The sequence below is a fragment of the Phoenix dactylifera genome, unplaced genomic scaffold (assembly GCF_009389715.1).
Source record: "Phoenix dactylifera cultivar Barhee BC4 unplaced genomic scaffold, palm_55x_up_171113_PBpolish2nd_filt_p 002061F, whole genome shotgun sequence".
In the NCBI taxonomy this organism is placed as follows: Eukaryota; Viridiplantae; Streptophyta; class Magnoliopsida; order Arecales; family Arecaceae; genus Phoenix; species Phoenix dactylifera.
In genome coordinates, this window is record NW_024069336.1 from 1 (window position 1) to 51,382 (window position 51,382).

Below are 51,382 nucleotides of genomic sequence, written 5' to 3' on the forward strand. Positions count from 1 at the left end.
GTTCGCCGGCTTGGAGGCTAACTCAATCCAGTCCTTCGACCAGTTTACTCGCCTCTTCATCACCATTTCGCCGTCAGTAGCCGGCGGCGACTGGTCTCCGACTCCCTCTTTGATGTCCGGCAAAACGAGGGAGAAGCTTGCGGGATTATCTTACCCGCTTCAACAAGCTACGCTGGAAGTCCGGAACTTGAGCCAGGAGGTGGGCTCTTTCAGCCCTGAAGCGTGGCTTCCGAAAGGGCAGACTCACCTTCTCCCTGGACAAGACGCCTGCCGCGGAGCTTCCCGGAGCTGTTGTCCCGGTGCGAACCAGTATGCGGACGCCGAGGAGGCGGCCGACCACCGGAGCAAGGAGGGCCGCCGAGATCCCTCCAAAGCTCGGGGAAGAAAAGGCGAAAAAAGGCACGCCAGAGGAGGAGCCCGACGCCTCAACGTCGGCGCAGAAGCCCTGTCGCCGGCGAGGAACCACGGCGCCCTACGCCCTCGTTCTCCGCCCCGACGTTTCAACCGGTACACTCCACTCCTGACTCCCGGGCCCAGATCCTCATGGAAATCAAGGGCGGGAAGACCTCCCGGTCCCGAGACAGATGAAGAAGATTCCTGGGAGGAGGCCCTCTCGGGCGGTACTGTGAGTACCACCGGGACCACGGCCACGACACCGAAGAACTGCTTCCAGCTTCGGGACGAGATCGAGGCTCTCATCCGCCGAGGGCGTCTCGGTCGATATGGTGAACGACCAGACGTCCCACCGCAGACCCGCGTCCGGCCGACCCGGCCCTCAGGAGCCTCGGGGCAGAATCGGACCCGTCGCTGGGCGTGATCCACACTATCACTGGGGGCTGCCCCCGGCCCGAGAGAACGCAGGGGGCTCGACTGAAGCGTCAGGGGCAGCCGTCGCAAAGAGGCAGAGGGTCGGTAATGTAATCACTTTTTGTGATGAAGATGTAAAGGGGATCAGACCCCCCACGATGACGCCATGGTGATCTCCCTCACTATGGCAAACTATGATGTAAGGCGTGTTCTTGTGGATAGTGGAAGCTCAGCTGATATTTTGTTTTTACGAGGCCTTCCAAAAGATGAGCTTGTCCAGACAATTGTTGCACAAAACATCCACCCCCCTCATTAGGATTCACTGGTGACGCTATCTCGGCCGAAGGTGTCGTTGAGCTGCCTGTGACTGCGGGCGTTGTACCCGCAGAAGCCACGGTGCGGCTCGGGTTCTTGGTCGTCCGTGTTCCCTCGGCCTACAACGCTATCCTCGGATGACCCGGACTGAACGCCCTTCGCGCGGTGGTCTCTACGTACCACTTGCTCATGCGGTTCCCCACGGCGGCCGGGATTGGAGAGGTCCGAGGTGACCAACCGACCGCAAGGCAATGTTTCCTAGCAACTCTCAAAGGGAAGAAGCCTGTAGAAGCCTTAAGCGTCGAGTCCTCGACGCCAGAGACGAGGTGGCCTTGCGGCACGGAGAGCCGGCCGAAGGTGTGATCGAAGTTCTCCTCGAGGAAGGTCGCCCGGACCGGACGGTCCGGGTCGGCACCAATCTCGACCCAGGAGCTCGGGCTCGGTTGGTGGAATTCCTCCGAGCCAACGCCGATGTATTTGCCTGGTCGGCGGCCGATGTACCTGGGATCGACCCGGAGGTCATTTCTCACGCCCTCAACGTCGACCCAACCCACCCGACCAGTAAAGCAGAAGAAGAGACACTGTGCCCCGGATCGGATCCGAGTGGTCGACCAGGAGGTAGACAAGCTCTTGGAGGCAGGATTCATAAGGGAGGTCAGCTACCCCGAATGGCTGGCAAATGTCGTACTTGTCCGGAAGGCGAGCGGAAAGTGGAGGATGTGCGTCGACTACACCGACCTGAACAAGGCATGCCCCAAGGATAGCTTTCCGCTTCCGCGGATAGACCAACTAGTCGATGCGACTTCCGGATATCAGCTGCTGTCTTTCATGGACGCCTTCTCCGGCTACAACCAGATAATGATGGCTCCACAGGACGAGGAGAAAACTGCCTTTATAATAGACCGGGGGCTGTACTGTTACAAGGTAATGCCCTTCGGTCTGAAGAATGCTGGCGCCACTTACCAGCGCCTCGTCAACAAAATCTTCAAAGAGCAAATCGGCCGGAACATGGAGGTGTACGTGGACGATATGCTGGTGAAGAGCCGCCATGCAGACCAGCACATCGCGGATCTGGAGGAGACTTTCGCCACCCTGCGGAAGTTTCGCATGAAGCTGAACCCAGCGAAGTGCGCCTTCGGCGCTTCGGCCGGGAGGTTCCTCGGTTTCATTGTCAACCAACGGGGGATCGAAGCCAACCCGGACAAAATCAAGGCCATCCAAGATATGTCCCCTCCGACCAAAGTGAAGGAGGTTCAGGAGCTCGCTGGGAGGGTCGCCGCGCGCGGACGATTTGTGGCAAAATCGGCCGAACGTTGCCAACCTTTCTTCAAGGTGTTGAAACGCCCGAAAGACTTCCTCTGGACGGCCGAATGTCAAGCAGCATTCGACCAGCTCAAGGAATACTTGGCGTCTCCTCCCCTGCTGTCCAAGCCGCAAGAAGGGGAGATGCTCTACCTCTACCTGGCGGTCTCCCCAACCGCAGTCAGTGCGGTACTGGTTCGGGAAGAGGCGAAGCTCCAGAAGCCTGTGTACTACATCAGCCGGGTCCTACGGGATGCCGAGACGCGGTATACGAAGGCTGAAAAGATCGCCTTCGCGCTGCTGACCGCGACCAGGAGGCTTCGCCCCTATTTTCAGGCCCATTCTGTCACCCTCTTGACCGATCAACCGCTGCGGCAGATCCTCAGCAATCCTGAGAATGCGGGACGGCTGGTGAAGTGGGCAGTAGAACTTGGTGAGTTCGACATCCGCTACCAGCCCCGACCCGCCATCAAGGCCCAGGCGCTCGCGGATTTCCTCGCTGAGTGCACGGTGCAGGAGGCGGAACCTAGGTCGCCGGAAACACCCAGCCTCGACCTCCCGATTTGGACGCTTCACATCGATGGGTCGTCAAACCCCGAAGGTGGAGGGGCCGGGCTGGTCCTCACCAGCCCTGATGGAGTGATAGCCGAGTATGCCTTGAGGTTCGGATTTTCAGTGACCAACAACGAGGTGGAGTACGAGGCCCTAGTCACGGGACTCAAACTCACCAAGGAGCTCGGCATCCGGCGCCTGAAGGTCTTCACCGACTCCCAGCTGGTGGTCGGGCAGGTCCGTGGGGAGTTCGAAGCCCGGAACCCGACCATGCAGAATTACGTCCGGAAGGTGCAAGCACTCATTCCCGACCTCGGCAGTGTCGACATCCAGCAGGTCCCAAGAAGTGAAAATGCCAGGGCCGACAGGTTGTCCCGCTTAGTGAGCGCAGACGCGCACAACTTGTCGAGGGCGATCTACCTGGAGACCCTGGATGCCCCGAGCATCGGCGAGGCTGGAGCGGTGATGGCGATTGATCCGGAGCCGTCTTGGATGGACCCGCTTGTCGCCTACCTCGCCGAAGGGATCCTCCCTGAAGACGAAGATCAAGCCCGGCGACTTGTTATGAAGTCCGCCCACTACGTACTCCATGAAGGGAGGCTGTATCGGACCTCGTTCACCGCCCCCCTCTTAAAGTGCCTCCGCCCCTCGGAAGCGGCCTACGTCCTCGGCGAAGTCCACGAAGGCGTTTGCGGATCACACTTGGGGGCTAAGTCCTTGGCGCACAAGATCATGAGGCAAGGCTATTATTGGCCTACCTTGTTGGAGGACTCAAAGGATCATGTACGGAAATGCGACGCCTGCCAGCGCCACGCCAACGTCCAGAGAGTCCCTTCTGTCCCCTTGGCACCAATCACTGCACCCTGGCCCTTCGCCCAGTGGGGAATGGATATCCTCGGACCATTCCCCGTCGCTTCAGCTCAGCGGAAATTTTTGATTGTTGCAATCGACTACTTCACCAAGTGGGTGGAGGCAGAGCCGCTGGCCACTATCACGGAGGCGGCAAGTCCGGAAGTTCGTGAAGAAGAACGTCATTGTCCGATTTGGGGTACCTCGGATCCTCATCTCGGATAATGGCCGACAGTTCGACAACAAGCATTTCCGTGACTTCTGCGAGGAGTTCGGGATCGAGCATCGGTTCACATCTGTGTCGCATCCCCAAACCAACGGCGAGGCCGAGGTCACAAATCGGACAATCCTCCAAGGAATCAAAGCGCGAATCGGTCGGACGGGGCAAGCTTGGGTCGAAGAACTCGAGAATGTCCTTTGGGCGTATCGGACCACGCATCGGACCCCTACCGGGGAGACGCCTTTCAGCCTAACCTATGGCACGGAAGCCGTTGTCCCCGTGGAGCTCGGACTCCCCTCACCTCGGGTGGCCGCGCACCGACCCGAGGCCAATTCGGAGCAACTCCGAGGGAACCTGGATCTCTTGGAGGAAGCGAGGGAAATGGCGCAGGTTCGGATGGCGATGTATCAGCGGAGGGTGGCCCGATATTACAACTCCAAGGTCCGACCGAAGCTTTTCAGAATCGGAGATCTGGTGCTAAGGCGAGCTAAAGTATCTCAACCTGCGGAAGGTGGGAAGCTAGCGCCAAATTGGGAAGGCCCGTATAGGGTTCGCTGGGTAAACCGACCTGGCTCCTACCAGTTGAAGGCCCTAGATGGTCGAGAAATTTCAAGGAGCTGGAATTCCGCTAACCTGCGGATGTATTACCAGTAGAACGACAATGCCAGAAAGACAGTTCAAAAATGTATAACACTTTTCATTTCAATAATTTTCGGTTACAATGGCGTGCTCGTGTGATTACAAGGAACTCCCAGAGGGGAATTAGGGTGTAAAGAAAGTAAAGAAGAGGCGGAGACTCCGAAGAGCTGAAGATCTGGGATCCCGAAACCTCCATCCGAAGCGGCTGCAATCCCGCCGGAAGTGGGTGCTTCCAACCGGAGGCGCCATCGGCGTCTCACGAAGAAGACGAAGAGCCGGCGCGGATGAAGAAGAAGTGGACGAAGGAGAAGTCCACACTGCTCCTACCCAGAGGCGCCATCCACGCCTCACGAAAAAGACGAGGAGCCGCCGCAGACGAAGCTCCCGCTGCCTCCAGGGGAACGCCACCTCCAAGGGATATTCCGGTCCTCTCCAGTGTTAGGGGAGAGAAGGAATACAAGGGGGAAGAGCATATGGAGGCGCGGTCCCGGATCAAGCGCCTGGTGCGGAGCTCAATCGGGAGGCCGAACTTCAAGGAGGGGAGACGTGATCCCGGATGAAACGCCTAGAGCGGAGTTCCGCCGGAGAGAACCTCCTTGTTGATCCCAGATGAAACGGCTAGTTGGCGGAAGTCGCGAAAGGCGCGCCTCCCGTTCCTTCGGTAGGGGTCTCTCAACCATGCGCCGGAGAGGAGGCCCATGATCCATGGCAACCTGAACAGCTCCGGCTTGGCAGGCTCCATCGCACCTGCACCTATATTTATAGCCAAACTGCGGCCCCCCGGTCGTTCCGATGCGGGTGGCTCCAATAAATGCGGGCGCATTGAATCCGGAGCAGATCCGGCTCTCGAGGCGTATCTTCCCGCGATTTTCTAAGCGTCATTCTCCTTAATCGCATTCTTTGTGCAGGACACTCCGGGTGGCCTGTACCCTAGGTCCACGTATCTCCGCTCGCGCCCAGGCCGCATCCGCCTCGAAGAACGCGCGTATCGCGGCCGCTTAACTGACACTCCTCGCAAGCAGCAGCTGGCGATCCGATTTCCCAGGTAACCCTTAATTAGCATTTAATGCCCATCTGGTGTTCCCCAGGCGACGCTTGGAGAGGAGGAGAAACACGATCGCAGCTGGCCACGGAGAAATCCCGTCGGGCGACAAGCGACAGGCGCACGACCAGCGAGCGGAATTTCCTGAGGCTCGGCCCTCGGATGCCAGGCTAACCCGATGATCATCCCGGGAGCAGACTAGCCTGAAGCCCCGACCGGTCGCCTCGGCTTGCGCCAGCCTTGGCCGACCAACGAGCGGAATCTCCCGAGGCTCGGCCCTCGGATGCCAGGCTAACCCGATGATCATCCCGGGAGCAGACTAGCCTGAAGCCCCGACCGGTCGCCTCGGCTTGCGCCAGCCTTGGCCGACCAACGAGCGGAATTTTCTGAGGCTCGGCCCTCGGATGCCAGGCTAACCCGATGATCATCCCGGGAGCAGACTAGCCTGAAGCCCGACCGGTCGCCTCGGCTTGCGCCAGCCTTGGCCGACCAACGAGCGGAATTTCCCGAGGCTCGGCCCTCGGATGCCAGGCTAACCCGATGATCATCCCGGGAGCATACTAGCCTGAAGCCCTGACCGGTCGCCTCGGCTTGCGCCAGCCTTGGCCGACCACCGAGCGGAATTTTCCGAGGCTCGGCCCTCGGATGCCAGGCTAACCCGATGATCATCCCGGGAGCAGACTAGCCTGAAGCCCCGACCGGTCGCCTCGGCTTGCGCCAGCCTTGGCCGACCAACGAGCGGAATTTTCCGAGGCTCGGCCCTCGGATGCCAGGCTAACCCGATGATCATCCCGGGAGCAGACTAGCCTGAAGCCCCGACCGGTCGCCTCGGCTTGCGCCAGCCTTGGCCGACCAACGAGCGGAATTTTCTGAGGCTCGGCCCTCGGATGCCAGGCTAACCCGATGATCATCCCGGGAGCAGACTAGCCTGAAGCCCCGACCGGTCGCCTCGGCTTGCGCCAGCCTTGGCCGACCAACGACCGGAATTTCCCGAGGCTCGGCCCTCGGATGCCAGGCTAACCCGATGATCATCCCGGGAGCAGACTAGCCTGAAGCCCCGACCGGTCGCCTCGGCTTGCGCCAGCCTTGGCCGACCAACCAGCGGAATCCCCCGAGGCTCGGCCCTCGGATGCCAGGCTAACCCGTTGATCATCCCGGGAGCAGACTAGCCTGAAGCCCCGACCGGACGCCTCGGCTTACGCCAGCCTTGGCCGACCAACGAGCGGAATTTCCTGAGGCCTAACCCTCGGATGCCTGGCTTAGCGCCGGAAGAATTTCCTGAGGCCTAACCCTCGGATGCCTGGCTTAGCGCCGGAAGAATTTCCTGAGGCCTAACCCTCGGATGCCTGGCTTAGGGCCGGGAGAATTTCCGGAGGCCTAACCCTCGGATGCCTGGCTTAGGGCCGGAAGAATTTCCTGAGGCCTAACCGTCGGATGCCTGGCTTAGCGCCGGAAGAATTTCCTGAGGCCTAACCCTCGGATGCCTGGCTTAGCGCCGGAAGAATTTCCTGAGGCCTAACCCTCGGATGCCTGGCTTAGCGCCGGAAGAATTTTCTGAGGCCTAACCCTCGGATGCCTGGCTTAGCGCCGGAAGAATTTCCTGAGGCCTAACCCTCGGATGCCTGGCTTAGCGCCGGAAGAATTTCCTGAGGCCTAACCCTCGGATGCCTGGCTTAGTGCCGGAGGAATTTTCTGAGGCCTAACCCTCGGATGCCTGGCTTAGCGCCGGAAGAATTTCCCGAGGCCTAACCCTCGGATGCCTGGCTTAGCGCCGGAAGAATTTCCCGAGGCCTAACCCTCGGATGCCTGGCTTAGTGCCGGAAGAATTTCCTGAGGCCTAACCCTCGGATGCCTGGCTTAGTGCCGGAAGAATTTCCTGGGGCCTAACCCACAGATACCTGGCCTAGCGCCAGAAGAATTTCAAGAGTCGGGAGTCAGCGAGACGCTACCAAGAGTTAGAAAGAAGAAGGATGAAAGTAAAATGAAGAAACTCTATTTGCATTAACTTTCATTGTTTCAGGGCCGAGACCCATACAACTTGGCGAAACGCCAACACACAAAGAAAAGTACAGAGGGTCAGCTTAGAGGAACCCCCGGGTCGGGAACGCCCGGCACGTCTGCAAGGGGTAGGGAGACGGTTGGAGAATCAACAGGCAATGGCGCCGGAGGGGAGTCGAGAAGGGAGATCCCACTCAGGTCAATTTCGGGTACTTAGCCGACACCCTTGCCAGGCCTTCCTCGAAGCCTAAGACAAAGGAGTCGGACCCCGCGTCCGACATGTCACGGACGAACTCGTCAGACTGACGATAGGCCTGTACCGCCCCCGACATGTCACGGGTGAACTCGGCGGACTGACGATAAGCCTGTACCGCCTGACGCCCGATCTCCGCACTCTTCTCGGCCAGCGCCGCCTCTGCTCGCTCCATAATCTGAGCTTTCGCCTCCAAGACCTTCGCCACAATCCGGTCATCCGCCTCGGAGGAGACCCTCAGCAGATCAGCTTGGGCCTCCTTGTGCTTCGCTTCGGCAGCGATGCGAGCAGCCTCAGCCTCCTCCAGGCGCGAATGAAGCTCCTGGTCGCTCGCGCGGGACTTCTCCAAGGCCGACTCCAATTCGCCCAGCTTGGCTTCAAGAGACCGGGTCCGGTTGCGGGCGTTGTCGGCTGACCGCTGGGCCTTCTCCCACCTCTCCCGGTAGTCGGCAGCCTTCCGGGACTGCTTCTCGGCCCGCTCCTCCGCCTTCTTGATCTCGCCCTCGAGACCTGAGGCAACTTTGAGTTGCTCCCGAGCCTCCAACAGTTGCTTCTCGAGGGTGGCGAAGCCGAGTGCCCGCTCTTCGGCCACCTGGAGCCTCGTCTCGAGGTCCCTGGTCGTCCTCCCCGCCGCAGCCTGACCTCCCTCCTCTATTGCCTTCAGTTGGCTCTCGGCCCTCGCCAGAAGCCTCGCCTGTTCCTCGTAGCACTCCTCCAGGCGGATCATGTACTGGGCGAGCTAAGAGATAGGAAAAACGAGGGCGTCAGGCGGGGATCAACAGAGCCTATAAATGATGAAAGCGACCGAAAGAACACTCACCGACATGAGACAGACGCAGCTGGCAGCCCCAACGTCAGGGACCCTCATCTTCCGGACCTGCCTGCGGTCCTTCTCCAGCAGTACCGTCTCAATGAGGTTTCGGGCGCCGGCGAAAGTGAAGGCCGACCCCGACTTCTTCCCGGAGTCGGACGGTGGTTCCGCAGCCTTACCCTTACCCATCGCTTGGGGAAGAGTCATGCTGACCACGCTCGGGGCGGGGACCGCCCCTGGAATTGACAGGGTCCCGCTCGGCCGGGGCCTCGGCGCGTCCCTCCTCGTATCATCCGGAGCCGACCGAGTCGAAGGCTGGGCTGGGGACCGATCACGTCCGACCCGTCCATCTTGGGCGCGCCCGGGTGATGCCTCCGGAGAAACGGTAGTCTCGGCATCGGAGGGCTGATACAGCGTCAACTCCCGGTCCGCGCCCGCGGCGTCCCCCTGATCGGTGGGTCCGGACCCGTCTGTCGGCGTCGGAGTCGCCTGCCGGCGGGACTTCTTCGCCGGTGGGGCCCCGCTCGGAGGAGCTCGTTTCTTCCTCCGGACTGCTTCCAGTAGGGACGTCCTACCAACAGCCGTTGCCTTGTCCGACCGCATGACGTCGTCGATCTCTGCAAAAAGGACGAGGTGGTCGGAGGTTGAGAAACTGAAGGAAAGAACGAAACGAAAGAGGAGAAAAGAGCTAAAAAAGAAATGGTGGCGGGCTCACGGTCAGTGGGGACCGAGCTCAGACCGACGTTCACCAAGATATCCTCGGAAATAAGGCGAGCCACCGGGGGGAGCTGACCCTCGGCAACCAACTCCTTCAAGACAGCGACGCCGTCGGATTCCTCCCTCGACAACCTCGATAGGCCAATCGGGGACTTCATCGGCGTCTCCCAGGTTGCCCTGATTCCCCAAGAGGGATCTGCGTCAACGAAAAAGAAGCGCCCCTTCCAGCCGTGAATGGAGGTAGGAGCCTCCTTGACGAGGCCGCACCCTCGCTGCGCCGCAAAGCACCACCACCCTTTATCCTGGGGGTGGCCACTCAGGCCGTAGCATTCCCAAAAGACATTCAGGGTGGCGGGAACCTCGTGCATGCGGCAGAGAACCTGAAAGGCCGTCAGGGCGCGCCATGAGTTCGGCACCAGCTGCGTCGGCGCCACTCTTAAACCCCGAAGCACCTGAACGACTAAGTCCGAGGGGGGAAAGCGGAACCCGGCCTGAAGAATGCCCTCATTGATGGCAACCTTCCCTGGAGGAGGGTGGGACATCCTCTCCTCAGGCCCCGGAAGCGTAACATTGCAGGCCTCGGGAAGGTGGTATCGAGCCACGAACCTATCTAGGTCTTCGGCGGCCAACTCCGACTTAATGCGGTCTGCTCTCACTTCGCCCATCCCTAATGGCCAGTGAATCTACGGTCAGGACAGGGTCGAGAAGGGGGAAAGGACCGGAACGACTGGAGTACACTAATACAAAAGGAGAGTATGGAGAGCCCTAAATTAAAGAATGGAGCAACTCACCGGAAGAGAAGGAAGAACGGCTCCGAGAGCGTCAAAGGAGGAGCAAGCGAACAGTCCGACGGCGATGACGGCAGCGCAAAGGAGAAACTCGAAGATGTCTGTAAAGAGAAAGGCGGACGGAGGAGGACCCCCGGTTAAATAGGCGGAAAGGTGGGTGACGCCTCGGTGACGCCAGAGGACGCCTGGCTGCCGAAGGGTCGCTCGCGCCCAAAGGCGAATCGACGCCATTAAGGAAGGATGTCCGCCGAAATCCTCAGACTGCCAGGTCAGCAACAACCGCCATACGCCATAAAGAAGGCGGGGAGCTCGAAGCGCGCGCGCCTCTCCGAGGGATGGCGACAATCTCGAAGCATCACTTCCTTCACCCGTTCCCCTTCTGGTTCCAGGCTCGGAAGTGGGGGGCTACTGTTACGGGGGAACTCAGCCACCATGCCCCACGTGACCGGCACGCGCGCCCAAGAAGACTACAGCTGCCCCTTGATCCAGTAACCCGACCCCGAGTCGGATATCTTCGGCTTCGCAGCCCGACCCCGAGTCGGCTGCCCCTTGATCCAGTAACCCGACCCCGAGTCGGATATCTTCGGCTTCGCAGCCCGACCCCGAGTCGGCTACCCCTTGATCCAGTAACCCGACCCCGAGTCGGATATCTTCGGCTTCGCAGCCCGACCCCGAGTCGGCTGCCTCTTGATCCAGCAATCCGACCCCGAGTCGGCAATCTCTCGACAGCGACAGGCTGTTCATCTGAAGCACGTCGCGACCCTCTGCTCCACTACTCCCTGCAACGGTCGTATCCGGCGCTGCTCCACGATCTCCTGTAACAGCCGTACAAAGCGGAGCTCCACTACGCCCTGTCATGGCCGTACCCAGCGCTGCCCCACGACGCCCTGTAACGGCCATGTCAGTGGCAACTCCATCGTGCCACACGATGACCAACCCCCCAGAAGGACCCCCCAGCCTGGTATATATGCGGCTGGGGGGAGAAGGGGGGAGGTAAGCAAGAACTTCCAGAGCATTCTCCTACTTGCTACTATTATCTCTCCTTCTCCTCCAATCTCCTCTGACTTGATCGTCGGAGGGCCCCCACTACTCCAGTGGTGGTGCGAGGCTTGCTTGCAGGTTTCCCGGTGGAAGGTGGAGCGCAATCAACACCAACCAAGGCAATTCAAACGGAACCCCGTTCACACCGCTGTGCCAATCGTTCTCGGTTTGGACCACCAGCAACAACAATATATTATTTTTTAAAAAAATTATTTGATGAAGGAGGGCAATTGGATTGAATCGGGTTGGATAAAATTCATTAATCTGAATTTAATCTATTTGTTAAACATATCAAAAATTTAGATTTGAACCTAACATATTTATTAAATAGATAATTCGACCCAACATGCATAATCTGTTTATTAAATATGTAAAGATAAGTTAAATGAATTAAACATGTTAAATGAATTTTTAATAAATTAAACAAGTTATTCGAATCAAGTTAAATATAACATAAATGCATCAAGCAGGTTTTAAATGGAATGGCTTAAATAGGTCGGGTCATGATCCAATCCAATTGTTAAACTAATCAAAATGGATTAATTAGGTCAAGATTTAAATCTGAATCCAATCTATTTGATAAATAATTTTTTTAAAAAATAATTTTATCCAATAAGTTAGGGTATAAATTGCCTCTCTAGGTGTAGAGAGGAATGTGCGCGTGTTTTTTTTCCCCTCCCTCTTTCGACCCTATGCAGCACCTTAGGACCGTGTGAACTCGTCTTTGGGATCGCGTTACACCGGATGGTCAACGGACCACTTTATGCTCCAAAGTAATATCAACCGTTTGATGGTGGTTTAGATCTTGAGAGTCATAACCATACATGGAACCTAAGGGCTCGTTTGGTTCGCAGGAAAAGGAGGGGGGAAAGTGTGGTCAACGGGAAAGTAATGAAATGCCTCTTGTTTGGTTGGAGTTTTCAAAGGAGAGAGATGGGAAAGTTGTATTCCCATGGGAATATGATTCCCACATTTCATGGGAAAGTCTTTCCCATGAGAAACATGGGAAAGTTACTTTCCCATGAAGTGGGAATCACTCCTTTTTTATTTTTTTCCCAAAAGGACCCTTCAGCATTAAAGAAGCATTAAAGAGGCATTAAAGACCTAATTTTTATTAAGGGCATAATAGGAATTATACATAACTTTCCTAGGAAAGTGGTTGGTCAACCAAACACAAGCACTTTGGAAATTTGTCACTTTCCCATGGTTAACCAAACATACCAAAAGTACTTTCCTAGGTATTCTCTTCCTAGGAATCTGATTCCCAGGAATCATATTCCTAGGAGGGAAAATACTTCCCGCGAACCAAACGAGCCCTAAAAGAGCCGACTTAGGCCCTAGGGGCTAGGGGAGCTATTGGCAGTAGATCTTTTGAAAGTAGAGATTTTGAAAGTAGAGTTTTTATGAAAGCTATTTACTATTTGTAACTATATTTCTAAAATGCCGTGCCACTTTAATATGTATTCGGTAAACAAACCAAATTTTTTTTTTTGGTATGACAAAATGATCAAAAAGAACATTACATAGTATTTTACAACAGAGCATAATAAAATATAATATATATTAATACATAAATATATGATATAGTATAATATTACTATAATATAATATAATATTATTATAATATAGTAATATAATATTGTATACTATAGCATAATAATTTAATATAATATTAAATTATTTAACATAATATATCAATGATATAATGTATTATAATATTATATTTATAGTATAATACAATAAAAATAAATAATTATAATTATTAGCGTAAATTAATTTTTTATAATATAACAAATTTTCTAATTAGGTGATAAAATTGGTTAAATAATTATTAAAGAGTTATTTTATATAATTGTTATATTTTATCACGAATATTTTGGTCAAGAAAAAAGCTTTCTATCGGGCTAAAAAATATTTTTCTGAAAAGCTCCAAAATAAAGCTTCTTTTAAAAACTAAAACAATTTTTTAAAATTTTTATCTAATATTTTTATTTTATATAAAAATATTTTTGGAGAGGGAGGAAGGGCCTCTTGCCCTTTTGGCCCTCCAAAAACTTTTCCAAACGGGCCTTACCCGGACCCAAGAGCAAAATAAATCATACATAATAAATACTGAGGTCCATCGTCCGTCGCTCCATCTCCTGGCCTCCTGCCGGAGTCCGACCCTCCACCTGCCGTATCGCTGTGACCTTTAACTCTGCCGACCTCTACTTCCACTCGGGTGAACGTCTCCGAAAAACTTTTTCCCTCTTACGCCAAGCCGCGTCCGCTGCTGCCACCGCCGAAGGCGTCCCATACCCCTCTCTCCGCCTGCCGCCGCCGCCGCCGCCACCTCCTCCTTCGAACACCAGTCCTCCGTCTCTCTCGTGCTCCAACAGTCCTGGTAATCTTTCTCTATTGATCTCAAGGGAAACGTATTATGTCTTTTTTCTCGAGGATAAAGGAAATAACTTGAGACAACTCCACCTTCTAATGGCCCTATTTCGAGTTGTTATCTCCTGTCTTTAGATTCTTTTTTCATCATTCTATGATTTAAGTTCAACTGTTTGTTCTTTTCTAGACATTGAGAAATGGTTATAAGTTCAAACGAAGTGATTTTGAGAAATTTTTCTGAGCTGGTAGATGATGTAATAGGTCAAAATTATTTTTTTTATCCCGATCCATTTACGGGGAGGCGGAGAAGAGGAGGAGAGGACTAGAAGAGGGGTCGCCGGCCTATTTACAAATCTCTTGGGTGCTTGCGCAATGTTCACCAATGACCAGAGACAGTTGGAGCGCACTGGGAAATACGGCACTCCCAGGGTTCAATACCTCCAGGTATGCACTCTTCACCCTATCTTCTCTTCTAAATGTTAGTGGAGGAGTCCTTATGGGTCTTTATGTTTCCAGCTTAGCCAGTTAGCACTTAGAAATTTATATTCTCAAACTTAGTTTTGATTGATGTGATTTTGGAATACTTGATGCCTACAAAAAGAAAAACAAAAAAAGATTTTTTTTTGATGAATAATTGATGGAATTGGGTTATAGTCATATCAACTGGAGTTTCTTGGCCTGAGAATAGCAATCTACGCGCTACTCTCCTGAATATTTATGTTGTATGCGTGGTTGTGATTTTCCGTCATTTTAGTTAATTGGAATTTGTTGCTTACCAATGCATTCCTCTTTTGTTGCAGGAGCTTGTGACCGAGTTTCAGGGCACATCCAAAGAAGGTAATAGATGAGTATTAGTCTGGCTGTGCAATTTTTTTTGGTGGTTTTACATAATTGAGTGCATGTTTTCTCTTAGAATCCTTCTAGTAGAGAATACATGGTTCTGGAATTACTTGCTGATAGAGAGCACTTATCATCAGCAGAGTACTGCATCTACTTTGTTTATAGAAACTTGCTTATCAAGTTAATGGTATGAGATAGCCTTTTGTTTTCTGTCACCTGGATTAAGCAGCAGTGTATTGATGCTTTGTTGTTGGTTGTATAATAGAATCAAAACCAGTAAATGTGCTAGGCCGGTGCCTTCTTATCATTATTAATGTTCAGCTGGAAATGGATGAATCTTTATGAGGGGGTATTTTTTTTTTTTTATTGCATATCTACAGTCATGTTTATGCTGTAAGACTGATTATGAAGGAATAAAGTCTGAAGTTCAATGCATCCTCTTTGCAAAACTATGCTACATGTTAACTACAAGCGCTTTTCCATAGTTGTTGGGTCTTGATTTGTGAATCCACCATCTTTCTTTCTTATGAAGGACCATTAGCTCTGCCGAATTTGAGCTTTCATGATTCACTTCCTGTATATTCATTTGATGGTTTTGTGGGTTTCCACTCATCTCTTTAAAGTCACAGATTGGGTCCCTGGCCTTGCCAAGATTGTCGTTTTGGTCATTATTGTGCATAGTCATACCATTTGAACCTGGTCTCTATTTCTCTATCATTTATTTTTGCAAGATTTTACCTTGTTATAGCACATATCCACCTTAATATACTTATATTGGTCAGTTCTCAAACATTGTGAACTATGCTGCTGTTGACCTTTCTGTGTCCTTCCCTCTATGCAATGAAGTGTAATATATAAACTCACTCCCACATTCTTGAACTTTAACATCTGTATTCATAAAAAATATTGAGACTATCTTCATTTAACTATCAATTTTTTATATGTTTAAACTTGAAATGAACTGTGTAGTTCGTTATAGATTTCATTGTATGTACTGTTTAAATTATTTGCTTTCACAAAGCACTCTTTCTAAATAATAAGTGGTATATATCTCATGTGCACTAAGTCGTTACGAATGCAATATTCTTGGCATGTTTCAGGTTTGATAAGAGAACAACTATGTAGAACTTCTATAATTCACTCCTTGTTGGCTTCTTTACTCCGGGAGCAAAAGACCTCCTTAAACAAATGACAGCTGAAAATTTTCCTTGTTCCCTTTTCTGAGAGACTCCAAGCACTCACTCTTTTATTAAAAAAAAAAAATCTCCTTAAAGGTTGAAAACTATGCTTCCGACCACTCTTTCACCTTACTAGTTACATATGACTTTGAGTGGTGGGGTGGTAGATCCACATCCTAACTTAGGTCATCATGTAACTAGCACATTACCACTTAAGTGGGTCCAACGCTCTAACTACAAAGTGTTTTATTTGAAGTAAGGTCCATATTAGACCAAATTAAACAACTGATATATTTTGGTGCCCGTAAGGGATCCGACAGCAAATAATGCAATCAATGGACATCACTTCTTCAAAGCCCACAAAGGAATCTCACTTCATGAAAAGGACATCTCCTTTTAGAGAGGTATTTCTAATGGTAGGAGAGACAAAGGAATGGATACTCCTTCCTGCTTTCTCACTTCTTCCCTCTAACCATTTTCTTCCCTCTGTATCTTCATTGTGCTCTTATATTCTTTTTCTTTATCACTCTCTTGCTTGCATTGAGTTCCCTCTTCTCATGGTGAACACATTCCTCTTTATCTTTCTTTTCTATCGAGCTCCTTGAGAATTTCCCTCTACTGTTTCTTTTTTCCTGCTTGAGTCCATCTTTCCCAGCTTCCAAGGATTGGGAGTGGCATCAAGCCCTATTTCTGTCATTTGCTTTCATTTGTGATCTTAGTTCAGAATTTAATTTGTTAGAGATTCTCTGAGTTGCTAGAAGAGATGTTTATGGAGGAAACCAATTAGAAGACTGTGATGAGCTAATTTATATGCTTTGTGGGAGTATTCTACACATTGGTTTGGGTTCTAATGTTACATATCGAGCTATCGTTTGCTGTTTAGCATGCTGCCTTAAAAATTTGTTGGATAGGATAATGTATTCATTAAATCGGTGTCAATGGTTCCATTATACTGATTTAATTTGATCTAGAAAGTTCAGCTTGCATTAATACGAAATCTAGTCGAGGAGTTGATCCAAGATACTGCCAAGAAAGTCAGTTGCATAGATTTTGTTGTGATTTGTTTGTTTAACTGCTTAAATCTAGTTTTTTGTTAGACAAGCTAACTTTACAGCGGCAAACTGGGTAACAAGTGAATTTAAATGAATGGGGCTGTGGGCTAAAAGCAGTGAGTAATTGCTTACCTGCATTATTATGACATTCATATGTCAGTAAAATATATTGTTAATTGTTATAAATATTGCTAGATTTTGGATTGACTGTACAAAAAATTCTAGAAATGCATGTCTTCAGGAGATAAGACAAACATGGGGCATGCACATGCACACATGACTTGTGATAGCATGTGTATTCCATGTTTAGATTTTTGTTTGCTGAAATATCTCAGTGCTGCATTTCTTTAGTACTGTAGAATTCTACATTTACTGGAATTTGATAATGGACCATGGCCCATTTTGACTCATGGCTTTCTATCATCTCATCATGTGACAGAATCGAAAGAGAGAATTGTTGCCCATTTGGCTAACTTCGCATACGACCCCTACAATTATACATTTCTGCGCCAGGTACTGAACTTGAATATTTATTGACCTGAATATGGATACTCTCTTGTTATGCTCAGAGAATATGTTGTTTATACAGCTTAATGTTTTGGAGCTATTCCTCGATTGTATAACGGAGCCAAATGAAAAATTAGTTGAATTTGGGGTTGGCGGTATCTGTAACTCATGTGTTGGTGAGCAATTTGAACTCAAAAATCAGTTAGTTTGTGGCAGAGAATTAGCTTTTGTTTCTAATATGAAATGTGAAAAAACAGCCAGCAGTTTCTTTTTGTTCATTGTAGATGTATATCCACATTCACTTTGGTATAGTTTAATGTTTTTATACAATAGCTTATTACATTAGGTGTAGTTCTGTGATTTTTATATAGAAAATTGATAAACTTTGCATGTTTTATTTGTCAAGATAAGCATGCACAATAACTTGAATTACTGGCTGTGCTGCAGATCCAGCGAATTCTGCAGTTATTATCCAGTGGGGTGGAATCCCTTTGATCGTACAATGCTTATCTAGCCCCGTTAGAAACACTGTAAGTATGTTTACCTGGAAACATAAACTCTGTAAGTATGTTTACCTGGAAACATAAGCACTAAGTATGTTTACCTGGAAACATCAACACTGTAAGTATGTTTACTTGGAAACATACGTTAGAGATGGCTCGATTTCACTTTGTCCTCCAAATGAATAGACTTGAAGTAATATTAAAAAGAAAACAGATACCAGATGGCTAACCTATGTAGCCATCACAGGATGGCATTATGGCAACTTGCTTTCTTAGAAGCTAAGTGTTTAATTGGTTTTGTTGTGTATGGTAGGTCACTTTGATAAATAAATTCTAATCTTCTTGAAATAAGGGACTGTTTCCTGCAACTCAATTGCATGTATTTCAGATACAGACTGCAATTGGAAATGCTGCAATTAGTATTGCAGTTGCAAAAACTATTTGTATCTGCATGTCTATAGTCAGAAAGTGCAAATGCAATTACATCTGTTTGGTTGTATGATGATGGAAGATAACCCTACTAAACCCCCTCAAAAAACAGTAAATTGCTTACTTTTTGTATTATAGTATAATAATAATCATATTATTTTTATATTTAATAAAATAATATTATTAAATTAATATTAGATTATTTATATCAATATAAAATAATTTGATTATATTACTGCAATCATAATTATATGTTTATTATATATATTATTATAATAACTAATAATTATATAAATAGATATTATAATATAATTGTATTTGTTGTTATTGTAATATTATTATTCTCTGTATTATAATAAGAATCATTATGGTGCAAAAATAATAATTGAATAATTATATTATGATCATTATAGTTGTTTTGTTGCTAGTATTATAACAATAATTATCGTAGTAATATGATATTATAAAAATCATTTTCTGTTATAATAGTTATATATATATTTTTTATAATAATAAATTATATTTTATAATATATATGTATTGATATAACTAATATATTTAGTATATTTAAATTATATTATATATTAAATTCAATTTTGTAGGTAGTGAGGGGACTCTTTTGAGGACTGCTTCCAACTGAAATAAATCTTGTAATTGGATCTGCAGCCGATTTTGCATGCAATTCCAATTACAATATTTAGACTTTTTTTTGTCGTTTAAAGCAGCCTGCAGTTGCAATTATAGGCTTCTAAAATGCTTCTTTGGGTGTTTGCAGTTTACTTTCAGGATTTGTGCAACTGCAACCGGCTCAATTGCCAGCAAATAAATTAATTTTATTTCAGCTGTACAATTTGAGATTTTTCTTGGCTTTTAATATCAAATGTAAATTGCAGGTGAGTTATGCTCTTGGAGCTCTATACTATCTCTGCAATCCTTCTACTAAGAAAGAGATCCTGAAACCAGAAGTTGTTGAAGTAATAAGAAAATATGCTGCAGCTGAAGGTGTTAATGTGACTTTCAGCAATCTGGCCAATGCATTTTTGGACAAGCATGTAAACCAATGAAATTGATGAATGCTGATCGTAAGGTTGGCCTAATCCATCAGTTCTGATATTGGATGCATAACACTATCATTGTATTCTATATTTATTTACCTTGATATCTTCTCCTTTTATGTCAGGCAAGTCGGGTTTTAAGGTTTCTTGTTCCCTTGATCTTTAAATTCCATGAAGAGGTATAGTGGAAAGGCAAGCTGACAAAATTGAGTACTTGGGAGACTGAAAAGATTTTTCTCTTTTGTACTCTTGAAGACAGCTAGAGCTTCATCAAGTTCACTTATTGTCCTTGCCAGAAAGAATAGATGCCATACTACATTGTGCCCTTGTATTCACATGTTACACTTACGAACAAATAGATAAAAGAGAATAATGTTTTTAGGATTGACAGCCATTCAAATGCTTATCAAAAACAACCATTAAGTGCTTAGTTGGCCGCTTAAATGGCTATATGGTGCTAAACCACTTAAGCCTTTCCTACCTAAATGTCATATGTCCTTTTAGTTTGGTTGGCTGTTGAACTTTGCTCAAACACTTAAATAGCCATTTAATCTGCCTAGGTGCTTCTCAATGGTGATCTGGCATCTTTCTTTTTCTTTTTTTTTTAAATTGCATGTGCAATGCTTAATACATTCTACCTGAATTAAATAATCAAAATGATATATCATTTATATTAGCTAACTTAATCTAAAAATTAAATTGGGTTTGTAGTTTGTAATGCTACATGTAGCTTCTTCTCAAGGCATTATGCTACCTAGAACATGGTCCATGAAGATGCACCTATGTATGCAAAGATTACAGAAAAGTGAACCTTTTTCCACCTTCCAATCTTTATGTTTGTTCTCGCAATAAGCAGTATTAGTGTAACCCTTCATTGCCAAAGGAAATTTTTCTTTTTGGCCTCATTCATTTCAATTCTCTTTGTGGAGCTTATCTTATTTATCATTTTATTTTTAATTATCACAGTTAAAACCCTTGCTGCTCTTGGATTTAAGTGCTGATCCATACAGGATGACTATATATATGCCAGTGCTACATGCCGCCAGTGCCTTATGGGCATGTAGCACTGACATGATACTGGTTGTGCTTGAACTCGGCATGCTAGTCTGCCAGTGTCTGCCAAGCAAACCATGTGAGTGTCAGGCTGGTGTCATTATTATGCTAGCATCATTATGCCAATTGATATTTGGCTTCCATGTTTCTATGCCTACAGTTGACAGCAAAGTTGCTACTAATCACTAAATAAATTCAACTAGGTATCTCATTTCATTTTCATAGTTTAATAATATATCTAGTACTTTTATATAAATAGTTTATTTTATTATTTTTTTACTATCTAGCTCTATAGTAGTCCTTTTAAACCAACGTCGACGAAACCAACCCAAACCGGCCGGTTCCGCTTGTTTCGAACCGTACCGGTGACTCACCGATACGGTTTCGGCTCAGAAAATGGGATGCATTCTCGAAGTCGGAGAGGGAGAAGGAAAGAGAGAGTGAGCGGAGGAGTGAGGGAGAGGAAGAGGATGCCGGCGGAGGGCCTGCGGAGCCTGGCAGAGGCCGTGAGGGGGCCGACGCTAGGGAAGAAGGGTTGCTTAAGCAGCCGACCAATGGAAGAGGCAGAACGAGAGAGTAAGAGAGAAAGAGAGCGGGGGAGGGAGGGAGGGATGCTGGTGGAGCCTGCTAGGAGGCCAGCGCCGGGAAAGAAGGCCGCTTAGGCGTTTGAAACAGAGTCGGCCGCTTAAAATATTTGTCAGTTCGTAAGTGAAGTCAGTAATCAATATGCCGACTTTACTTACGAAGTTGTAATCTTTTTGAGCGCCCGACCCCTGTTTCGAATGAAATAGGGGGTCGGTCGCTTAAGTGGCCTTCTTAGGAAATTTAATCGTGCATAGTCCCCACTTAGTCTTTCTTACCAAATTGAATACACAGAAATATCAAAAGATACTCAAACCCAAAAAAAATTGAAAAAAAGAGAAAAAAAAAGCAAAATATTTACAGAAAGTAGCACTAATTTTTTTATTTTCTTTTATTTTGTAATTTTTTTATAGGATGAGAAAAAGGGGCTGGTCTCAGGGGCCGCTCCCATGGGTTTAAACTTTAGCCGCAAAACTTAACCACTATTATTGATCGTTTAAAAAAAAAGTCAAATTTTTGTGTAAATTTGATGATTACTATCTATGCCTATCTTTTCTTAAATTACCATAATTAGATTATTTAGTGGTGAAAACCTAAGAACAAAAGATAAGATGTTCTCTTTTTTTTTCTTTACTACCTATGCCTATCTTTTCTTTTTTATAAAGTGTGTTTTATATTCACTAACACTAAATTCAATCTAAGTTTTATGTAAATTCATGCATCACTAACACTAAATTCATGTAGCACAAGATTTATACAAATTTGATATCACCAATTTAGAATAAATTTCAAGCCTTGATGAGATCAATTTTTATCTGTCGTATCTTAATTTAAAATCAAAATTGCTTGAGTAAATTATGAGGTTTTTGAAATAATTTACCTTTCTAGAGAAGTTGATCTGCCAGTAATATGATCTGCAACGAAATACGTGAGAAAACCAAAGATTAATACATATAGACTGCGACAAAAATCTGATGACATTAAATTTCAAAATGTTTCAAAACTTCAACTACCTTGCAGCAGGCTACGTTTTCCATCCCAATTCTTTCCATTACGACATGCGTTCAAGGATCAGATGGAGACCCATCCCCTTCCTCCACCTCCTTTTTCACCTAATGTGACTAAAACTAGAGAAGGGTCCTGTACTAGCTGTCTTTGCAGCAGGCTTTGGTGCTTCAGGAGTTCCAAATACATTCCAAAATCTCAACGTTTCATCCCCCGCCAGAGATGCCACTGTGCGCCCATTTGGACTCTGCAAATTCCAATAGAAATAGACCCCATCAACAATCAAATTTATAACATATAAATAAAGTCATCAGAAATCTATAACTATGTTAAGTCTGAAGAAAATATCAAACATACCTGAACCATGAAGAGAACCCGAGAAGTATGGCCCGTGAGCTCCGCAATCTTCACCATCGAAGGGTACTTCCAGAGAGTCAGTTGGTTTTGAGTAGAGCCATGAGAGCTCAGCAGTTCGCGCTCGTTCTTATTCCACAACAAGGAGCACACTTGGGAGCCGGTGTCCACTGAATTCAACCGGACCCCGGTACGGGTGTTCCAAAACTTGATGCACCGGTCGCCGCTGCCGCCACCGGATGCGAGCAAGTTGCTCTGGAAGGGACACCAAGCAAGGGCCTTAACCGTAGCCATGTGGTCCTCCAACTTGTAGAGCCACTGATTCTGGCCTGGAGATGAATTTGAAGAGGCCATGGATAGGTCCCATATGTGAAGCAGGTTGTCATTGCCTCCACTCGCCAACTGCTGTCCTGAGCCTGACCACTTCAACCCGCAGACCTCTCGCTGGTGTCCTCGGTAGGTCTGCACAATGTGCGACCTTACTCTCACATCATTATTAACGATCTTTCCATCCATCCCCCCTGTTGTGAGTATGTTGTTATTCCAAGCAAGAGATCCAACTCGAGATCCATGGACTCCTCTCAAAGTTCTCAACTGCAAATTTATAAGAAACAAGTATTTAGAAACCACAGGAACCATCACTTTGGATACAACAAGGAATCAAGAACTACTGCATAGTACACTATCTAGAACCCAAAGAATTTAAATTTCACAGGAACCCAAAGAATAGGCAAACAAAAATAAGGGGGCAGAGAAATGACACTAACCAGGTTGCCGGAGCTCGAGTCCCACAATTGGATGTCGGAGGAGTTCAAACCAGCAGCAATATGGCGCCCATCAGGAGCCCAGCTGACACTAGTGACAGGACCCACATCTTCGTCCACGGTGAAAAGCTCGGACGTAGATCCATCTGAAGCATCCCAGAGATGCACCGTGTTCCCAAGGGCGATCGACAGAACATTGCTGCTTCCCCAATCCAGCAGATTCAGATAGTAGTCATCAACAAGGTCTGGTGCATCAAGAATCCTCTCAGCAGACTGCCAATGATCAAAAAACCCAAGAAAGTTGAGAAGAGAAACAACAGCATTAGGCCAAGAAGAACGAAATATAGAGAACAAGACGTTGCTGAAGAAGAAGAAAACTCACCTGGGGAATGTGTCTCTGTGGCTTTGCAGACTTAGACGGATGGGAAGCGGCATTGGAGTGGGTTTCTTGGAGGATACCTTCCGCAGGTGCCTGGGGCTTACTCTTGAAAGCAAGAATTCGAGTTCTATTATTCAGAAGATTCTTGGCAAGAAGCCTTCTGTATGTCCCTTTGGATGGGGATGCAGCTGCAGCGTTCTCCTTCTCTTTCCTTCTCTCTGTTAGCAGGTAGTAGGCCATGTCAAAATCCATGGCAGACCGGTCCGGAATGAATCTATCTCCTCCCTTCAATTGACCAAAAAGGAAAATTAAGCCCAAGAAAGCAGTATTTTCACACACGAACCAGAAGAGAGTATTAAGAATTCCATGAAGGAATAGAACTTTCAAGAGATTGCAAGAAAAGCACACATCCAAGAGAGGGACGGTGACCAGGAGAAAAGATTTGATAACAGACTGCAAAGAATGTTTAGATGATACGGAGAAGATGAAACCAAATAAGGAAAGCAATCTTCGAAAGGACCCGTAAAATCAGCAAGCCAAGAAATCAAATGCAGAGCACAGAAACATCAGTATAGTCCTAAAAACAAATGTTTTCTCCATGAGGCCAAATATGAACCAGTAATTTTCCACAGAGATCAGGAAAGAGAATGTCTTAGGGACAGAAAAGAGGCAAAAAGAATTCTTTCAAAAGGACTCGTAATATCAGGAGGCCAAGAAATCGAATCCAAAGCACGGAAACATCAGCATAGCCCTGAAATAAATCCAAGCCAAGATGATGACATGAACCAGTAATTTTCCACAAAAATCAGGAAAGAAAACGTCTGAGGAACAGAAAAAGGGGCAAAACAAAAAAAAATTCTTGAAATCACATCGAACTTTTAACAAACATCTGAGTGACAAAGAACATATGCATATAAATCATAGGACAACGAGACAAAACCCATATGTATGGAAAAGAACTAATTCCTGCCGATCACAAATATTCTTTAAAAGAAAGATGATGCTTACGCTCTGCCGGGAAGAAAAATCCTTCGATGAAGAGAGGAGAGAAGGCATGTAAGGCCTTGAACCGCCTTCTCGAAGAGGGTGGCGAGATGCAGGCCGGGCCTTCTCGGAAGAGATGCAAGAAGAGAAACTTCCGGCATCCATTGCTAGCAGCAAACAAAAATACAAGAAAACAAAGACTAGAACACAAAATAAAGAAATAATTACACAGATTAAAACTAAGATAAAGAGAAACCCTGCACCAAAGAAAACGTTAGCGAGCAGAACAATTAGAAAACAAAGAAACTAAAGGACTCAGAATGAAGAAGAACGCAAAACGAGAGCTTTTCTTTGAGGGAGAACTGATTGAGATCGTTGCAGGGAGAAGTTCGAGAAAAGAGCCCTTTCTCGTTCTCCTGAGAGTTTTTTCTTTTTGCTGAGACTGATTGGTTTGGGATGTGGTGATCCCTTTTTTATTGACGGAGGACGGTGTTAGGGTTTTTGGCTTTTCAAAACCCTCAAAGTCTTCGCGGGGAATATAGCCGTTGGAGGGGTGAATCTTTGACCAGGTCGTATTGCGATCAGCGTATCCTGGGTTGCCATAACGGGCACGTGCAAAGGGGTCCGAAGGATGAACGGTTGTGATGATAGGTAAGATTTAAGAGGAGAGGTGAACGGTTGTGATCCTGCTTAGCCTCCAGCTTAGTTTTGTTTGTAACTGGGACCAGGGCTATCCTAATAGCTAGCCCAGTATGAGAACATCAAACTTCCAAAATAAACATAAACGCCAATCAAATTTGTGGAAACCAATTTGAGTGTCCTTTGAGTTTAGATTATACCATGTTTTACAACAACGGATAAGAGGTGAGGGGCTAGCCAAAACCCGCCGTAAATTGCAACAATTCTTTGAATTATACTTGGAATGGTTCAATTTCACATACATTCCATATACCATTGGAAATACTGAAATAGAATGGTTTGAAGATATGATTCATAAAATTCATAGTATGAGAAAGTCTTGACTATGATCTAGGCCTCACTAGCAGGGCTAATTATTGGCATTGCTTACACATAGAATCTAGTTTTCTTCTAAGCCTACAACATAATTAAATATGATTTTGGACCTGCACCATAGGGCTAAATATAATTCCGGCATTTTCATGGGGTTAGTTATGGTCATATTTATAAAGATTAGTAACGATTTGCATTTTTTTACATTTGAAAAACTCATTGGCGATGCTTAGGAATGGTTTTAATACTATTCAAATATTCTATCTCATTTACAAATCATTATTTGTTAAGTAGTTGAAATTATCTGCGACTTGCAAAATTTGGATTAAAATTGCAATATACTTTTGATGATTTCATATAATCATGTTTAATTAATGTTTTATCAATATTTTATCAACTAATTGGGGTAAATTCTTACTCATTGGACTGCAAAGCTCATTCTTTTACTGTTCCCACCTCTATTGATCTTACTATCCCCACCTCTATGGGCTACTTTGAGGCAGTGTCTTTTGGTTTATTTTTTTTAAAAAATTGGTATTATGAAATTTGAAACTTTATTAAAAATTTTGATCTATATAACTCCATTACTTGCAGCATGTTGTAAGGGGTCAATCCCTGCAAGATATATGATCGCCTGTCATGTGTCGACTCAGACTGACTGGTCAGGGCGTGACAGATTAAAATGATATTAGAGAATGGCTTTTAGATCTTTAGGGTTTAAACTAGGCAGCTGTGAGTGTGATCGAATTTAAGGCACATTGGGACGTCTTAGACTTCTCCTTGTTGTATTAAAGATAGCTTTGTTTAATCAAGAATTGCCTGTGGTGCCATGTTGGAGGCACACCATTATTGTCACTTCCCTGAGTGTGGCTCGGGAAGGTACTATCAACCAATAAGAATTTCTTATTTTTCTACCAAGAAAAAAAATTCTGTGTGAGTATCCTATCATACAACCACCACTTATCAAAATATATTTAGATTTTATGGTCTTGATTCAATATGCTCATGATCTTATTATAAACTATAATGTGTATGTGTGTGTGTGTATGTATGCATGTATCATGACCAAGTCTTCTCATTTCATGATTTTGATATGATATAATTACAACCATATTCATAATTTAGAATCAGTCCATTTCCTCTTAAATTTCATTTAATTTCAATCCTCAGTGAAAAGTAGTAAAATAATATAATTTCGTTTCTTTTATATGCCTATAATGTTAAGAATAGTATATTAAACATTTGGGCAAGTGGAAACCATTTCTTCATTCATATATTGATTATGATTCCATTGTTATCCCCTTTGGATTATAAGTTCATTTTAAATTTTAAGATCATGTTTTTATCTTTATTGGTATATGGATAATATATGATCTCAATTCTATAATTGTTATTAATAATACTTTATTGGCATCTAATCATGATTCTTATGTTATTGATGCTTTAAAATCTTAAACTAGTTCATCATTAAATCCTTTATCTTCTAGATTACATCTTCTCTAACTATCTGATGATTTGCCATATGATTACCTAAGATTGTTGGACTATTGTTTGAACCCCAAATTTATGTATAACCTAGTTCTAGTAATAATAAGTGAAAAAAATAGGACATGTTCTCGCGAAAGACTCCCAAAATATGTGAGTAATTAATGAGTATATTAAACAATATTATTACAATTCAAAAATATGTAAATATTTGATTTCAATCACCATTAATAGTATTGTTTTTCAAGTGCCTAGAGGTTCACCATGATCCATTTAGATATAGAATCATCTGGCTTGTATTTTGCATGCTATAGTCTAAATTTTAATAATTCATACACTGATGAGAATCTCAAGAAAGGATCAACTCTTGTCCATACCAATTTCGACTTTGCTCTGCATTTTATAGTATATAAACATGTAAATTGATTTCTGGTTTCCAAGATTTTTCTTCTTTTCACTTTTTTTTTCTTCATGTGATTATAAAAACTTAATCAATAGAAGTACAATTTCTTTACTATTGTAAGTTAAAATTAATGATAAACCAGCCCAGAGGTGTGAGATCTAAAAGATCAATACAGAGCAGCAAGAGTCAAAGGTTACATGTTAAATCACATGAGAACCCACAAAGCAAACAGAGCACAACATCATAGACAAGTATAATATCAGAGAATTTCTTGTTTGCATAATTTTATCTTCCTACAAAAGTTATGCACTAATCTGAAGAATGATACATTTACAAGAAGTAATAAAATACAAAATTGTGAATATAATGAGAAATGCCTAGGGACTATGGAACTTCGACTTTAATTGGTTGGGTTGCTTGGGTTGCAATTTCGGTTTATCACACTGATTGTCTGAATTATGGCCATTGTGCAATACATGGGAAGTCATGTTTGAGAGACTAGCCATCATCCATGGCAGTGACTACAATGAGAATTATTACATTAACCATAAGTAGTGGTGGAGTGGTTCTTGTCCCTCCTAATCACATTAGGATCAACTAAGGGGTCACCATGTCAACCGCTCTGTCTTAAGTTTTCTGATGGCAGAGAGAATCTGAGGGAGTCCAGGGGGCAGGCCCAATACCTTTCCTCCCACAAGTCATCAGTCTAGCAATCTTGCATGAGTCCTAATTTAGCTAGGATTATATGTAGAAATTGGAGCTAGAGGAATTAATGAGGCTAGATGTTTGAGGTAAAAGGGCACGCTTGATTCATCTATTGCTTGTAAATTTATAGTAGGCAAGATCAATGTTATAGAAAGAAAAAATAAAGAATGATTTACAAGTAAGGTACACTTTCCTAGGCTATTGCATAATGTAATGTTTTGAATAGTTGCACAATATTCAAGAATCTCTTATACAATGTGATGCTCCATGATTATTTTTTTTGGGTACATTGGCAGCTCACACTATTCTCGCATGACTACTACCTTCTGAGTCAAGGAGCAAAATACTCTACAGAGGTGGAGGAACAGATACAAAGCGAGTTCAGAGAATCTCTTTAGAATGATAAGTAGCAAAGGAGGTGACCTAATTAGTAGCTCTGTTTGCCTCCCGAAACACATGCACAACCTGTAAGACATTACATTCCTGCAGTGGCCGCCGGACGTCCTCTAGAAGTAGGTGGTCGAACCCCCTGGCCCTTCCTATAAAATCCATTTAATCACCTCTGCTATGTCTCCCTCCAAGATGATGCTCTGGGCCTCTAGAACTTGCCTTACATAGGAAACACCCTCTCAGGCGGCCCTGAGTTCTGCCCTTGGAACTAATGACTCGAACATGCACCGCCTTTCTGCCGCAATTAGCCTGGACTCGTAATCCCTGATCACAAAGGCAATACTCGTGCATCCTCCACCAGCTGACAGACTACCATCAAAGTTTATCTTAAGATGGCTAGGGGGTTAGGGGCTCCTGGGATGTGATGACATACCGAGGCGCTATAGTAGCAGAGGGAGAGACCCAGATGTTTCTAGCCAACCCAGATGAAATAATCATATAAGCCTCAGTGATCTAAGCGGCCTGACAGATAGCTTTATCAACCACAACCCTCAAGGGAGCTCTCTTGCTCTCGAAGACTCTGTCGTTCTTATCCAGCCAAATATGATAAGCCATAAGGCACTAGCAACGTCTCAGCCAGCAAAACTCGGAGCCCGAATGGCAGACGTCATATGTCGAAGTAAATCCTCTGCAAACTCAGTGGACTCGATGATTCAAGTTGTTGCACAATATGCAAGAATCTCTTGGGAAATATGATGCCTCAAGATTCTTGGGTTGCATGATTCTCGCTAATGAGAAAAGTTTTTGAATAGTTGCACAACATGCTAGAATCTCTTAGCTAATATGATGCTCTATGATTCTTGGTCTGCATGATTGTAGGGAATGATTCTCGCCAATAATATATACATATTTGTTCTTTATTTCATTATTGTTCCTAGTTTATCTCATTATTTTTGGCTTGATTCACCTTGTGGTATCCTTGATTCGCACTAAATCTTTCCTCGGCTAGCTCCATTGCCTTGATTGCCTGCCTGAAGAGAAGGAAAAATGGGAAAGAAAGAGCTAGGAAAAGGAGACTAAACGGTCAAATGGAGCAGCAACTCAAAGAAGAAAGCATCAATCTAAAATGGTGTATAAGTATATGATGACCTAAAAGTAAAGGAAAAAACCATGTTGGCTGTAGCGATTAGCTGACTTAACGCCAACTTCAGTAGAGTTTTTCTCTTTATGGAGTTTGGCTCTGTTACCCTGTAAGGTGTGTTCTTTTAGACAGGATAGAGATTCCTAAGCTAGCATGTTTAGCCCTATTCAAGCCATTATACCAACGAATGAGCTGATGTCTACAGCTCATAAAGTTGTCCCGAACCAGGTGAAAATTTGGTATTGAAAGAAAAACACAATCAAGAAGATCAAAAGCAAACATAACGGAAGTAAGAGCGGCAATGCTTAACCCTATTTAACCCGTTTAATTTATTTCAACTCGTTATAGTTTGGGTTAGATTACTTATTTAATAAAATTATCAGGTTAGGGTCCGATTTTTTGACCTATTTAATAAACAAGTCAGACTCAGATTGACAGATTTTTGATCTATCATGTATCCGAACCTGACCCGTATCTGGTCTGACCCCGACCCAGTTGCCACCCCTAGGTGAAAGATATTAGACCATCCATGCATGTCATGTAAAAGAAACTTGTAATGAACAATACCATTGCATGGAATGGAAATTTCTCGATCGTGCCATTGTCAGTCCATGCATATCACACTCATCACGGATGAGACTGATGTGAGGGACATACATCCCTGAGATTTCGCATCTCCGATGATGCAAGGTATTGGAGAGCAAGGAGAAGGATTGAGAGTTGGAGGAAATTAAAGTGAGAGGCAGGATGAGCCTAAGCTCCATTCTGGATTGGAGAGAAACAGAAAGGAAAGGCTTAGGAAAGAGGGTTTGTATATTAAGAAGATCACCATCAAATGGACTGAGAAGGGGGACAGGGAAGCAGTGACATGAAAGGGCTGCTTGTCTATATAAGGGGAGAAGTGGAGAACGGGGATGAGAGAAGATACAGTGGAACGTCTGTTAAGGGTGTGAATGGTTGGTCTTTAATATAGAGAGACACGCATGGGTTACAAAATTAAATTTGGTCAACCCAAGACTGTATCAGTAACTGAATTTGAGAAAGATATGGTACAAAACTTAAATTGGATCAGAAAAACGTTCACTGCAAAATTAAATTAGGTATACCAAACTCTATCTTCAGAAACTGAATTCAAGAAACCAATGTTACAAAATTACATGGATCAGAGAAACATACATTACAAACTTTCTGTCCTTAATAACCAAAGATAATGGGTTGAAAGAAACACGCGTTACAAAATTAAATTAGACATGACAAATTCGAGTAAGATATATTATCAAATTAAATTGAATCATGGAAACATGTGCTGCATAATTGAATTCAGTGTAGCAAACTTTGTCCTTAGTGATTAAATTCAAGTAACATAAGTTATGAAATTAAATTTGATTAGAGAAAATTGCCTTACAAAATTGAATTGGACATGCCGAAGTCTATCTCAACAATTGTATTCGAGAAGCATGAGTTACAAAATTCAATTGGATTAAAGAAACATGCATTAGGAGTACCGAGCTCTTATCATTAGTAAATGAACCAAAAAGTTTTGCTACATACTTGATTTCATTTTATCTAAAATATGCGATAGGATTAGCACACTCAAGAAACATGAAAGTAATTGGATGAGGACTTAAAATTGGATGAGGACTTAAAACACTCAAGAAACATATGTTATAAAATTGAACTAAACTCAGACCACCATTGAGTACAAGGTTTCCTTATTAGGTGAAGTGGATGTAGGGGCTCTCGAATTCAACTATTGTCCAATACAAACCGAATCCTGTCACAATAGTTGAATCCAAGAACTTGTTTCTGCTGCAAAAGTAATTTCACTTTATTTAAAATGTATATGAGGGTTTTCTCTCTAAAAGTAGCATTGCAGAGTTAAGTGACTGAATAAACATGCATTTGAAATATATTGTGAAGAAGAGCATATATTCGTAATTTCGTTCAGACTATATTTTATGCCTAATATTACCTTCGCAGACCAAACCAGATGAGGGGGTCCCCATCTACATTGCCCTAACCATCCAAACAATTGGCTCATGTTGTATTCGGTAGGATTAATTAGGGCAAAGTTTGGGTCCTTGTCCTAGTTGGCTCATGTGTCGATCAGGAATAGGTCTAGGTCCTGATTCGAAAAGCTCAAATTTCTATATGCCCTCAAAATTATTTATCAGTGACATAGATTCAAAGTATAGTACATAAGATTTCTAAGAAATGTCTAGGCATGGCCAGGTTGGGTCTATGCAAAACAGAACCAAACTCTAAATTTTTATATAGTTAGATTAAGTTGGGCTAGGGTTAGGTAAATTTTAGTAGAGCTGAACCTGAAATCGAAAAATTACGTATGTCAGTTTTTGGATCCATGTCAGATATAAATGTACGGATTAGGTCCTGATCGAAGTATGGATTTATGCAGATTAGTGACAATGCTGATTTCACCAAGAGTGGCACAAAACTAGTTCAAATCCTGCCAAGGATATTCTTGATATTATTTAGGTTTAGATCCTGGGACTTTTCATCTATGTTCAAAAGGTTGCATTCATTATAGTTCCCACACACTGCATGCTAGAACAAATTTTCGAATATGACAAGCCTATATTATCATGAAGTCAAACTATAGATTGTGAACTAAAAATGCTACAAGTTGCATTAGCATATGACTGCACAACTTGCAACTACTTATGTTGAAAACTCTTATTTTATTGCTTATATTAATTATTGCTGTTCAGTATGGAAAACATTTTATGACCAATCGAGACAAAGTAGTTCCTTAATCATATTATCTGCAGCTTTCATGCCTCATCCGTGACGTAGCAAATTGAAGTCAAGTGCCAACCCGAACTCAAGCCCACTCTTGGCTATCAGAGAACAACACAATGCCATGCAAAGCTCGCACACGTCGACTGTGGACGGCCTATAGTAACAAGACTATTAACTATATATAAGCAAGTTATATTAGTTAGTTGTATGTGAGATGTATATAAGCTGTACATAGCCATTTTGTATGTGAACAAGCGTAGAATACATCTCTCTTCTTTTTTTTTTTGGTACATAGAATACATCTCTCTCGCTAGGACTTTTGTTCCTCTTTCTCTACGACTCTCTCTCTCTCTCTCTCCCTCCTCTCCTTCTGTATTTACATGGTATCAGAGCCGCACAGATCTTGGAGCCGTTCTCGCTCGCTGCCTCAGTCTCTGAGATCCCTTTCTGGTGCAGACTGCTACAGCCACTATTACTGCAGTGTTCATCCGAGCGCTTCGGGGAGAATAGGCCTCTACGCCTTCTTCGGAGACTTGGACTCCGCCCCCGCATTGCTGGTGAATATTGGGGAGCGCGCCGCTTGCTGGTTGTGGACTTGGTGAAGCCTCGCTCGCTGCCTTCTTCCCAGCGGCTGCTTGGCCTTCCCACCGGCCTTCTTCTCTAGAGGAGATTTTACGGCCGAAGCCGGCTTCTTCCCCGCAGGCTTCGGTTTCGGCTTTGCGACGGGAGCCTTGGGCTTGGCCGCGGCCGGGGACTTTGGCTTCGGCACTTCGGCTTAGGCTTGGGTTTCTTCCCCGCGGCCGATTTCATCTTCCCCATAGTCGCTCTTTCTGAGACTGGTTGCCGTGTGGTTCTTCGACTTCGCCATTTCTGAGACGACCGGAACGAGGCGGAGCTCTCACGGGGACAGATCTATCACCGAGGGCCTCCATGATTCCATCTTGAGTACGTTAGCTCTCATCCCCTCTCTCTCTCTCTCTCTCTCTCTCTCTCTCTCTCTCTCTCTCACTAAGATGATGCCACATACAACCACTGTGCCTTGCTATCCACACCCTCCATCTTGAGTACGTTAGCTCCCATCCCTTTTCGCTCTGTCTCACTAAGACGATGTGACATACAACCATCATGCCTTAATATTCTCATCAAGCACAGATTATGGAGATTTGTCACTAGAGATAAGAAGGCTCCTAAAAAAGTTTCTGCAGAGTCTGATTCTAACTTTAAAGAACGATTGGAGGAGTGGGATAGTACACACTATAAGATTTTATCTTGGTTTATTAATACATCTGTTCCTTCTATTCAGACTCTTCTTCCAAAATTTCGAAATACCAAGCTCGCATGGGATTTCTTAGCAAATCGTTATAATTGTTTGAGTGAATTGGCTTGGAGTCAAGGATTCATCAGTTGCGTCAAGCAGCTGATTAATCTATTATTGACTTTCATTCACAGATTGGCAGTCTTTGGGATCGACTTTTCCAAGCCGATCCTAATTTTATAGATGAGGACTCTGCCAAAAAGTTTCCAAAATATAGGGATCGTCGGCAATTTATTTAGCTTATGATTGGTATTCAGGATAAATTTAAAAACACTGGGGCTTCTTTACTTCATCAATCTCCTCAACCGACTGTTGAGGTAGCTCTCATTGAGCTTATCTTTGAGGAGACTCGTGAGGCTATTCGTCGAGATGTCTCTACTGATATGGTTATGGCCACATCGGCTAGTATTTTATCCACTTCCTTTATTCCTTCTATTTTTTCTCCAATGGTTGCCGTTATCCCTTCGAAGTTAGATAGGAGAAAGCCTAGTAAATTTCAGAAGCAATGTTTCCATTATGACAAAATAGGCCATAAGATCTCAAAGTGCAGGAAAAAACAGACTGAGGAGAAAACAGTTTAGAAAGCCCAAGCGGCCTCGTCACACTGGTTTCTGGCTATTGCTTCTACTAGTATGTCAGTTTCTACATCTTCTTCTATACCCACTTCATCTATTACTATAGCTGATATTGAGGCAATAGTTCATCAAGTTCTATCTCGCATTGCCCTCTCTACTATCTCAGGTAAACCTTCTTCCCAGTTCATTGACTCCGCTTGTTGTAATTACATGATATTTAATCCCTCCTTAGTTCTCTTGAAAACAAACTTAAATCTTGCTCCTATTATTTACACTGCTAACGACTCTCATATGGTTGTTAGCCATGCAGGTTCTATCTCTACTTCTATTCTTTCCTTACCTAATACATACCTTATTATAAAATTATCTTTTAACTTACTATCTGTTGGTCAACTTGTGAAATATGGCCTTACAATAACTTTTACTAACAAAGGTTATGGAACATGACCTTACAACAGTCTATACTAGAGGTGGGCATTGAGCCGGGCCGCCCATGGCCCGGTATGGCCCGGCACGAAGCGGGCCGTGCCCGCTTGCTACAGTAACGGGCCGTGCTAGGCACGGCTCATAAAAGAGGGCCGGACTGGGTTAAGGATTTCTGGCCCACGGGCAGAGCCCGGCACGGCCCATAAGGGCCTGGGCTAGCACGATTCGTGGGCCAAGCACGGCACGGCCCGCGGTCCATACTCCAATTTTTTTTCCCAAAATACCCCTCAAATTAGCCGTTTTATGGTTGTTGGGAGGGGCAAAATGGGTAAAAAGCCACAAATAGCCGTTATGGGCCAAAAGAATAGCCGTTATGGGCCACCCATAACGGCTATTTTTTTTGGACAGGCACGGCCCATCTTGTGCCTGGCACGGCATGGCCCGCCACCCCACGGGCCTAGGGTCGTGCCGGGCTTAGCCTTTAGGTTAAGCGGGCCGTGCCAGGCACAACCAGTTTAGTAACAGGCCGGGCCAGACACGGCTCGTTTGGTCTGTGGCCCGGTGGCCCTGGGCCGGGCCGGGTCCGGCACGGCCTGATGCCCATCTCTAGTCTATACTATCAATCAGCTACCTTCTCTCATGATCTCAAATAAAACACCATATGAGGTTTTTTATGAGAAGGTTTTTTGTTACTCTTTTCTAAAATTTTTTGGTTGTGTCTGTTTTGTTCTGCTTCCATCACATGAGCATACTAAACTTGAGCTACGCTCAAGTTTCAGTTGTTTTCTTAGTTATGGTATCGAACATAAAAGTTATCGTTGTTATGATCCTATAGCTAAGCGACTTCGTATATCCTGACATGTTCAATTTTGGGAACACAAAATGTTCACTAGCATCTCTCTGCTCTTTACAGGTCTTCCTCAGTATTCTCCTATCTTCAATAATCCCACTATTGATCTCTTCCCAGACTCCTTTTCTGTTGTAGGTGATGGGAGCTCATCAAGTAATCTCTCAACGTCCGACTCCACCAAGTCTAGATCGTCCACTGATCTGATCATTACAACTGGATCATCCAAGCCTATTCTCAGTACTACCCTTCGCCGCTCTAGTAGGATAAGATTCACCCCATCTCATCTTAGTGATTACCGCTGTTTTTATGCTCTTGCTACCCTCTATGAGACTCACAATTATTGCAAGGTCAGTTCTAATCCTCTTTGGCAGAAGGCCATATCCGATGAACTCCAAGCTCTTCATGATACTCATAAATGGGATCTAACTGACTTGCCTTCTGGAAAGATTGCAGTAGGATGCAAGTGGGTGTATAAGATTAAGACTCATACTGACGATTTAGTGGAATGCTACAAGAATCGTCTTGTGGCTCGAGGATTCACATAGGAATATGATATTGACTATGATAAAATATTTGCTCCAGTAGCACGTTTTACCACTTTTCGTTCTTTACTTGCAGTTGTAGCCGTTAAGCGATGAAAGATGTATTAGATGGATGTTAAGAATGCTTTCCTCAATGATGATTTAGCTAAGTGTATCTACAACCTCCTACAGGTTTTGCTTATCCGTCTGGAAAGGTCTATCGTTTCGTATGACGCTCTATAGCCTTAAACAGTCTCCTCAAGCTTGGTTTTCTAAGTTCAGCTCAGTCCTGATGCAGCAGGGTTTCACTCCTAGTGCATATAATTTTGCATTTATCTTTACCGATCTAAGGATGATGTTGTTCTTCTTTTGCTATATGTGGATGATATAGTTATTACTGGAGATGACATCTCAGAGATTCATGCACTTTAGTAGTTTTTTGGACAGCAGTTCGAGATAAAGGATTTAGGGTCCCTCAGCTACTTTCTTGGTCTTGAGATAACATCCAGTTCAGATGGCTACTATATTTTTCAGGCTAAGTATGCTTCTGAGTTGCTGTCTCGTGTCGGATTGACAGATAGCAAGACTGTGGATAGTCCTCTGAAAATGAATGTTAAGCTTCTTCCCACTGATGGCGAACCATTGACAGATGCGACTTTGTATTGGCGGTTGGTTGGTAGTCTCAACTATCTGACTGTTACATATCCTGATATTTCTTATGCAATCATCCTGGTTAGTCAATTTATGCATGCACTATGCTCTACATACTATGCAGCAGTCGTACGTATCCTACGGTACATTAAGGGTACATCGTTCCATGGCTTTTATTTCTCAGCCCACTCCACTTTGGATATTCAGGCCAACTGTCTGCTTCTTACTTTTCCAAAAGATAAGGGAAGAACAAAATAAGAAACAATAACCAGTGGTAGAGCGACGATCTATAGGGTCGCCAACCTAATTAGTATCGAAATAGGCACAAAAGCTGGCCGAGAAGAGAGAGAGAAGGCACGAAAGCTGGCCGAGAAGAGAGGTCCTGCCATGGATAGTGCTATATAGAAGCTTTCTAAAGTTGTGATTTATGAATTCACCGTTGAGATCTGGGGAAGGGAAGGTTTTCCCTCCCCCGAACCTCCTCCCCTTCCAAGGGTTAGGAAATCCGAACCTCGTAAACTTAGGTTCAGAAACTTTCAGGATATCAGGGGATGGGATGGTTGTTCTCTCCCGGTGGTATCCTACCACTCCCATTTCAGATTTGGTTAGGGTTAAAAGTATTCACCGAGACTACACTAAGGAAGAAGTCAGCGAAAGTGAGCTCGTAACTAAGAAAGTCGGTATCAGAAACGAAGCCCTCTATTGGAATCACATCCAGCAGTGCTTGGAACAGCTCGCAAAATCCAAGCACTTCACCTACTTCATTGCCCCCAACCGTTTCCCGTACCTCTATTGAAACAGAATGGTTTCATGTTCTTTCATCGATTGGTTATTTCTCTCCGTTCATATCTCTTTATCCAATTTCGGTCTCGATTAGTTCACAAGATTGAATGGCCAAGTCATTGAAAAGCCTAGATTCGATTGTTTTCCAAGAATGTTGAGCCGAGCCCAGGTAGGAAGCTCTCCAGAACAAACCGAAGCACCTGTACGACAGGAGGATGTGGACAGTATGCTGGCACGTATGCAGGCCCAACTGGAAGAAAAAGATCGCCAAATCGCTAATCTCAATGCCAAGATGGAACAGATACTGGCTATGATACAGACCGTCATGCCTCAACGCCAGACGCCTCCGTCCCCGGCGACCCAACAGAACAAGGTCATCAAAGTGTGTCTGGGGGATATGCCTATGATCCCCGAGTTTTGGTTAAAGCTTAAGACTGGCACCCTGGCCGGCATTCCTTATCCCCCTATCATGGTCATTCTATTGATCTATGATTCACCTCCGAATAATGAGTAGGTAGTTCGATCCTTTTGATTCTTATCTTCTCCTCATTAAGTACACTTCCTTAAGTAACGTACACTCCTTTGGTCTCGGGTTTCCACTACTTTCTTTTAGTTCAAACTGGGAAGAAGGCTTGCTTTTCGTTGATCTCTTACTGGTGAACCATCACTCGAACCGAAGGACTTGCCTTTTCGTTGAGCTAGGCCCGTAAACTCTTTTAGGAGTTCCAAAGACGACATAGATGACCGAGGGCCCTTCTAGATGGAGCCAGGTTAGGTCACTTCGATCGCTTAAGCCCTCACTGCTCTCACCCATATCTAAACCAATTCTTCTATTTAGAAGAGTGTGATCAATGTTATCAAAACAACCAACAATGTCTGCTTTGATAAATCGATCTACTGTCCCCGAACTATCAACATGCGCGAAGAAGGTAATGGGTCCTCCCCCCTTCCTAAAGCCATGAGAGTTGGTCAGAAAGACGTCCTCATAGACTATATTGAGGAGTAAGGAAAGGGCTTCCATGACAATGAGGTCCTTCTTGCATGGTGTTATAGGGCGCATGTGGCTGGGCTCAGAAGAAGCAGATTCGAAGAAAGATCACTCAAATAGGTCTTCCACCATTCCTTTAGTAACAAGTCCTAAGGTAAGCTCATGTTGATTCAGCCAAGTCAGTTTAGTAAGTTCCAGTTTCGTTGCATGGCGATCCTTCGATAGCAGGCTAGTTCAATTCTGTTGGAGTTGCAGTGGGACTCCTGTGGATAAATTGGCAACTGATTTGGAAAGATTGACCTTCTGGCCCAATTCAGCATATTGAGATAGATTATCACTTCATTCAGCATCATATCAAGCAAGGCACTCTTCAGTTTATGCATGTTGCTTCTGTGGATCAGATTGCTGACATTTTTATGAAGGCCCATCCACCGGAGCGTCATCATGATTTGGTTAACAATCTTAAGTTGGCATCTTCGCTACCATCTTGAGTTTGAGGAAGAATATTAGCGTATATAAGTTGTGTATGAGTTGTATTAGTTAGCTGTATATGAATTGTATATGAGCTGTATACATAGCTGTATATGAGCTGTGCATAGCTACCTTCAACTATAAAAGGTGGGCTATGATACCGTTTGTATGTGAACAAGTGTAGAATACATCTTTCTCTCCTTACGTCTCTCGTTCCTCTTTCTCTACAACTCTCTCTCTCTCTCCCTCCTCTCCTTCTGTATTTACAAGGACCCAAAAACAAGATCAAAGTACAATCTCCAACATTGAAATCTGTGCAAGCTAAGAACTAATTAGCAATCAAGACTCTAGCTTGAGAACAAAGATTGAAAGATATGAAAAGCTTCGGTTTTACACATGTACTTGTCTAGGTTGTCTTCAATCAGATGGTGACTGACCGAATCCGAAATGCCAATGAAGAAGCTAATCCGGTCATGGAAAAGTAAGTTCATGGATCAGATAGCTTCACTCAAGAAAGAAAACTAGGTCGAGATGGATGTTGAATTATAAGGGAGCAGTTTCATTATTGGAGTTTGTGACTTGATGAGTTTTGCTCTGCTAGTTATGAGGTTAAAAGAGAGGACAGAACAGCTATGGCTTTTCCCTCAAGAGAGAAATGAGATTACCCTGCAAAATTCATCAAAGATTACTGAAAGATACCGGATGCTCGAATTATGATTAACAATTTACCAATGCAAATGCAAATCATAGATGTTTCTGTCTAATAATGACAATGCACTTTAGCGATAACTGCAATGACCCAATATATACAAAGAAGAAAATACGCATGTATGTAATATATGCATGCATCCGCACATGTGTGTAACATCCAAAGATTTGAGGTGTTTCACTATATGCTGATTTGGTACGTATTACATGGAAATATTTTTTTCAAGAAACAAAACATTTTTTTCACCAAGATTTTTACTCTTAAATTCAGGTAAAATAAAGCTAATAAGCAATTAGGATTATCAGAAATCTCTTGGTATTTGGAAGTTACTAATTTGACCTAACCTGAAAAATTAGATTTTTGAACTTCTGGAAAATTGATCTTTTTTTTTTGAATGAAATCTGTTCTTTTTTAAAAAAATTTTATTAAACTCAAACTGGGAGACAATCCCTTATTTAAATCTGATAAATTAAGTGAATGAAGTTATTTAAATAATCTTCAAATAAATAATATGTATCTTTAGTTGTCTGTAAAGCTGAATCCCAAGCTCATGTAGCTAATTTGACTAACCTAGTGAACTGCTCTATCACATCTGGCATATCATCCTACAAATAGTGGCCAATCACCATGAGCAAGGGAGAGGAACGAGTATTAAGGGTAGGTCTTTCGAAAGAGGGAACATGAGAAGCTTGGAGAAGAATACAGTGGAATTCCTTAGCGTGCATACTTCCATGATGGACGGGAAGTTGGAGGCTTTGGGTCCGGTGATTGTCAACGTGGCATTAGCAATAACGCAAATCAACATGGTTGAGGATTTGTAACTTTGGAGCGTATACCATTACATATGACTAGTATTTAGCACGTAATGCACTTGCGTGTCTTCAAAAGGCATTGTGATCTCAAAAACAAAGACCATTAGATGTCAATATCCATTCCTTCGTTAGTTTGTTTGACTCAAATTTTAGGGTCAAGGGTTCTATTCAAAACTAAAGTATGAGAGGCTTTAAAGGATCCCTAGCCAGTATTATAGGAATGATTATTGAGGAAGGAGATGTTTCGAAAGGTAGGAGCTATGAGGTTTGGTTGTGCAATCACTGAAGTTGGATAGCTAGTATTCTGTTGTTAGTCTCTAATGTGAAAAACCTAGCCAGCCAAATGGTGAATATGCCTGCCCTAAATAAGAAGCAATGGACTGGCTTGTATGTTAATTTTGTCATAGCAAACATTGTTTCTTGGTGACACTTGACATGGTTACAATTCTATTTAGGAAAATAATAATTGCATATGGAGACAATTGCACCTTCACGTATAGCTTGTAGGTTTAGTACATGTAACAAGTAAAAGTCATCATATATAGAAGCAAAATTTGCAAAGGTTAAGAGCATATACAACCATCATTTAGTTCTTCGGTTGACAATGTACATGGAAGTGGTATAGGAAAGAAAGGAAGACTTGATTTTGGGAAGCAAGGTGACAGATTTCGTAGTTCTTTTTTCTGATTCTGGTGGTGCTTGATTCTGCACGTACCGTCCAGTGAGCAATGTGCCGTGCAGCTTAGACAATCCACGCTTTCAATTTCTATACAGGCTTCATCAAATGTAGCCTGATTCATGGAATTATGAAACCACATGAAAATAAATATTAATCAACAAAGACAACCATCTGAGTTTGAGTCAAGAGCACTTTACTTCAACATGCAGAATATCGGCAGTATTAAATAACCATTAACAACCAGGCATCAAATTTAACACTGATCCACAAGATACTATTTGAATTAAATGTTTTAAGAAAAATCATGAGTTCCTGCATGGTAAATAAATAATGCACAAGCAAGCAAGCACAGCTCATGCAAGCTGCATGCTACAAATGCGCATGCATGCATGCATGCACACACACATACGCTCATTGCACACACGTGTGCATGCAGCATGTGCAGATACATGGCTGTACATATACATGTGTGCATACTAATATCATAACATGAAAGGCTTGGAGCCCAACCACATGGCTACTTTATGAAATCTTCAGAATTTTTTTTTTCCCTGCTATTCAGGCGTTAGCGGTTCCAGTGCTTCTATTTTTCTTCCTATTTGGGCATTATTACAGTCCCAGTGCTTCTCTATCTCAGTGATAACTCTCTATACTTGCTAAATTTAAATATTCAGCCCATGATGCTCATTCTGCTTGAACAAGCACCAGATGAGCACAAGCATATATAATCTTAACTACAACCATCAATCCCTTCCCCAACCAATGTTCCAACTCCATTTCACAACTTCCATTTATGATGTAAGTCTTTATCTCCTCTTCCTACAGATCCTTCTATATAAATTTGGTTACTCTCCTTAACAGGCCTCCAAGAGTCATTCTTTAGCAGTAATCCAATCTCCCATTGACCTCAATCGGTCAATCTCTACACTTCATCCAACATACAAATCCCTCAATTTGTCTTTGTTGATTCACCATATCTTTATCTTAATATTCTCATCATTGACAAATTCATCTCATTGGCTTCAGGCCTCTATTGTGCGATACGCCGAACCCTATCAATACATAACTTATTATAAAATCCATTCTGTTGGTCACATAACACCCCAAAAGGGCATCTTCACTCCACCCACCCAACTCTAGTTCTCTTAGAGATACTTTCATTGAACTCTATTATTTTATAATGTCTAATTCAAAAGGCCAACTAATTGTGGTATCTCTTGGTCAGCACTTTGAACAGAGCCTCAATTTTTTCTATTCCCAAACTTGCAGTGACTAAATTTTATATACCATAATCCAGCATTTAACAATGTCTTTTTTTCTTGACAACAACCTAATATCTGCAAATAAGATACACCATGACACATCCTTCTGAATACTGGCATTTAATTAATTTACAAGTATGCTTGGTGGCAATCCTTAGTCTAATGATGGAATTATAGGAACATACTTCTTGTCTTGTCACATTACTTTTACCTTTGACAACTGCTGCATCTTGAGATTACATGTCCTCAAAAATATCGAGGTATTGTATATGCATTACCTTTTATCCTTATTGAAGCCCATCAATTGATTAAGAGGGTAACTTTTTGACCTAGCAAAAATCTAAATTGGATAACTGAAACTGCACATAAGTCCAATTCCCTCATACTTTATGTGATTTGGTACATTAATTTTATCATTTTAGATGGGTATCAAAATATTTCTCCAATCATATGGTATTTTTCTGGCTTTCAAGGTTCCACAAGAAACTATCCACAATATTTAAGTGTTATAATTTGGATAATATTAAAAGCAAACCATTCTAATACAACTGACTTTTTTAACAACTGTAGAATATTTCTCACTTGATGTTAGAGAATGCATCCGCACCAAATGTTCTGAAAATATTTAAATGGAATACAGCAAAATATGGGTTACCTACATATCTGAAATGAGGTATCCTGATCACCTTCTGCATGCGGTAGCAATCTAATCTGGAAGCTTTAACCGATTAAAGAATAACAAGATATTATATCCTGATGTCCAATAAACAAATCCAATAACAGGGCCTCCTCTAATATACTGCACAAGTTCAATAATTGGTCACATAAGCAATTTGATGCTTGGAAAATGCTTTTTAAAGCAAGCCCGAAAATGAAACCAGAATCTATATATAAAGAAAAGAAGTACCTTTCCATCAAGAATGACAAGCTCGCCATCAACCCATCGAGGATTTCTGAACCCAGGATCAGCCAGCCTCCCTTGTCCCTTGTATCTAGCAACCTGGAGTAGTGATGATACTTAGGATCTACTTCAGTGTTATGCAGGATGAATATTCAAATTGTTAATAGGAAGAGTACCACTCCAAATTCTTCAGGAATTATCCCCTTATGAGGCAGCTGATATTGTTTGCCAATTTTAGCACGAAAGGTAACCTGTAAAAACCCATGAATTTCATATTTATGCAACTTGATAACTGTACAATTCCAAACACCAATATGAATCACAAGTGCCAACCTGTAAAACTGAGATATCCGTATATAACAACCAAGAATTTGCCCCCATAGTATTTTAGTACGAAATTTTATTCAAATAAGTTGAAATGTATTAAGATTATCATAAAAGTATTGGCTATTATCATAAAACGTGAGAAGGAACATATGGAACAGAATGCAATAAATTAATCCAACTGGATGCTACAGTAATATAGTACAAACTGACACTTATTATGAAACAAATCAGTAGGTTAGAATACATAAACAGCTCTTATTTTAAAATCAAAGGCCGAACACCTGAAGGAGGAAAGTATATAGAGCAAAATAATTACACCAGAGCCCAGATTCCTTAACAACTGGGACAGAAGTTTCAGAGGGTGAGGTGTTGATGTACCACTGCAAGGATACATGTTAATATGATCAATTAGAATTAAGATACAACAGAGATGACAACAGGGAGTATAAAAAGAAATGATGCTCCATCTTGACATGTTCTAGTGCTATGCTTCTAAAAATCTGTTCAATTGAGTTGCTTGTTCTTTCATTCAGAAAAACAGTCAATACCCACCAAAATTTCGGTTCAACTAAGAAATCTTATTTCGATCTCCCTTCATACATCCTCCAAAAAAATTATTTTTGCACTTACAAAAGTCCTTTTATGATACAATTCTTTAATCAACTAGAATACATGCCACAGAATATAACAGATAACTTAATGTAACAGATAAGGAAGGGCCCACTTGGTATTGCTTTTGATTTTTGTATCTGTTTTCAATAAGTCCAAGAAGAAAAATGAACTAGACTGTACAACATGTACGACAAAACCCTTCTGTTTTTTTTTTCATTTTTAATTGTTTGTAAAGTCTTTGGATCTTTCTCTACCACTTCCCCATTGTCTAGCATTTGTCCTCCACTTCCTTAAAGACCCCTCACTCCCTTGCCCAACCCCCTGATCTCAAGAACTTGGTCATTCAGCCTTCCTTCTTCTACACCTTAATCCAGGACCTCTCCGGTCTCTAGAAGTCCCTCATCCAGTGGATCGAACCCCACCAATACTCTCCAACTTCCTCAGATAGACAAACCAAGTTGTCACCATTGAGTCCTTATTGTTACCAGCCACATGTCAGTGCCATCTGACTCTAGGTTGACATGTAGCAAAAGGTTCTCTCACTTAACAACTTTACCTTTGCCTTTGCTCTCAAAGGACTATGCTAAACTCCTGAACCACAACATCTTCTTAAAGATCCACAATTATGTTTTGAATGCAAGGATCGAGTCAAAGGTGTTTGTTAAGATTAATGCTCTAAACTCGTCGATTTGACCGCACCATTTCGGCACATAAATCTTGAATCACAATTTGACTCCATGTCAACTCCGATCGGGGTATGAAGAAACTATGGTTGAGATAACAGGAAATAGATGGAACCTTGTCCACCTCTTTCAAAGGTCAAAACCTTCCTCACCTGTAACCTTGACTCTAATCCACCTTCCTCATGGCTCTTCACTCCATGGCCACCTTCTAGCAAAGACCCGTGCTATCCTCTCTCCTCCATCATCTTTTAGACATCAAGGCCACCATCATTATTTCTCCTTCCTTTGCTTCTCAAATGTCAAACCACCACATCCATCCTTCCCTTCATATCACTCATGTCTCCCTCTCCTGACATGGAGTTCTTGACGTCATCCATCACTCCATTCCAATCACAAGCTCCAAGATTCAACCTCAATTGCCGCTCGACCTAGGCTGCCCTAGCCACCGAGATTCCGAGCAGATGAAACCCGTAGAGAAGAGATATTAAGCTAGGGTTTTTTCCCCTTTTCTTTCATTCCATCACATTCGAGTTGATTCACACAGTTTATTGTGCTGTCTCGACCAGCGATTCGAACAATCAAACAACTCAGGTCATCAGTTCCAATGTGTTTGTAAATACTTCACATTTTCATATGGCCCAACATGTAATTGCTCTTCGATGATTGTTTGAGCAAGTCGATCTGGTGCACCCACCTGGCTCTCTAAACACTAGTTAAGAATAGTCTAATCTATCATATGTCAGTGTGGCAGTTCATAGCTTGGTTGATGAATTGATGTGGTAAATGTCATGTAGTTCACCACTATCACTAGCAGGTATATAGGTCAAGGAAGATTGGAATTCAATAAGTTTTAAAGGTTTTTGGAGATGGATTTGATGCTGGATAGTTTCACTCTCGCCATGGTCTAGATGCCCTATTCCGAATTAAGGGTCTGAAATATTGGGGAACAGATATATTAGTCCATGAAACATGTACGAAATATGCTTATGAAACATTAAGGATGTTTTTGTTGCTATTTAGCTCATAGATTTGTAAATGAAATGTGAAAACATGGAGAAAGATCAAAGTATTTTTAATGGATGGCTGAGAAGGATGTCATGTTTGGGGAGAGGGGTACATCTTCTAAACCTTCATAGAGTTTGGAAGAGATTTACTTGAATCACATGATGCTTTATTTGGAAGCGAAGCCACTAGTGTCAGTCAAAGGCACCATCGAGCATGGGAAAGTGACCTATCACCGGCAATGAGAACATGGCATGTTTGGACAAGTGTAAGGGGACGATGGTGGCACACGCCTACTTTGGGAGCCAGCTGGTATTGGTGTCACCATTTATGACAGCATTGGTAGCAGAGTTAAAGACAAGAGGGGAGATGCTGGTTTGATGCATGAAGAGGGACACGCCAATGCCAACACATTTTAACAAGTGGGTTGCAGAATGAACAAAAAAGAAGATAGAATGGCAATTTAAAGGAATTTAGGCTCAATTCCTCTTTAAAATTTGACTCATTTTTAAAGTTTAGTGCATAATGAGTCACAAGATTAGGAAAGCATGAAGTACTTTACAATCATAATCTTGGCAAAATAATTACAACTAAATGATCCTACTGTTTAGCAAAATGCCACTCCTTTTGTCAACTTAATTCTATTTCTAACCCTTTACTCAACTGAACACCTTTTGCAAAAGACACTAAAAATTTCTTAATTTCATTCCCCATTAAAGAAACCCATATAGTAGAAAGCACTTGAATATACAATTATAGATTCTAATGATCAATCATGGTTGCACTCAAAATAGGACCACTTTAACCAACCAAGGAAATAACTTAATACCAACCCCAAGAGTAGCACAGTTTTAAGAAATTAAGTACTTAGACTTACATTTAGGACTCTTATTGGTGCAAGTGCCGCTCACTTTTCTTCATATAGTCTTATATTTGATAGATTGTCATCTGAAACATTTTTATTCCCCCAAGAAATTTTCGCTCTCCACATGATGATTGGACCTCTGATTATAAATAGACGTTTGATAGTGTTTAAAATTAATGATTGCTTCATATCCATGATGATCAATTAATTCATATGATGACCTAATTAAATGATCAGTTCCTAATGTACCAAATTAATTTTGCTTTTGATTAGAGGATACATGATGGATAGTGCTTAGATCATGGAACCCATTGTGATGAACTTTTTGATTAGTGGATTTATGATGATGGGTTCTTTGATTGAAAATCAACTCCTTCTCCACTACGTTTGACATTAAATAAGCCCCTTCGAATGTGATCTTGATTTATATCACGGGCACCAGCCCAAGTGCCTTTACTATTAAAAAAGTGAGGGAAAACCAATATGCATGCATGCACGCAAGCACACCTAAACACATGGCCACAAAAGTTTTTGAATGTTTCATGCATGGTTTCAAATCTTGGTGGGACATCCCATAGGATGCCAAGATGGACACCATCCCAAGTGTTGGGATGGACCATCTGCCATTTTCCCAGCATCCCGATTGGCGTGTCCTAGGACATCCTCCATCCCAAATGTCTTGAAGGGGAAGGATGGTGGTATATCCCATTCCACAAAAAAACTAGGATGACCTCGTCCCATGGGATTTGAAACTTTGGTTGCATATGAGAACTATACCATGCATGCTAGTTTTCACATATGGGCACCATCCTCCCAACCCACCCACCCACCCACTTTGACCTTTTACAAGTTTGCAAGAGGCTGGCCATGTAACCATGCCACACACTAGTCCAATGCTAGCATGGTACACGGCATGCCATATGGCAGAAACCACCATATGCTTGTGTTTAACTCGTAACTGCAAACATACATGCAAGCAGAAACTCTACCATTCTATATACTCATTTCTATTGCTAACCTATTATTCAAGCTAACACCTTTCCATAACAAGAGATAAACAAAAAATAATCCCTAAATCATAAAATATACAATTTCCACAAAAAACTCATATTGAATCAGACAAGTGGATCCAATGCACATTTATGATGATCGATGACTAAAGTCAGAACCCTAAATAATGTTTGCACAACTCCGAGACCAACACAAGGGAGGGAGGGAGAGGGAGAGGGAGGGGGGCTGGCACGTGGGCAGCAGACGGAGGCCGGCACCTGGGCAGCAGACGGAGGCCGGCACCTGGGCAGCAGGCGGAGGCCATGGTTGTTCCCCTGTTTCGTTAGAAACAGACGTCCGACTACTAAAAAATTTCGCGATCGGCACATCGCTTGCCGGCTTCACTTAAAAATCGCAAAATTATGATTTACCGACTTTACTTAAAAATTGCGAAATATTTCAGCGGTCGGATTCAAAACAGAGGAACAACCGCGGGCCTCCGCCTGCTGCCCGGACGTCGGCCTCCACCACCCTCTGTCGGCCTCCCTCCCTCTCCCCCCTTCTCTCTCTCTTTTTCTCTCTCCTGCCTCCTCTATCGTGGCACGGGCCCATACCAACTCGTATCGCCGGACAACCAGTACAGTGCTCGATACCGGCATAGCAAGCCATGGTCTCAAAGAATATAGCATGACACACTCAAAATTTGGACATAGGTCATTGCTAAATGTCTTGCATGTACATCATATGCATATAAATGAATATTTAGTAAAAAATACACATATAGATACCTAGTCACATATATGTATGTATATCATATGCATATAAATGAATATTTAGTAAAAAATACACATATAGATACCTAGTCACATATTTGCATAACTATAAACATGCATACATCTAAATACATTTAGTAAAATATGTAAATTGAGTTATTAAAGAAGACTTATATGAAACTGATGTTTTAAATACTGGTCTGAAACCGTGCTATTTTTCCATCAAGACAGTTTGAAAAAATTATCGATATCAACCGATATGGCCAGTACAGTACCACCACTATGGACTAGTAAAGATCTTTATGGCCAGTACGTATTGGTATAGCTATTTCAGCATTTCAACACCCCTATCGATGTAAATTTGTGCTTAGAGAGGTACGGTATGAGCCATAACATCCAATTTCGGTAGTTTTTGAAACCATGTGAAAAATTTAAAATGCATTCTTATGAAACACTATAGTCCCCTCTCGTGTGGCACTCTTCCCGACATGCAAAGGCACACATGTAACAGCATACAATCATGCCATGTGCCTATAAGACATTGGCAGATCTATAAGGATAGACCCTTTAATGTTCTCTATTTACAGGATGCTTTATGACACAATTACCATGCTAAACCCAGGCCTCATAGGCACAGCTTATGACACTTTGACATTATAGAAGCAAAACCATTCATATCCCAACTACTTAATTCAATGCATTAGGTGGAAATGATTTCATGATTTGTACATCAATTACAAAAAATACCTTAACTCTAAAAACTTAAGAAAACATTAATAAAACTGAACCAACATTAGATTACTACCGAGAAACACAAATTAAGATTCTATAATGACTAATTGACCTTAAGCAAGCTCCCAAGAGGGCCCCACATCATCCAATCAAGGAATGCCAAACCGATTTGTATAGCCCGATTCAGGCCAAACCGAGCCAACCCGGTCTCTGACCGGGTCGGTTCAGGCATATAAAACGGACTGATTCCCAGTTCCGTTTCTTTTTGGCCAGGACTCAGTGCGAACCGGTCGGTTTGCACCAAGTCCAGTTAGATTTGCCACAGTGCGCGCACGTTGTGGCATTTTTTACGACTGGTTTGGACCAGTTCGGTCCGGTCTGAACCGGCACCGGGTGCCAACCGGTATGGATCCCGGTACCGGTTCGGCAATCCTTGCATCCAACATATTCCAAATCCAAGCTTGAGCATTAGAACCAGTCTTAGGCCGCCATTTATAGGTCTTCTATGGGTGCTACCAACGTCCTCCATCAAGGTTGTTTGATCTTCCACGGCAATTTTAGAATCTTGATGATTTCCTTCTATGTATGTCTTGATTGCAACAAATTTCATGCAAATTTCTTTCAGTTATATGATCATTTTCTCCTTTTGCTCTTCTTTCACTTGTTTAACTGCAATGCTCTCCTTGTCTTCCTCAACCTCCCTTCCAAATTGACAATTTAATTAGATGCTAAAAATATTGTTGTCCTCTCTTTTATGTCTTCTTCATGCACCTGACGTGAGCTGTCAGTGATGCAACACTTTGCTTTTCATGTCTTGAGGTTGTAAACATCGCTGAGGTATGCATTTTCTGTACACATGCAAATATCCTAACTTGGAATTTTTGTGATTTAATCTGCTCATAATTTCTTCTCGAACAATGGTAATTAAAAGCTTGCAAAGGTTCTATCATTGTATCAAGTTTATCATGCATGCTAATCAACAAGTCAACTTATTGTCCTAAGTGTCAAAAAGGCCCTGTCAAGTTTCATCCCAGCACAATCCCTCGATGACTGTACATGGTGGGTTAACCTAGGATCAGATGCCGAACTGATGTAGGACAGTCAAGGGAAGAGATCTATTAGAGTTTGGAAACAGGCGAAAACCAAAAAGGCTAGAAAATTGAGTTCAGTCCAGAGTTTTGATCTAGACTGAATTATGGAAGTTGGAATATTGATGCAAATTGATAGTAAATGCTATTGATGAATCCACCTAATATGAACTTACGTCTTCATGGGGAATGCATAGGGTTTGGATGTGCTTAGAGATAGATTTAAGGCATTGCTGTCCACCAGAAATCAGATCTGGGTTTCATATCTATGAACTAGCATGGTAAGTCGCATGAAGGAAAGAGAATCTAACCCAAGGATTTGGGATTAAAGTTTAAGTGACAAACTGAAATCTAAATAAAGAAATAAAGGGTTTCAAAGGGGCTCCTAGACAACTATTCTATGCAGTATATTTATGACTGGATTGCTGGTTCTCTAGGTATCAAGAACAGCAATTTGGGAGCAATAGAGAATAAAGGAAAACAGAAATAAATCTAAAGAAAAAAAAAGGAACTAAAAGAAAACACAGACTATCATGAAGAACAAATATTAAGATAAAAGATGATACTGGACTCACTCCAGGACCTAGGAATCACACCTAGGGGCTCTTCTCACACCAGATCCATGCCTCAAAAGATATCAAATTCAGGAGCCACTAATTTGTGCATAAAGTTCACTCCACAAAACATAATATGTTCATATATCATTTAAGGCCCTTTATATAACCAAAAAAAAAAAAAACTGATTCAACTATACTTCAAAAACCCCAAAACTGCCCTTGATAAGGCACTGCTATTGTTCACAGTGCCATGAACAGCAACAATACAGTAAATCGACCCCATAACTAAAACTGAAAGTAACTAAAAATCTAAACATAAAATACAGAAATTCATAACTAAAATGAGATCTAATTGAAACCCCAAGCCACAGACTGGTCACGCATTATTTGCACGAACTTGGATCTCCATTAGTGAATGTACCCATTGTAACATCTCTCTTGCATCCAGAAAAGATTGCTATCAGTATGATGCTAAGAACTCAATTAAGTTTATGGATTATACAAACGAAGTTCATTTCTGAAA

General features: G+C 43.2%; 2 protein-coding genes and 1 long non-coding RNA gene across 5 annotated transcripts; 1 reads left to right on the plus strand and 2 right to left on the minus strand.

Annotated features, from left to right (window-relative positions):
• Window positions 1-13,396: 13,396 nt before the first annotated feature.
• Window positions 13,397-19,701, plus strand: LOC103723256 (armadillo repeat-containing protein 7). 3 transcript variants are annotated; one of them, XM_008814123.4, is made up of 8 exons: window positions 13,398-13,717; window positions 13,969-14,151; window positions 14,508-14,544; window positions 17,217-17,290; window positions 17,367-17,460; window positions 17,732-17,814; window positions 19,110-19,303; window positions 19,397-19,701. In XM_008814123.4, exons 2-7 carry the CDS (start codon window positions 14,080-14,082, stop codon window positions 19,278-19,280), a joined length of 531 nt encoding a protein of 176 aa, XP_008812345.1. In that variant the 5' UTR covers window positions 13,398-13,717; window positions 13,969-14,079; the 3' UTR covers window positions 19,281-19,303; window positions 19,397-19,701. The 3 variants fall into 3 exon arrangements, with proteins under 3 accessions (XP_026655821.1, XP_008812344.1, XP_008812345.1); XM_026800020.2 differs by having other exon boundaries at window positions 13,397-13,717; window positions 13,957-14,151; window positions 19,110-19,655; XM_008814122.4 differs by having other exon boundaries at window positions 13,397-13,717; window positions 19,110-19,655.
• A 1,759-nt stretch (window positions 19,702-21,460) lies between these two features.
• LOC103723254 (cell division cycle 20.2, cofactor of APC complex-like) lies at window positions 21,461-24,882 on the minus strand. Its single transcript, XM_039123094.1, has 6 exons — window positions 24,417-24,882; window positions 23,412-23,693; window positions 23,033-23,302; window positions 22,269-22,859; window positions 21,920-22,158; window positions 21,461-21,820 (listed from the first exon to the last, which is right to left on the minus strand). Exons 1-5 carry the CDS (start codon window positions 24,555-24,557, stop codon window positions 22,015-22,017), a joined length of 1,428 nt encoding a protein of 475 aa, XP_038979022.1. The 5' UTR covers window positions 24,558-24,882; the 3' UTR covers window positions 21,461-21,820; window positions 21,920-22,014.
• Window positions 24,883-40,838: 15,956 nt separating this feature from the next.
• LOC120109342 lies at window positions 40,839-43,553 on the minus strand. The gene is made up of 4 exons (XR_005510275.1): window positions 43,407-43,553; window positions 43,237-43,329; window positions 42,989-43,128; window positions 40,839-41,179 (listed from the first exon to the last, which is right to left on the minus strand). It is a non-coding gene; the product is annotated as an uncharacterized LOC120109342 (long non-coding RNA).
• Between the last annotated feature and the right edge of the window lie 7,829 nt (window positions 43,554-51,382).

Coding starts and splice junctions, on each gene's coding strand:
- LOC103723256 (XM_026800020.2), top strand. CDS start 14,080: ATGTTCACCAATGACCAGAGACAGTTGGAGCGCACTGGGAAATACGGC. Junction 14,545..17,216: donor TCAGGGCACATCCAAAGAAG/GTAATAGATGAG, acceptor ATCATGTGACAG/AATCGAAAGAGAGAATTGTT. Junction 17,815..19,109: donor CTAGCCCCGTTAGAAACACT/GTAAGTATGTTT, acceptor TGTAAATTGCAG/GTGAGTTATGCTCTTGGAGC.
- LOC103723254 (XM_039123094.1), bottom strand. CDS start 24,557: ATGGATGCCGGAAGTTTCTCTTCTTGCATCTCTTCCGAGAAGGCCCGG. Junction 22,860..23,032: donor ACTCGAGCTCCGGCAACCTG/GTTAGTGTCATT, acceptor ATAAATTTGCAG/TTGAGAACTTTGAGAGGAGT. Junction 22,159..22,268: donor GGGTTCTCTTCATGGTTCAG/GTATGTTTGATA, acceptor TGGAATTTGCAG/AGTCCAAATGGGCGCACAGT.